The sequence below is a fragment of the Lathyrus oleraceus genome, chromosome 1, assembly GCF_024323335.1.
Source record: "Lathyrus oleraceus cultivar Zhongwan6 chromosome 1, CAAS_Psat_ZW6_1.0, whole genome shotgun sequence".
Lineage (NCBI taxonomy): Eukaryota > Viridiplantae > Streptophyta > Magnoliopsida > Fabales > Fabaceae > Lathyrus > Lathyrus oleraceus.
The window spans coordinates 268,514,508-268,586,596 of record NC_066579.1 but is presented as its reverse complement, the minus strand read 5'-3'; the positions used below and the strand labels follow the sequence as shown (position 1 = coordinate 268,586,596).

General features: G+C 36.1%; 3 protein-coding genes, 2 long non-coding RNA genes and 1 pseudogene across 5 annotated transcripts; 4 read left to right on the top strand and 2 right to left on the bottom strand.

The window, feature by feature from the left end:
* The first annotated feature begins 16,947 nt into the window (after nt 1-16,947).
* On the top strand, nt 16,948-18,224 carry LOC127102665 (uncharacterized). The gene is made up of 2 exons (XM_051040013.1): nt 16,948-17,440; nt 17,494-18,224. Exons 1-2 carry the CDS (start codon nt 16,948-16,950, stop codon nt 18,222-18,224), a joined length of 1,224 nt encoding a protein of 407 aa, XP_050895970.1.
* Nucleotides 18,225-39,747: 21,523 nt separating this feature from the next.
* LOC127130194 (uncharacterized) lies at nt 39,748-42,480 on the top strand. The gene is made up of 2 exons (XR_007806432.1): nt 39,748-40,009; nt 42,269-42,480. It is a non-coding gene; the product is annotated as an uncharacterized LOC127130194 (long non-coding RNA).
* Nucleotides 40,635-41,814, bottom strand: LOC127130184 (dehydration-responsive element-binding protein 1A-like; annotated as a pseudogene).
* A 5,017-nt stretch (nt 42,481-47,497) lies between the features above and the next one.
* LOC127102657 (protein MAINTENANCE OF MERISTEMS-like) lies at nt 47,498-48,447 on the top strand. The gene is made up of 3 exons (XM_051040009.1): nt 47,498-47,617; nt 47,672-47,911; nt 48,025-48,447. The coding sequence occupies exons 1-3, from the start codon at nt 47,498-47,500 to the stop codon at nt 48,445-48,447; spliced, it is 783 nt and encodes a 260-aa protein (XP_050895966.1).
* A 9,396-nt stretch (nt 48,448-57,843) lies between these two features.
* On the top strand, nt 57,844-59,256 carry LOC127130175 (dehydration-responsive element-binding protein 1C-like). The gene has a single exon (XM_051059242.1). The coding sequence runs from the start codon at nt 58,062-58,064 to the stop codon at nt 58,752-58,754; it is 693 nt and encodes a 230-aa protein (XP_050915199.1). The 5' UTR covers nt 57,844-58,061; the 3' UTR covers nt 58,755-59,256.
* A 758-nt stretch (nt 59,257-60,014) lies between these two features.
* LOC127130181 (uncharacterized) lies at nt 60,015-62,251 on the bottom strand. The gene is made up of 2 exons (XR_007806431.1): nt 62,017-62,251; nt 60,015-60,663 (listed from the first exon to the last, which is right to left on the bottom strand). It is a non-coding gene; the product is annotated as an uncharacterized LOC127130181 (long non-coding RNA).
* Nucleotides 62,252-72,089: the final 9,838 nt, after the last annotated feature.

Below are 72,089 nucleotides of genomic sequence, written 5' to 3'. Positions count from 1 at the left end.
TCGAGCAGTGAGTATCTTTGTTCACAATCGATAAACTTTTTGCTAAGGTAGTATATTACATGCTCTTTTCGACCTGACTCGTCATGCTGACCGAGCACACAACCCATTGACCTTTCTAACACAGTCAAGTACATGATCAATGGTCTTTTCCTCTCGGCCTGTAGACTGGCCCCGATCTTGATCTCTTTCTTGTCGTCTTCGATACCAATGTTTATGGTCTCAACCACCTCTTGATAAGGTGTGATAGCTCGGTCCTCCTGTTTCAACAACCTGGCTAACTCCTCAGGAAATTCACAATCTTCCTCAACCCCTTCTTCGGCTTGATAGATAAGATTGTCGAAGTCATACTTGGCCATAGCAGTATCGTTAGCAGTGAGATCCGGGTGATCAGTTTTACGAGTTGTTTTTTAGAAAGAAAAACGAAAAAGAAACATGAAAAAGAAACATTGCCGTTTTTGTAAAAGTAAAAATAATTGAAAGAAAGAGAACACAAAATTGTTTGCAAAAGCTGTCCTTTATTGATGATGAAAATAATTGCGAAATGTAACTAAATGGATGGCCCTACAGATGAGTCATTACACCTTGGTCAAAGTGTAAGACTTTGTTATGCATGTGATAAAAGGAAAACAATAAAAATTACTCCTTCAGTAGAGTAAACCGGACGACTTTTTCAGACGACCAATTGTCGAGCTTTTCTCCTGGGACACACGGGCGAATCCGGCTATCTAAGTCACAGTCGCTGTCAGCCTTGTCTTCATCTGCAGCATTGACGGTGTGGGGAGAAACCAAACCCCCGCTGGAGAAAGTACCGGCTTCATTCTTCTGAGACCCCGGAGTATACCCCAATCCAAACTTGTCTTCTTTTATGATTGGCTCCACAAATTTGCCCCAGCCTTGGGCATTACCTGAAAAATGGAATGCGAAAAAAAACAACCGGCGAAGAAAGACAGGAGAGTCGCCACCGTGTGTTATTTATCCCAAAGAAGGGAAAGGAAACGCTCGAAGTAAACCTGGAAAAAGGAAAGGACAAGACGGGGTCTCGCAACCAAATCTTGGGTTCGGGAGTCGATTATGCGAAGGGAAGGTATTAGCACCCCTACGCATCCGTAGTACTCTACGAGATCCACTTTTGTAGTTCTTGTTTAAAGGGTGTGGGTTTATCTAATGTGTTATTTACTAAAAAAAGGGGTCAAAAGAAAATGACTTGCACGGATGTCGCATCCACTGCATACGTATCTCATCTGAATATGAGAATCAGAGTCTTCGTAGCTCGGCTACCTAGGGGTTAAGGGTAATTGTGCTCGCTAAGACATCGCGTCTTATGCCTACGTATCTCATCTGGAATGAGAATCAGAGCAAGCCGTAGTTCGGCTAGCTACGGGGTTATGGATTGGGTTTTGGACGAACGACGTTACTACGCAATCTACCGGACGCTCGACCTTTGGAGACTTACTCGCCTGTAGTAGAAGGAGTTAACGTGTTCTTAGGAGAAGAAAAATCAATGAATTTGTTTGCGTTTTAGGAATTCTCAGGCAAAAGGGAAATCCTAGACGAAGGAACCTGCATAAAGTAAACACACAAAACATTGCCTCCTATCGAGGTCTTCCAGCTAAGAAAGCGGTAAAAATACAGAAAAATGTAAAAGTACCACACGGATAAAGATCCGAAGTAACAGTAATTAACGGAACAAGGAAACCCTGAGATCCTTCCAAGCTAACACCATCAAAGAAAGTGAGTCAGTACAGGTAATCGGAATGAAACCTCCAGGCGGTATCCCACAAATAAAGTGGAACACCAGGCAAACCATCTCTGTAAGAGTCATATGAGCCCTCACAAAACAAAACTCAACAAACAGGTTAGAGAAACAAAATAGGGTAACCAAGAGTTGCCCCCAAATCAAAATGTAAGCACATGAATCATGCCATTAAAATTCACAAAAAGCTCACAAAAAGCAACCAAGGGTAGGAGGCCTAAACCTCTTGTCAAACACATGCATCAAAAGGGTATCAAATTCACCCATAATACCCCATACATTTAGAGCATTCAAATTAAAGGCATAAAGATGATGAATATAGGGCAAACCTGATTGGAGAGATCGGTTGAAATCAAATGGCACAACTGGATTTGCAAACCAATGTTAGGGTTTGCTTGAGCTGAAAGTGTGTGAGTCAGAATGAACCTTTCAGATTTGCCTGGAGGTTGCTGCAGATTAATTCTCACTCTCTCTGTCTAGGTTTCTCTTCAGGTTTTGTCCAGGGTTTTGTTCCAAGGAAACCTCGAAGTGTTTTGCTTCTCTTCCTTTTTCTGTTTGTCCTCCCTCTTTTATAACCTGATTTTCATGGCTTTGTGGGCTCAAATGAGAGAGGTCCAAGTCCAAGATTTTTCTATTATATTTTATTTATTTATTTATTTATTTATTTATTTATTTATTTAATTAATTAATTTTTTTTTTCGAAACGAGTGGGCTTCGCCTAGCGAGCATGACACAGTTCATGAACAAACTTTTTCTCCTTCAAGATTAACGTTTTGACTGACGAATAGACCCCATTTGAACATGTTGGAAGTATCTCAAGCCATTCCCTTGTGTTGACTGATCACCCAGATAGGACCCACAAAGTGTCTTGGATGATGTTCAAGCTTCTTGGAGCTAATCCCGATTGACATGATGAAATACAATGTATCTAATGTTAAATGACCTAAAAATGAATGCGTGAATAAGGAGGGCAAATTTTGGGGTGTTACAACACTGGGTCATCATTGAATGTGTTGCCAAAGACCACTCTTGCAAAGTTATCATATCAAGGGCCTCCCATTAGGCAGAGTGGAGTAGTAGTGAAAGTTTTCGATGGGTCACGTAAAACTGTGATTGGAGAGGTTGATCTCCCAGTCAAAATTGGACCAAGTGATTTCCTGATTACCTTCCAGGTTATGGACATTCACCCATCGTATAGCTGTCTCTTGGGCAGACCATGGATTAACGAGGCAGGTGTCGTGACATCCACCCTACACCAGAAACTGAAGTTTGTGAAAAACAAGAAGCTGGTGGTGATAGGGGGAGAAAAGGCTCTCCTGGTTAGCCATTTGTCTTCCTTCTCTTATATAGATGCTGAGGATGAAGTTGGAACTCCGTTCCAAGCTTTATCTATTGCTGAACCTATTAAGGGAACTTCTTCATTTGAGTCCTATAAAGATGCGAAGTTAGCCATTGAGCATGGTGCAACTGCTGGATTGGGGCAAATGATTAAGCTGGAAGACAACAAATCCCGGGCTGGCATAGGGTATTCTTCTGGCACTTTCAACAAGCAAGGGTTGTTTAAGAGTGGTGGATTCATCCACACCGGTCAAGATGAAGAGGCTGCTGCCATTTTGGAAGAGGATGCAGAAGAGGATTCTGGCAACTTCATCATCCCTAGAGGGATCTGCAATAATTGGGTCGTTGTTGATATTCCAACAGTTATCCATAAGTCAAAGTAATGTTCATTGTGTTTGAAAACCCTTCTCCCATGCCAAAAGGAGGAGTGATGACATTGTTGGCGCATAAATACAATGATATTTTCATTCAATAAATTCATGTTAAATGTTTGTTTTTCCAATTATTTTCCCTTTTCGCTTTTTGCATGAAATTGGTGATCACATAAAACCCTAAAAATAGAATAAAATCAATCTTTTCATCTGCATAATGATTTGCCTTGCTTGAATTCTAAAATCTCTTTGTATCCAAAATCATTATGCAGATTGATCAAACCCATTGAACATAATGATCCAACACCATCTCCCAACTTTGAATTCCCTGTATTTGAGGCGGAAGAAGATGATGTTGAAGAGATTCCTGACGAGATTACCCGTCTACTTAAGCATGAAGAGAAGATCATTCAGCCGCATCTTGAGAATTTGGAAACAGTCAACTTAGGGTCTGAAGATTGTGTGCGAGAAGTGAAGATTGGGGCACTCTTGGAGGAGTCTGCTAAGAAGGGGTTGATTGAGTTGCTACGAGAATATGTTGACGTATTTGCCTGGTCGTACGAAGACATGCCTGGTCTAGATACAGATATCATGCAACATTTCCTGCCTTTGAAGCCTGAGTGCGTGCCTGTGAAGCAGAAGCTCAACAGAACTCATCTTGATATGGCAGTAAAAATCAAAGAGGAAGTTCAGAAGCAAATTGATGCAGGGTTTCTGGTGACTTCTACATATCCTTAATGGGTGGCCAATATTGTGCTCGTGCCTAAGAAATATGGAAAAGTCCGAATGTGTGTGGACTATAGAGACTTGAATAAAGCTAGTCCAAAAGATGATTTTCCTCTACCACATATTGATATGTTGGTAGATAATACAGCTAAATTCAATGTCTTCTTGTTTATGGATGGATTTTCCGGATATAATCAGATTAAGATGGCACCCGAGGATATGGAGAAGACAACATTCATCACACCTTGGGGAACATTCTGTTATCGAGTGATGCCCTTCGGTTTGAAGAACGTCGGAGCCACGTATCAACGAGCTATGACTACCTTGTTTCATGATATGATGCACAAGGAGATTGAGGTATATGTTGATGATATGATTGCAAATTCAAGAACGGAAGTTGAACATGTAGAGCACTTGTTGAAGCTTTTTCAGCGTTTGAGGAAGTACAAACTTCGTCTGAATCCTAACAAGTGTACATTTGGAGTCCGTTCCGGCAAGTTATTGGGCTTCATTTTCAGCGAAAGAGGTATTGAGGTTAATCCTGCAAAGGTCAAAGCAATACAAGAGATGCTTGCGCCCAAAACTGAGAAGCAAGTCCGAGGGTTTCTTGGCCGCTTGAATTATATTTCCAGATTCATATCCCACATGACTGCCACATGTGCGCCGATATTCAAGCTCCTCCAGAAAGATCAGTCCAATGATTGGGCCGAGGATTGCCAAAAAGCCTTCGACAGTATTAAAGAGTATTTGTCTGAGCCTCCAATTCTGTCTCCACCTGTGGAAGGGAGACCATTGATTATGTATTTAACAGTTCTTGAAGACTCAATGGGTTGTGTCTTGGGTTAGCAAGATGAAACAGGGAAGAAAGAGTATGTTATCTACTACCTGAGTAAGAAGTTCACTGATTGTGAGTCTCGATACTCGATGCTAGAGAAAACATATTGTGCTTTGGCTTTGGTTGCTAAGCGCTTACGCCAGTATATGTTGAATCATACGACTTGGTTGATATCTAAAATGGATCCAATCAAGTATATCTTTGAGAAGCCTGCTTTAACTGGGAGGATTGCCCGTTGGCAGATGTTGTTGTCTGAGTATGATATTGAGTATCGAGCTCAGAAGGCGATTAAAGGTAGTATCTTGGCTGACCACTTGGCACATCAACCAATTGAGGATTATCAGTCTGTTCAGTATGACTTCCCAGATGAGGAGATTCTGTATTTGAAGATGAAAGATTACGACGAGCCTACGCTCGATGAAGGGCCAGAGCCTGGTTCCCGATGAGGCATGGTGTTTGATGGCGTTGTAAATCAATATGGAAATGGTATTGGGGCAGTGATTATTACTCCTCAGGGCACACATTTTCCTTTTACAACAAGGCTAACTTTCAAATGCACGAATAATATGGCTGAGTAAGATGCTTGACCTTAGGATCAAGCATCTTGATGTTTATGGTGATTCGGTCCTCGTTATTAATCAGATTAAGGGTGAATAGGAGACGAATCAGCCCGGCCTCATCCCATATAGAGACTATGCGAGGAGGTTTTCAACATTCTTTACTGAGGTTGACTTCCATCATATTCCTCAAGATGAGAATCGGATGGCAGATGCGCTTGCTACACTTGCTTCAATGATAGTGGTTAGACTTTGGAATGAAGTTCCCAATATCACTGTGATGCGCTTGGACAGACCAGCTCATGTATTTGTAGTAGAGGAAGTGCAAGATGATAAGCCGTGGTATTATGATATCAAGTGTTTTCTTCAGAGTCAGATTTACCCGCCTGGGGCATCTGTGAAAGATAGAAAGACTTTGAGGAGATTGTCAGGCAGTTTCTACCTCAATGGCGACGTGCTTTATAAGAGGAATTTTGACATGGTTCTGCTCAGATGCGTGGATACACACGAAGCAGTCCTGTTAATGACTGAGGTCCATGAGGGTTCATTTGGTACTTATTCCAATGGACATGCCATGGCTAGAAAGATGTTGAAAGCAGGATACTATTGGCTGACAATTGAGTCTGAATGCTGCAAATATGTGAAGAAATGCCATAAGTGTCAGATTTATGTGGATAAGATTCATATTCCCCCGACACTTCTGAATGTGATTTCATCACCATGGCCTTTCTCCATGTGGGGAATTGACATGATTGGCATGATAGAGCCGAAAGCGTCCAATGGTCACAGATTTATTCTCGTAGTAATTGATTACTTCACCAAGTGGGTTGAAGTGGCATCATATGCAAATGTGACCAGGCAGGTGGTTGTAAAGTTTATCAAGAATCAACTCATATGCCGTTATGGTGTGCCGGATAAGATCATTACTGACAATGGATCTAACTTGAACAACAAGATGATGAAAGAGTTGTGTAGCGAGTTCAACATAGCACATCATAATTCTTCTCCTTACAGACCCAAGATGAATGGGGTTGTTGAAACTGCTAATAAGAATATCAAGAAGATTGTTCAGAAGATGGTTGTTACGTATAAAGATTGGCATGAGATGCTGCCATTTGCTTTGCATGGATATTGTACATCTGTCCGCACTTCAACAGGGGCAACCCCTTTCTCTCTTGTTTACAGCATGGAGGTTGTGCTCCCAGTAGAGGTGGAGATCCCATCAATGAGAGTCTTAATGGAAGCCAAGTTGGCCAATGTTGAATGGGTTCAGAGTCGTTATGACCAACTGAATTTGATAGAAGAAAAGAGATTAACTGCTATGTGCCATGGTCAGTTATATCAGCAAAGGATGACGAAAGCCTTTGATAAGAAGGTCAAGCCTCGTGTGTTCCGAGAAGGTGACCTTGTGCTCAAGAAAGTCTTGTCTTTCGCGCCCGATTCCAGGGGCAAGTGGACTCCAAACTATGAAGGTCCATATGTTGTTAAGAGAGCCTTTTCAGGCGGTGCTTTGCTACTTACAACTATGGATGGGGAGGATTTCACTCGTCCTGTGAATTCAGATGCAGTTAAGAAATACTTCGCCTAAAAATAAAAACAGAATAGCTCGCTAAGTTGAAAACCCGAAAGGGCGATCCAGGCAAAAGTTAGAGACATGAAAAATAAATATGTATCCCGCTAGATTGAGTACCTCACCCTGGGGCAATCTAGGCAAAAATTAGGGATTTAGCAAGTAACTGCATCCTGACAAGACTCTGTTCTACAAACTGTCGTCTGTCAGAGATTCTCACTCAGTCATCGTCAATTGAAGCTTCAAATACATCGGATTCAGAGTTTGTGGAGAAATGGTCATTATATTCAATGTAGCCCTTTTCCAATATATATCACCAATTTCAAATTTGTAAAGATCCATGGAGTCTCTCCATTTGCAGACTACCATTCCATCAAATAAATTTGAGCCTTTATCCAATTATTTGCACTCTTATTTGTTTTTATTCAACAAATGTTTTGCATGTTTTAATTGAGAGATATCATTGTTTTAAATAAATAAATTTTTCATAATTTTTTTTTAAACAAAGTGAACATTCACAATGATAAAAAGATACTTGGGATGTCTTCAGTGCTCTCCCGAAGATGGTATGATTCCCAACAGGGTGAGACATTTGTTCATATTCCTGGCATGCTTGTATCCTCTTCCTCTGGAGCCTTTTTTGGTTTTTCTCCCGTGCAGAGTGTCTGGTAAAGATATTCATCTCTCTTTCCTTCAGCAGAGTAGTGATCCTTCCTCCTCGGCAGATGAGATCTATTTGGTAGAGCAGTATTTGGTGGTGACCTTGGAAGCTTCTGATTGGTGATTGTTCCCTACAGAGATCCATCCTCCCCCTTGATAATTTCCCCAGGAGAGTTACTTCTACGGTGGATTTTATCTGTGCGATGATCTTGTCCCCAGCTTGAATGACTGATGTTCATTCCCCTTGCAGAGATCTTTGTTTCTTGGTATCTCTGATCCCCATCAGATTGGATGTTCTCCACCGGGCCTGGCTTTCTCTCTTGAGATGTAGTACCGGATGTTTGTTCATTGATTCTTGGACCTGTTTGTGTTAGATATGTCTGTTTTGTTAGCATTCATCATACATAAACCACGCATATATGCATATGATTTTAACATTCAGATATTCATGTTGCATTCTTTACCATATATCTTTGATTGTTATCTCCTGCTAGTTGGTAATATATTTCCCCAAGCAGATGTTTGTATCTGATCTCCCCATGTAGAGTCAGCCCCATAAGCAGAAAGTGTTTATCCTTCCTTCCATATTCCCCACTGAGTTATGTCCTCGTGGATGATGGTTGTTTCTGTTTCCTCCCAACACATATATTGGGATGGGGTTCCCCCTGAGTTATATCCTCATAGGGATGAGTCTTGTTTCGTCGTGCCTATCTAGTTTGTTCCTAGATTGGTTTCTTGTGTTTTTCCTTGCACTTCCCCGTAGTTTAGATGAATGATTGCTTAGTAACCAGTAATTGTCCATCTTTTCCCCGGCGGAGTCTATCGCCTTCTACCCTCATACCAGTAGTTATAAGTCCTATTTCTGTGGTTCTCTACCCTCATACCGGTAGTTGAAATCCCCATTTTTATCCCCTTGCAGAGTTAACATTTTTTGTTGTTCATCCTAACCGATGACGGTTACTCTTCCGTGGTTTTCTACCCAGTACCGGTAGATGTAATCCCCTCCCTGACGGTTATCTTTATCCAATATTCGGTATTGATAGTCCTTCACCCCTTTTGAGCATATCTCCTAGTAACTGGTGATATGTCTCCCGGATCATTGCCTTTGTCAATATATCCCCAGCGGGTTATTTTTTTCATTTGCCTTTTGTTGGCAATGATCGTTTCTCCCTTTGTGATCGGTCATCATTTTATACCTAGTTTTTGGTATCCTGATGCCCCTTTTCTTTCGGTCGATTTATCCATTATTAACCCAGTAACCGGTTGTGGATAATCTTCCATGCGAGTATTTTATCTATGTTCTGACGGTAATAGATAATATATCTCATGCGCTCTTTGGTCGAAGTCTTTTGTTCTTCCCAGTCGAGTAAGATTCGTATCCCTTTTGGTGGAGTCGAATGTCCATCCTGTAAATTGAGTTTGTCGTTCAGCCCTCTTCTGGATGATGAGTGTCTTGGAAATATTCCCCAATTCACGCCTTGGTTGGTCACCTATTATATGCCCAGTAACCGGTATCCCTGGTGTTCCTTCCTCTCTGCTCCCTATTATGACTTTTGTCCCCTGTGGAGTCAGATTTTCCTGAGTTGAAATATACCTTTTTAGGTTTTCCTCAGATGATTTTTTGATGTTTGATATCTGTCACCCTTATACCGGTCTTAGATATTCTTTCTCCCCGAGCATGTTGTTCTTTCACCCTCATACTGGTGTTTTGATCATATGTCTCCTTGAGCTTATTACCCAGTAACTGGTAATACCTCGCCCTGGTGTTTCCTCGGTGGAGTCCCTTAGTGGATTTTCCCCATCTGAGTCGGGATTTTCATCCGAAGTATCCTTTATGGATAGTTCCGATGTATTGGCATATTCCCCAATACATGCATTTTTTAGTCAGCACGAGTCCTTCCATTGATTTATTTTCATGGAATTCCTCTAGTATCTCTCAGTAAGTTCTAAGTCGTGACCTGCTCACGCAATTTATCTCCTTTCTTATCCCCATGAGATTCCAAAAGTCTTTGTCCCATGGAGTGAATTACTCATATGGATTTGTCAAAGCTCTCATCCATCAAATATTCCTCCCAAGTATCTCAATTCATCATTTTGATCAAGCAAATCAAAGGGCTTGAGGCTTGTTTCCCAAGGAAACCCTAATTCATATGTTCATCAACTATGCCTTGCTCTTGAAGCAACCTCAGCCCATGGTCAAATAAAATCAAGGGAAGTTCTTTCATTCATCATTTCATGCACATTTGAACTTATTCGAGTGTCCTCAATCATCCATTCATCAAGATATGAGGTGTAGACTTGAGAAGTTGATCAGTCAATTCATCTAACAATATTGAAATGCACTGAGACCTATCTTTTTATGTGTTGGTCAAATGGAGATGACCCCAAGATAAAACATGTTCTTAAGGACAATATTAACAACTTTCATGTTTATCACAAATTGATTTGAAGCTTGGAAGGTCATCATCCATTCTAATACATTATAGGTCATTTTGACTGAAACCCTAATTTTGGGTCAACTTCCCAAGAACATAACTCATTCATTTTTCATGATTTGGAGGTGCGACATAATGCATTGGAACGATTATCGTGTCTACTTCAAATGTTATGTTGAGAAAATTTTCAAAATATCAAAAGAAATACATGTGATAATGCAAAACATTATAGGTCACTTTGGACCAAATGCATTGAAATGTGAAAAAGTCCAACTTCAAGTGCCCATAACTTCTTCATCAAAAATCCAAATGATGCAAAATTTAATTCCGGATTTATTGCCTTGAAACTATCTACAACTTTCATGTTGAAGGTTTTGTCATTTGGAGCTTGCATCATTGAGACAGAGAGGCTTGAACATTGGCCAATTTTGGAAAATTCACATGTGCATGTTTTGCACCCTACACTTCAAGCTCAATTTTCATTAATTTCCAAGGCCCAATTGGAGTTTTGATCAATATATAATTTGTTCCTTATGCAACAAGCTTTCCAACCATTACCCATAAGCCTATGTTTTAATTTTGGAAGTATCATTTTCGAAGAGGGGAACTTTTTAGTGCATTTTTGGAAACTTGATTCAATTGCCATGCATGAGCTCATACAGTCTAATTTACACGTCCATTTCATTCATTTGTGATCTCAGCTTGCCAAGCCAAGTGGAATTGGGCCCTCCATGCGCCTGTACAGGCCCATGCATGGAGGCCCTTTCCATTCATGCAAAATTGAAATCATGCATTCAGCATTGCCTTGCCTATAAATACATTACATTGGAGCTTCATTTCTTCAACCTTAAGGCGCCCTACATGCTGTGTAACTGAAATCCCACACCCACACCAAGGGAACAATCTCAATTTTCTCTCAAATTTCAGATCTGAATTTTGATTTCCTCGATTAAAATTTCAGATCTAAAGTTCCTAGACCTCTTCACCTTGATCCATAGAGCTTTCTGTTTGCAAAAGAACTCCAAGATCGTGACTTAATTCTTCACAATTCAAAGGTTTTACTCAACTGCATTTTGCTTCGAAACAACTCATATATTGTTCCATTTGCCTTGATTTTATGTGATCTAAAGTCCTCTACATATAGGCATCATTGTTGAGCTTTGAATTTTTGAAATCAAGCAAGTTTAGTTGAACACCATTAAAATTCAACCTCTGATTTCTCTCTCAATAGGAATCTAGAGTGAATTTGGTTGGTACAGGAGGGATGTACATCACTCCACCTTTAGTTTGGTACCTGGATCGCGCGTTTTGGTTGATGTTTTAATCTCTGTAATTTTTGGCCTTCGCCGGAGCTAGTCGGAGAAGACGGTGGCGCTGGCCACCGTCTGGTCTCCAGATTAGATCAGGATCGTTCATTGCTTTGTCCAGATCTAATCTCGGCTCTCCATTTTTATGACTTTATTTAATTCGTTTTGTTTCTCATTGACTTCAATTAGGTTATTTTTATGCATTTTTAATTGATTTAAAATAGTTTCTGACTTTTAAAAATGCTGAAATTTTTTGTCAAAACTTTATTTGGTCTTGTTGAACTTGGGATAATTCACTGGGACTTTTCAAAGTTGATTTGAAGTGAATTTGAAGTTTGACTTTTCTTTATTATTTTAATTCAAGTTTTATTTTAAATATTAAAAATGCCAAAAATATTTTGTTTATTTCTTGACTTCTAATTGTCATTTTGCTTCTGTTTTCTATTATTTGACCTTGATCTTCTCTATGTTTGGTCATAGCTTGTTGATTATCTCATTCCATTTCCATTAATGCACTTTAATTCTTCATTTCTTTCTTCTTCTTCTTCTTCTTCTTCTTCTTCTTCTTTTCCCTTTGATCAATGAGTTAAAGATTGGTGGTTAGCATTGATACCTGGAGGTTTAATCTTCCTTGATTCAAATCTAATTCATCTTGATCATGGATCAAGTGAATGGCTTTGCATTAAGGATAGATTTCTTTCTAAATCATGCAAAGGACCTAATTCAATACAAGATCATTTCTATCTTCTTTTTGGCATGGCAAGTTGTTGGAGTTTGATTCACTAATCAAGACCTCTAACTTGTGTTGTTGCCTACATTATTATTGACCGGCCTCAGATAGTTGTGACTTCTGCATAAGTCCAATTACGATTGCTTAACATAGAGCTAAATTTGCCTTATGGCACACTAACTACTAACACTAACCATTAACCATTAACATTTACTTTTTGCTCTTTACATCTATGCAATTTACCATTCTTGTACATATTATTCATTTGCTTTTCCCCCTTTGCTCACTTGAGCACATGTTTATGTTAATGCAATTTGCCTTTTGCTCACTTGAGCACATAATTGTGTATATATTATTGTGCTTGTGTTTTGTTTTGATTGTTGTGAACCAAATGTAAAGAAATGGACAAATGGACTTAGTTTCTAGGACATTCCCTATGCAAATTGGAGTAAAAGGACCCTAATGTTGAAGATGGATTAGAAGGACCAAACCTATAAACTCACTCTTGTCCATTCTTGATTTACTTCATGGAACTTTTGATGTGTGTGCTTTTGTGCTAGGGGATCCTATGAGAGCTCAAATTGAAGAACCATTGCCATTGTTCATCCAAAGTGAAAGATACAAGATACATTGGGGACCTCCTAAGAAGCTTGTTTGATTATGTCGATTGCTTGAGCTTACTATTATTTTTGCTTGCATATTCCAAAGGATGGAAGCTACTTGGATCATCAATATGATCTCAACAGAGGAACTCCATTTGTGGTCTTGTTTCTTATCCCTTATCTCTTGTATGATTAGGACTTTAGCCATTCTTCTTCTTCCCTCCACTCTAACCCAAGCCAAAACTTTTGTGCAAACGTTTAACACTTCTTTTCAAACATTAGAAACCTAAGCCTTATGCTTTTGATTTTCAAACTTTCTTTTCATAATACTTATTTTGAATTGAACTCTTAAATCAACTTGGGCCATACTTTGTAAATACTTTTCATTGGTAAATATAACTCATTCAAATACTTTTGTGGTTTCAATGGCCACTTTCTTAATCAAAAAATTTCATAACCTTTAACTATTAGGTTTGAGTTATCCTTGAGGTAGATATGATACTCACCTACATCCTTAGTGATGGACAATGAGTCTTCCATGCTTATTATAGGTTTAACCCCTCACTAGCATGTTGAAGCTATCCTCACATGGTGGATTTGTGGTTTTAGGTTGAGTTTTCTCCCTTGGATAACAAAAGACCTTAAGGCTTTTGGACCAATCAATTCACCAACTCATTTTTTGAGATTTTTACCCCGAACTACGAGGTTTTGATCCTTATCTTTTTTAAGATGGTACGTAGGCAATGGGTTCATCCATCCAAACACAAAATGTAAATAACTTGTATATTCTCTTCTCATCTCTTCAATCATGTTTGCACAAACAAAGTTTCACAAAATACCAACCTTACAACAAATGTGAAAAGGGCTCCCTAGGAGTACCTAGGATGTTTTGGGTGCTTAAAACCTTCCCATTGTATAACCAACCCCCTTACCCAGATCGCTGACATTTTTACTAGTTTTTGATTCGATAAAAATTTTAGGTTTTTGTTCGCTTTCTAACCATTCCTTTGGATAAATAGAAGTGTGGTGGCGACTCGACTTGTATGGTTTACCTTGGATTTAGTCAATATCTCTAATGGTAACGAATACCCCGCTACACCCACATGACTACCATGTGTGCGCCTATGTTCAAGCTTCTTCCGAAAGATCAGTCTTGTGATTGGACCGAAGACTGCCAGAAAGCTTTTGACAGTATCAAGGAATATTTGCTTGAATCTCCGATTTTGTCTCCACCTGTTGAAGGAAGACTGTTGATCATGTATTTGACTATGCTAGAAGATAGTATGGGTTGTGTTCTAGGTCAGCAAGATGAGACTGGAAAGAAAGAATTTGCAATTTACTACCTCAGTAAGAAGTTCACCGACTGTGAGACTCGGTATTCTATGCTTGAGAAAACTTGTTGCGCATTGGCTTGGGCTGCTAAATGTCTGCGCCAGTATATGTTGAATCATACCACTTGGTTGATATCCAAAATGGATCCAATCAAGTATATATTTGAGAAGCCTGCTTTAACTGGGAGAATTGCCCGTTGGCAGATGTTGTTGTCAGAGTATGATATTGAATACCGATCTCAGAAAGCGATCAAAGGTAGTATCTTGGTTGACCATTTGGCTCACCAACCAATTTAAGATTATCAGTCAGTGCAGTATGACTTTCCTGACGAAGAGATTTTGTACTTGAAAATGAAAGATTGTGATGAACCATTGCTTGAAGAAGGGCCAGAACCTGGTTCTCGTTGGGGCATGGTATTTGATGGAGCTGTTAATCAATATGGAAATGGCATTGGGGAAGTGATCATTACTCCTCAAGGCACGCATCTACCATTTACAAGTAGATTGACTTTCAAGTGTACAAACAATATGGCAGAATATTAAGCTTGCATTATGGGGCTTGAAGAGGCCATGAATCTCAGAATCAAGTATTTAGACATCTATAGAGATTCAACTTTGGTGGTGAATCAAATCAAAGGTGAATGTGAGACAAATCAACCCAGTTTGATACCATATAGATATTATGCGAGGAGAATTTCAACTTTCTTTACAAAGGTTGAGTTTCATCATATTCCTCGAGATGAGAACTGGATGGCAGATGCTCTTGCAACGTTAGCATCAATGATTATAGTGAAATATTGGAATGAAGTTCCTAATTTGAATGTGACGCGTCTTGATAGGCCAGCTCATGTGTTTACTACTGAAGAGATCAAAGACGAGAAGCCGTGGTATTATGACATCAAGTGTTTCCTCCAAAGTCAGATTTACCTGCCTGGGGCATCTTTGAAAGATAAGAAGACTTTGAAAAGATTAGCCGGCAATTTCTACTTGAATGGTGATGTACTGTTTAAGAGAAACTACGACATGGTTTTGCTCAGATGCATGGATAGACACGAAGCAGGCTTATCGATGACCGAAGTGCACGAAGGTTCCTTTGGTACTCACTCCAATGGACATGCAATGACGAAGAAAATGTTGCGAGCAGGTTACTATTGGCTGACAATGGAATCTGACTGTTGCAAGAGATTTGGCATGGAGAATGCGAGCCACAAGAGGACACCTGCTCCTACTCATCTGAAGTTGTCTAAAGATGAAAAAGGTGTCAGTGTGGATCAAAGTCTCTACAGAAGCATGATAGGGAGCCTGTTATATCTTACAGCAAACAGACCTGACATTGCTTTTACTGTAGGTGTATGTGCTAGATATCAAGATGAACCAAAGGTGAGCCATATAAACCAAGTGAAAAGGATCCTGAAATATGTCAATGGCACTTGTGACTATGGGATGCTATACACTCATGGATCTGAATCTGTGTTGTCTGGCTATTGTGATGCTGATTGGGCTGGAAGTGCTGATGATAGGAAAAGCACATCAGGAGGATGTTTCTTCTTGGGGAACAATTTAATATCATGGTTTAGTAAGAAGCAAAATTGTGTTTCTCTATCTACTGCTGAAGCTGAATACATAGCAGCTGGAAGTAGTTGTTCTCAACTGGTGTGGATGAAACAAATGCTGACTGAATACAATGTCACACAAGATGTCATGACATTGTACTGTGACAACCTGAGTGCTATAAACATCTCAAAGAACCCTATTCAGCACAGCAGGACCAAACATATTGATATCCGTCACCATTTTATTAGAGAACTTGTGGAGGATAAGACTGTAGTCTTAGAGCATGTTGCTACTGAGATGCAATTAGCTGATATTTTTACAAATGCCTTGGATGCAAATCAATTTGAATTCTTGAGAGGGAAATTAGGGATTTGCATTTATTAAAATTTGTAGCAATTAATATGGAGTGGAAAAAGTAATTAAATTATTGTCTATTTTCCTAAAATAAAGCGCCCCCATTATGGTAAATCATCACCTTGTTTTGGAAATACCATCTATTCCATCTTCACACGCTACCCCCATAACCTCATTACCTACTCCAACTCTTCCATCTTCCTTTTCCTTCTCCACAAACCTCTATAGGGCAACCTTACTTTTTCCAGAAAAACTCCAAAATGTCACAACATCAAGATACATCTGCTTCTAAAAATACTAAGTCTACCCCAAAAGTTAGTGTTCCTCCCATGGGCGTCCCTGATGATGAGATTCTGGATGTTGCTCCTCTCTATGTTATTCCTGGCGCGGACATTGATTTGAACCAACCCATCTCCATTGATGCCTCCACTTTTGCATGTTCCAATCAAGGTAATCCCTATAGTATTTCGTCTGGTTCAACTCCTGTCACTAAGGAAGGAACACAATATACCGATCGTGTGATAAGAGACCTAGTTACTAGAAGTCTTAATGAAGGCCACTCTGTGAAGGGAGTTTCTACTCCCCTTGATCAAATGTATCCCTCTCCTGAGGTTGAACAACCTAGTGGAAAGGGTGGTGATTCCTCCAGTTCTAAAAAGGACTTGGCTGCTGAAGGATTGCGCTCTCTAGGGCAAACTGTGTCTAAAAAAGGGAAATAGGTGGCCTCTAACACTACAAATGTTGTGATTGATCTAGAGGATGGTAGCTCTGATGATCAAGAGGAAAGCTTGATTCATCACATAAAGCCAAGTGTGGCTAAACGCATGAAGACTCGCAAAGGAAAATTTGTGGCTGAACTTATGTCAGCTAGAAAACCTAAGAATATTGCTGATATTGGTCCCTCCAAACCATGGAGCAAGGTTGAAATAAAGAAGAGGAATGTCAGAGATGATTCTGAGCCTGAAGAGGATGTTGAGGAAGATGTCCCTGACATCTCGCCTGCAAAGAAAACTATTGTTAGGAAGTCTCCTGTTAAAGTACATGTTGTTCATTTGGATAACATCTCCTTCCATCTTGAGGATGGAGCTGCTAAGTGGAAACTTGTGATTCAGAGAAGGGTAGTTGTGGAAAGGGAATTGGGAAAAGATGATACTGATGTCAAGGAGGTCATGGACCTGATAAAAGTTGTTGGGCTTTTGAAGACTGTTGATGGGTTCTCTCAATGCTACGAAGGTTTAGTCAAGGAATTTATTGTTAACATTCCTGAGGATATTTTTGATAAGAACAGCAAGGAGTTCTGCAAGTTATACGTGAGGGGTGAGTGTACAACATTCTCTCCTATTTTCTAGGCAGAAATAATGAGGGTGCAGGAGAATTAGAAGTTACAGACAATCAGGTCTGTAGGGAGATTACAGCTAGGCAGGTGAAAGTTTGGCCTATTAAAAAGCATCTTCCTGTTGAGAAGTTCACTGTCAAGTATGCTATCCTGCATAAAATAGGAGCTGCTAACTGGGTCCCTACCAACCATATCTCCACCATTGCTAATACTCTTAGGAGGTTTATTTTTGCTGTTAGGACAAAAGTGAAATTTGACTATGGTAATTTTATGTTTGATCAAATCATCAAGCATGCAACTACTAATGCAATTAAGCTGCCAATTGCTTTTCCCTCTATGATCTGTAGAATTATCTTGAATCAACATCCGGGTATTCTGTGCTCAAATGATTTACCTAGTAGAAGAAAACCAACTTTGTCTGTGCACTACAAACTCTTTGAAGGCAGTCATGTCGAGGATATTGTCATGACATCTTCCATAAAGAGGCCAGTCTCAAAACTTGGAGAAATTGCTGAGCTTAAGGAGACATGCAAAGAGCTAGGTGAAGGGATTAGGGTAGCCACAGCTAGAAAACAATCTTTGGAAGCCTTGGTTGCAAGCTTGGAGCAGGATGAGGGTGAAAATGTTGAACATGCTAATGTCATCCATGAAGAAGAAGCTGAAGCTCACACCTCTAGTGAGAGGTCTGCTAACAATGATGATGCAAGTGGCAATTCTGCTTCTGGTGCTGATGAAGAGGCTGCAAACTCAAGCTCTACTGAGTAGCTCTGTTGGCTTTGGTCCCTCGTGTTTTGATGATTTTCTTGGTTTTTTGTTGTTGTTTTGGTGGATTTCTTTGTTTTTTTGTTTGTTTCTCAGCCTTCTTACAGCTGTGTATGTACTTGGTGATGTAACTCTTTAACTTCTGGTATTTCGGTTAATGACTAGATAGACATTTATTTTGTCTCTTTGGTCTCTTTTGGCTAAAAAGGGAGAGAAGTAGTTGTAGATGTAGCTGAGTATCTTTGCTTAGCTATGTAGTTTTGTTGTTGCTCTGTTTGTCTGATACAGGGGGAGAATTCTGGTGTTTGGCACAAGGGGAGAATTCTTTCTGTTCTATTTGTGTGAAGTAGTGTGGTTATTGCTTGTTGTGGACTGGCTTAAGATGGAGTTGTTGTGTTCTGGGAAGTTGCATGGTCTTGAGGGAGAGTACAAGCGCTTGTGTGTTTACTAGTTGTTATTTTTGCTAGTAATGTGTGTATGTTTACTTCTGCTGCTGAACTGATGCTCTGATTGATTTCTTGTGAACGTGTAATCTGTTGTTTGTTTTAGCCAAAATTTTCCAAAGGGGAGTTTGCTGGTTCTATGAATTGGCATCAATTTTGGTAAAACTTAGTGTTATCGCAAGATGTCACACTTGTAGTCTTGACATGTGATTTCAGCTTTCTACATGTTGTTTAATATGGTTGTGCAGGATTTATTCAAGATGTCAGACCCGATGTTACGACATGTGCATACAGAATATTCAGTCTGAATGTTATGTATTTTGTTGTTGCGCTTTTCATGCAAGTCTTTGTGTGCTTATGTGTAGATTGCATGCATTATTCAAGGAGTAATTCTATTTAAAGCTAGAATATTCTGTTTCCCAAAAAGGAATGATTCGCTGTTATTTCTTAGGGAATATGCAATTAATAGAATTAGGGTTTCATACTGCCCAGGCCCATTTAGAAAGCTTCTATTTAAAGACTTTTTAAACCCTATTTTACACAGAGAAAATACGAACGTGAAGGGAGTGAGGATTAGGGTTTTAGTCTTGTGTGAGTTTGTGAATTGTGAGTCATTCATCCATCTTGTTGATGTGCGAATTGGACTGAGTTTCTGAGTTGTAATTTATCCACTCTAAGCTTTGAAGTACGAGTGTATTTGTTTACTTGATTGAAGCTTTTAAGCAAGATCAAGTGTGTGTTCTTGAAGTGTGTCTTCTTTCTTTTTGGAATTTGTTCTAGTATCACTGCTGTGATTGAGGGGGAGTGAGTAGGGTCTCATGTCTAAGAGTTCTTAGATAGAAATCACACGGGTAGATATTAGGTGAAAAGACTGTAACTTGAAGTTGTTTGCTGAGAGTCTTTGAACTAATTATGTTTAGTGGATTTCCTTCCTGGCTTGGTAGCCCCCATACGTAGGTGTGTTTGCACCGAACTGGGTTAACAATTGCTTGTGTCATTTTTCAATTATTTCCTGATTTTTAGTCTGTTTATATTTCACTCGTTGTTCAGATATTAGTGTCGTGACATTACCTTCGACATCTCATATTTGATACCAGAATTTCAAACATCCTATGTGAAAATATTGTCAAAAAGAACTGATTTTAATTATAATTATGCGTTAGGAAATTAGGATGTTACAACTAGTCTCTTCGATCTCATATGCATTGTTTAAAAAAGCCTGAGTGGTTCGAAAAGGACCTTCCTAGTTAGGTGACCACTTTCCTAAGATTATATCCTTTTTGTCCATAGGTAAGATGACTTTCGAAACCAATTCATCAACCAAAAAGGCCTTATGTTTCACCTTCTTATTGTAGGCCTTGGACACCCTTTCATTTTTATATATGAGCATGTCCAATGCAATCATTATTTCTTCGTCCATGTCGACCAACTCATCTAACAACATATCCCATAAATTTTCAGAGGGTATTTCATTTTTCCTTTGAACTCTTACTGACTGCAAGTAAATTTCAGCATAAAAAACTGCATTGTGGCCAAATGTTAGTCGAAAGGGAGTTGCATTTGTTACTTCTTTAGGAGAAGTACGACAAGCCCACAATTTTTGGTCTAGTGTCTTGTGCCAATTCTTAGATTTTTGTCCCACGTGCTTCTTGATCAAACTGATTATTATTTTTTGGCCACTTCGACTTGTCCATTCACCTTAACATAGTAAGGCATGGATGTTAGGAGTTTGACCCCCACTTCTGAAGTGAGTTCGACCATCTTTCTCCCAATGAAGATAGATCCTTGATATGTGGTCAAGGTCTCAGATAGTCTAAACCTACAAATGACCTGACTATGCACAAAACTTATCACCACGTCCTGGTCGACTTTTTCCAATGAGATTACTTCGACCCATTTGGTAAAGTAATCAATACCCACGAATATATATTTGTGACCTTTAGAAGATGATGGTCGAATCTCATCAACTAGGTTTAACTCCCATCCTCTGAAAGGCCATGGTTTTACCACTGAATGTAACTTGCTGGCAGAGACATGTTGAATTCCAGCATGTTTTTAACATTATTGACATCCTTATGCAAACTCTATGCAATTCTTCAACATGGTCAGCCAGTATACGCCTTGTCGAAACCAAAACCACTTCATTTGTGGCTTGTTTGGTGTGCACCACAAGATCCACCGTGGACGTTGAAAACTGCTATGCATGCTTCATTTTCACTAAGGCATTTCAAAAGGATTCCTTCTAAGTTATTTTTAAAAAGTTGGTTACCCATGATGGTGTAACTTAATGCCCTATATTTGACCTTTAGATCAATTGTCCTTGTATGATCTTCTAGATATTTTACAATAGGTCTTCTCCAATCATCATCTGACATATTATCATTGGCAAGAACATCATATTCTTTGGCTTTCATGTATTTCATTGCCCACAGTCTTTCGACTTTCACAAGTTTGGATGTTAGCATTTATGAAGGAGGGATGCCAGTTGGGACTATTCTCCCTTTGACTTCAATCAGCTCCTCCAATTTCTCCTTAGGAACTTTGCACCCTGGGGCAATTTGAGCCAAGTCATTTGCCTCTTGATTTCTCAATATGGGCATGCACCTGATTTCGATTTAATCGAAGTTCTCTAAAAAATATAGTGCTATAGTGAAATATGATACCAAAATTTCTTTGGTACATTTGTACTCTTTGGTCAACTATTTCAACATCAATTATGAGTCACTTATGATTATCACTCTCTTTGCCCTCAAGTCGAGTAGAATTTCATGGCCAGCTATCAATACAACATATTCAACCTCATTGTTAGAACAATGATCCTTAATTTTAAACTTTAACTTGGTTGGGATTCCTTTGGGTGAGACTATCAAGACTCCAATCCCATTTCCCTCTTTATGATTAGAACCATCGAAGTACAAGTTACAAAGTTTCAGACCTACGTAATTCTACATCGTTTTGACAACTGCGTGATCGACTATAGAGTCAACCATGATTTTCCCTTTTATGGCCTTCATAGGTGCATATGTTAGGGAATATTTGGTTAAGTCTAAATCCCACTTCCCAATTCGACTATGCAGAATTGGTTTAGAAAAAATGTGCTTGATAATGTCAAAATGTGAGTAAATGTAAACACAAACTAGCTTTATACAATTTTTCAATTTAGTACAAGAAAAATATAAGCACAAACATAATTTTTCTATTTCACTATATCTAGTTTCTACATCATTCAGGACCCTACTCAGATAGTAAATGTCCCTTTCGACGCCATTCTCGTCCTCTTGAGCCAACATGTTACCCATTTTTAAATTTGATGCAAATATATATAGTTTCATTGCCTTTCCATTCTGCGTGATAGTATTGTTTTAATTTATTTTAGTCCCTTTCTTATAGACCATAAATCCAAGAAAATTCCCTGCACTAACAAAAAAGGCACATTTTAGAGGGTTCATATTTAGACCATGTTTCCTCATCCTTTCGAAGGATCGTCGAAGGTGGTCTATGTGAGTATATCTGGATGAGGATTTGATGACAATGTCATCTATATAAACCTGCATGAAGGTCTCTATAAAGTCGTTGAAAAATAAGGTTCATTTCCCTTTGATACGTCGCACTAGAATTTGTCAACCCAAAGGGCATTACGATCCATTCAAAAGTTCCCAAACCGCCTGGGCACCACTCCAATGTAGATCGACTATGACCTGTTACAAGTCGGAGACACCAGCTATGTGGAGCCTGTGGCGATCAATATGGTGAAAATTAATGAGGATTTAGACATGGCAGAATTCGAGGATAGTGAAAATCAGATTGAAGTTGTCTACCCAAAGGCTGGTGAAGGGCTTGTGGAATTCCTCCACATGTGCAAAGCTGAAGATTCAGAGGTGATGTTGTGTCCTCAATGCAGTGCTGCATTTGATAAGAAAGCTGCAAAGAGGGTCGAGAGTGTCCAGCAGGAAAAGAAGAAGGATAATTGGAGGAAGAATAGGCCCCAATTTTATTTTGATAAGAGAAGGGTTCCCCAAAAGAAGGAACATGTCCCTGCTCAGTAGGATGCTAGACCTAAGACTTATGTACCTACGTCTAAAGTTCCCCAACGAAGGTGGACAAAACCTGCTGGCAAGGAGCAAGTTGAAAATCCTAAGTGGAGAAACTTTGAGATGGGTCGAGGTTCCTTGTTGGCTTACCCATAGAACTTCCAAATGCTGGAAAGGAACTCATATGGGCCTAGTAATCACAAAGGAAAAAACCCTATGTCACTGATACAATGGAGAAGGTTCCATAGAAAGAAGAAAGCTGAAAGGGAGGAGGCAGAATCAAGCAATAATAAACAACATCAAAGTCAAACAAATGGATAGGGGAAGAAACCAATGGGGAGGAAATTGTTTTCTCCCAAGACAAGTCAATAGTAAGAAAAGGTAAAATAGGGGGTACCATTGAAGGAGGACAAATTAATAATAGGAAATTTCGACTTTGGTTTGGAAGATGATTTTGACGTGTTGTATAACGTGGTCTCCGTACTTCCTAGGGAGTACGATTGCGTGACTGAGGTTGTTGAACCTGAAGATTGTGAGGAAGAGGAGATGGTGAGACACAAGCCAACATGTTACTTCGTGATGAACAACGATTGTATAGAGGAACATACTGCACTTTTTGAGAGGCCCCATGAGGGGATGAGAAGTCATTTGAAGCCTCTTTTAATAAGGGCAAAGATGGAAAAGGCAATGGTGAACAAGATTTTGGTGGATGGTGGGGGAAGTTATAAATTTGATGCCCACTTCTTGTTGGAAAAAATTGGGAAGTTCGATATAGACTTAAGGCCCCATATCATGGTGCTTTCAAACTACGAGGGAAAGACATGCCAAACTATTGGGTTTATCCAAGTTGATGTAATAATGGGATCTATAACTCGACCAATAATTTTCATGGTCATAACATCGATGGTTGGCTATAATTTGCTCCTGGGTCGATAATGGATACATGGAGTGGGAGCAGTGCATTCGTCGTTGCATCAAAGGATAATGATTTGGCGAGATGATGGGATAGTCGAGAATGTTGAAGTTGACCAAGGATACTACATGGAAGAGATGAACCATGTAGACAAAATAAATTTTGATAAGAGTTTAACCAATATCGCGCCTTACACACCAACAGGGTTAGCTCACATGCCTCTAGACGAGGAGTTATATTCTTTGAAACTCCACCCAACTCATGGACTCACATGGGATAAAGAGATCATGGGTGAGAGATTTTATGATTCAGACACAATCCGGCCAACTAGATGGGGCGACGAATTCGATGATGATATCTGAATTCGACACATTGAAGCGGATTTCGGTTTACGTAGCCGAGAATAAGTTAAAAGCGGCTTTGGAAGCTGAAATACCACATATGGTTGTCGAAGCCAATGAGATAGAAGTGTTTGGCGTGATTTAAAGGATCAATGTTGGACCTCAACCATTCGAAGAGCCGCGATCATCAGGCTTAGAAGATGATGGTCAAAAAGATCAGAGGCTCGATTGCATCTTTGATGACGAGCCTTTGGGTTTCGAGAAGGATCCAGTTGTGTCTACTACAAAGATGCATCCTCAAGATCCACTTGAATAAGTTAATTTGGGTGATGGAACTATCAAAAAGCCGACTTACATCAGTGCAAACATCGATCTAAATCTAAGGGTAGAGGTAATTAAGTTCATGAATTTAAGGATTACTTTTCCTTGGATTATAATGAAATTCCAAGTTTGAGCATGGATTTGGTGGAATTAAAACTGCCAATAAAGACAGGGAAGAGGCCAGTCAAGTAAATGCCTAGACGGTTTGCCCCATAGACTATGTTCAAGATAAAAGAGGAGACAGAAAGACTCCTAAGAAGCAAGTTCATAAGAACGACAAGGCATGTCGAATGGCTTGCCAATATCATTCCAGTAATTAATAAAAATGGAATGCTAAGGTTTTGCATTAACTTCAGATATCTGAATGTTGCGACCCCAAAAGATGAATACCCAATGCCCGTCGTCGGGATGTTGGTACACTCAACAGTGGGTTTTGAATATATTAGTATGTTAGATGGTTATTCTGGTTATAACCAAATTTTCATTGCATATGAAGATATGCTGAAGACAACATTTTGATGTCCATGAGCTTTAGACACATACGAGTGGGTAGTGATGTCATTTGGCTTAAAGAATGCTGAGGTAACCTACCAGAGGGTGATGAATTATATCTTTCATGACTATATCAAAACATTTATGCAAATATATATTGATGATATAGTCATTAAGTTTGTGTCATGAAATGGTCATCTTGACCATCTTCGACACTTATTCGAAAGGATGAGAAAATATAGGCTGGAAATGAACCCTCTTAAGTGTACTTTTTGTGTGCAGGCACGAGACTTTATTGGTTTCGTAGTCCATAAAAAGGGAATCGATATTAACCAGAATAAAACAAAGGCTATTAGGGAGACTAAGCCTCCTTCGACCCAAAAAGGGTTTCAATCTCTTTGGGGGAATATTAAAATTTTGAGGAGGTTCATTTCAAACCATAGTGGCAAGGTTCAAGTATTCTCGCCACTACTTTGTCTGAAGAGGGAAGAGTTTGTGTGGCAGCCAGAGCATCAAAGGTTGTTCAACGAAATAAAGGAGTACTTAGTAAATCCTCCAATTTTGCCCCCTCAAGTTAGAAATAGATGTATGAGGTTGTACATTTCTGCCTCAGACTTGACTATAGGAAGTATGTTAGCACAGGATGATGATAATGGCGTCGAAATGGCCATATATTACCTCAATTGAGTCTTTAATGACACAGGAACTAGGTATAGTCTTATTGAAATGATGTGCCTTTGTTTGTACTTTTCTTGTATGAAATTAAAGTATTACATAAAGCCAGTAGATGTTTATGTATATTCTCATTTCGATATTATCAAGCATATGTTATTTAAACTAATCATGCATAGTCGAATTGGGAAATGGTCTCTTTCCCTTACATATGTGCCTTTAAAGGCCATGAATGGCCAGGTGGTCGCTGACTTTATCGTGGATCATGCGATAGTTGAGACGCCTTTGAAATATTTGGAAACAGAACCTTGGAAGTTATACTTCGATGATTCCAGTCATACAAATGGGTATGGTGTTAGGATTTTGATTGTTTCTCCAAACAAGATTCCGACCAAGTTCAAATATATAATTGAGGTCCCTTGCTCAAATAACAAAGATGAGTACGAGGCTTTGATAGTCGGGCTTGAGATCATGTCAGATTTGAGGTCAAAACAGGTCGAAATAAGAGGAGACACTAAATTGGTAGTGAAGCAGATAACGAAGGAATACAAATGTATTAAGGATAAATTAATCATGTATTTTGTTATAGTGAATTGACTCATCAAGTGTTTCAATTTTGTGGATATCCAACTGTTGGTGTAAGCCCTAGAGGCCAATACTTTTGGTACTTGTATCAAATTATTTATTAATAATAAAAGGCTTTTTCTTTATTATGTTTGTTTAATAAAGTCCCTAGAATAGCTAGTCCGTTTAATGTATCAAGTATGACTTAATCATGAGATCACATTAAACATAAGGACATTATTCTTAAAGTATCCGTAGTCAAGCTTTATTGTGAAGTGGGATAACATTAAAGCATGAAGACTATTATGTTTATAGACTGATGATCACATCTCATGGATCATGGATAAAGAGTTATCAAGTCTTAAACATAGGTATGAATATTAAGAGTAATATTTATACTGGATTGACCCGCTATGAGAATACTATATAGAATGTTATGCAAAGTGTCATAAATTATTCTCATGGTGATAATGGTGTATACCACCCTTCGACCTGAAACCACTATGGACCCTAGATGTAGAGTCGAGTGCCTTATTGATGATCAAACGTTGTCCTTAATTGGATGACCATAAAGACAGTTGATGGGTACTCCATGAAGAATGCTAAGGGACATGAGTGACCTAGATGGAATTTGCCCATCCTGCGTAACAGGATAAATGTCTATGGGCCCAATATTGAACTGGACAAGGATGACATGGTCTATGCCTTGTGTTCAATATAGACATAAAGGAAAAGGGTAATTATACACATGATTATTATCACAGAAGGATTTGTCAAATCACATGACATTTTCGTGTCTTGGGTAGCAGTGATGTGTTGCTAGATACTGCTCACTGTTTATTATGTTAAATACGTGATTTAATATAATTGCCAATGCCGCGAAAACCTATAGGGTCACACACAAAGGACGGATTGATGAGAGATAGAGTAATTAAGGAATATTGTAATGTACGGTGCCCTTAAGTGAATTATAGAACATCGTAAGGTACGGTGTACTTAAGTAGAATACGAAATATGGTAAGGTACCACGCGCTTAAGTGATTTTGGCATATTATAAGATATGGGCCATATACACTTGAGTGGCTTTTTAGCTTGCAGCCCACACAAGTGGTTCTATAAATAGAACCCTTGTGTAGAAGCATTGTCACACTTGCAATTTCGTTTCTCTCCCTCTCTCTCACTCAAAGCCTTCATTCGTAGCAGCTAGCACTGAGATTGAAGGAATTCGTTCGTGTGGACTGAGTAGAGGCGTTGTCATCGTTCAACGTTTGTGATCGCCACAAGAGGTAACGATTCTATCACTGATCATGCCCATTCGTAAGGATCATTAAAGGAGAAATTTTAAATTCCGCTGCGTTTTGGATCGCCATTCTCCTTCAGTGGTATCAGAGCCACTTACGAAACCATGCATCTGATAGTTGTTTATTTTCTATATTTTCTGTATTAATACGATTAAAAGATAGAATGAATCAAAGAATAAACGAGTAATTAAATTGAGATCGATCAAGTTATATATATGATACAAGTAATCCTGATGCAAAATACGTTATATATGATATATTGTTTCTGTTTCATTCATTCAAACACTTAATGGTTGTTTTCCTTTGAGCGATCAATGGTCGTTTGCTTCTTGATCCGACATTAGTATGGTGAAGCAATGACATGTTGATCAATCATACTGAATCAATAATCGAGATGTGTTTGACGGTCTGAAATTGTTGCATTAGGGTTAATGACGGCACAAGGGTTGTGTTGCCAAAGAGTTATGCATTAGGGTTAATGACGGCACAAGGGTTGTGTTGTCAAAAAGGTTATGCGATTAGGGTTGTGACTGCGCAAGAGTTGTGCTTTAAAGTATCAAGTGTTGACTGCACAAGAGTTGACCGGGCAGCGGACCGCCGGCTAACTATGCGTAGTGTGATCGGTCGCCAAAATTTAATTTGGTTTTAATTAATTAAAAGAATTAAAATTAATAATAATAATAATGTGTTTATTATTATTGTCTTGTGGTGATCGGTTATGGCCTTAGTTTTCCTTTATTTTGTTTTGGGTTTTAAAATACGACCTGCGTGTCGTGCCTCTCTTTTAACCTCTTAATGTAACTTGTTTTCTCATCTCACTCCCTCGTATGTAAAACGAGTTTCTTTTATGTAATGTAATGTTATGAAGAAAGAGAAGAATTCAATATCAAAGGAGGACAACCTTGAAGATCTTGCTTGGAGAAGCTTAGATCGTTATTAGGTTAGCTTAGGTTCTCTCATTGGCTTGGGAGAACAATTGCGCTAGGGGCCATAACTGTTTCATTATGTATGTATGTTGATGCATGTGAATGTATGTTGATGCATGTGAGAGACGATTTATATGATAAATAATCCGGTGAGATCAGAATAATTGAAAATTCCCTCAAATTAAATATTAAGTTTATGCTTTCCAAGTTTTAGCACTCATCAAGACTAGTATCGGATAATGTAGGTTTCGCCTACGCGAGGTGCATGTTCTATATTAGTAAGGTGTGATGGGATAATTGTAATATCCAATTGTTAAAGCAATGGGTTAAACTTAACTAAACAAATTATAATAAGATTATATATGTTTAGAAGCAAGAGTTGGAATTGATCCATGTGATGGATTGGAATAAGGAGTTATTCACCCAACTAAAATATTCGAGAGTTGTATTAGATACAATTGGAAGGAGTTCCTACCTAAATAACCTAGTTTTGTGTAATCCGCCTACGCGGACTTAAAACAAAGTGAAATATGGATCTCGACCCACTAGAAAATCTTCCAACGGGATTTTCCGAATCAAATGGTGAGGGTCATTTGTTTTGAGTAAAATAGTGGGAGCATATTTAATTAAAGGCCTAATTAAATATGTTATTGATACTTATATTTTCATTATTTTCATGTAGATTACCATGACAACAAACACCTCTAACAACATTTCGCGATCAATCCTTGACAAGGAAAAATTGTCTGGGATAAATTTTCTGGATTGACACCGAAATCTGAGGATTATCCTCAAACATGATAAAAAGTTGTATGTCTTAGAGAAACCTGTTCCTGAAGAGGAACCTCCTAGTTCTGCACCTAAGGCAGAAAGAGATGCTTATAAGAAGCATGTCGATGATGCCAATGAAACTGCTTGTCTCATGCTAGCTACCATGAACTCAGAGTTGCAAAAGCAACATGAGAACATGGCAGCGTTCGATATGATCGAACACCTGAAGATGCTCTATCAAGAGCAAGCAAGGCATGAAAGGTTTGAAGTTTCAAAATCCATTTTTCAAGGCAAGTTAGCTGAGGGAGCCCATGTAGGTCCCCATGTGCTCAAGATGATTGGGTATGTGGAAAACCTTGAGAGGTTGGGTTTTCCCCTCGGAAAGGAACTTGCGACTGATTTGATCTTGCAATCGTTGCCAGATAGATTCAGTCAATTTGTCCTAAATTTCAATATGAATGATATGGACAAATCTCTTCCTGAACTGCTAGCCATGTTAAGAACTGTTGAGCAGAATCTGAAGTCAAAAGGGAAGTCCATTCTGATGATCGAAAATGGAAAGAGATAGAACAAAAGGCCCACCAAGCAGGGTGATAAAGGGAAAGGCAAGGAAGTTGCCAAACCCAAACGCACTATTTCTGCTTTGAAGCCTAGTGGAGGCATAGCAAAAGAAGGCACCTGCTTCCATTGCGGTAAGACCGGACACTGGAAGAGAAACTGCCCAAAGTACCTGGAAGATAAGAAGAATGGAGTAGAGACTTCAACTTCAGGTATTTTTGTTATTGAAATTAATTTATCTACTTCTGCATCATGGGTATTAGATACTGGATGCAGTTCTCGCATTTGTACCAATGCGCAGGGACTAAAAAGGAGTAGAGATTTGGCAACAGGTGAAGTCGACCTACGAGTTGGCAATGGAGCAAAGGTTGCTGCTTTAGCCGTAGGAACTTATGTATTGACTTTACCTAGTGGTTTAATAATTCAGTTAGAGAACTGTTATTATGTACCTACAATTAGCAGGAATATTATTTTCGTTTCTTGTTTGGACAAATTTGGTTTTTCATTTATAATAAAGAACAATTGTTGCTCAATATATTTGAATGATATATTCTATGCTACTGCACAAATTAACAATGGACTATACGTCCTTGATCTTTAAATGCCTATTTATAACATTAATACTAAAAGGATGAAACCTAATGAGTTAAATCCAACTTACCTTTGGCATTGTCGATTAGGCCACATAAATGAGAAACGCATTTCCGAACTCCATAAAGATGGACTCTTTGACTCTTTTGAGTATGAATCATATGAGACATGCATATCTTGTTTAATTGGAAAGATGACAAAGTCTCCATTCACAGGAAAAGGTGAAAGAGCTAATGATCTTTTGGCCCTCATACATACTGATGTATGTGGACCACTGAACATACCAGCCATAGGAGGTTTTCAGTACTTCATCACATTTACTGATAATTTCAGTAGATATGGTCATGTGTATTTAATGAAACACAAATCAGAGTCCTTTGAAAAGTTCAAGGAATTCAAGAATGAAGTACAAAACCAACTAGGTAAGAATATTAAAACTCTTCGATCAGATCGAGGTGGTGATTATTTAAGCCTAGAGTTTGATGACCATCTGAAAGAGTGTGGGATCCTATCCCAACTTACTCCTCCTGGAACACCCCAATGGAATGGTGTATCTGAGAGAAGAAATCGAACCCTGTTAGACATGGTCCGATCCATGATGAGCCACGCCGATCTTCCAAACTCCTTTTGGGGACATGCACTATTGACAGCAGCTTACACACTTAACCGTGTTCCATCCAAAAAGGTTGAGAAGACACCATATGAGATATGGAGTGGTAAGAAACCACATATGTCTTACATGAAGATTTGGGGTTGCGAAGTTTATGTGAAACGACAAATTTCAACTAAGCTTGAGCCCAAATCTGACAAATGCTTATTTGTGGGGTATCCTAAAGAAACAAGAGGGTATTACTTCTACAATCCTTTTGAGGGCAAAGTGTTTGTCGCTCGAACTGGAGTTTTCCTAGAAAAGGATTTTATTTCCAAAGGAATCAGTGGGAGGAAAGTAGAGCTTGAAGAAATTCAAGAATCACAAAGCATCGATACACCTATGGAGGAATTAGAGCAGGAAACACAAGTAGTTGTGGAAGAGCAACCTGCTCAAGTAGAACAAGACCAACGTAGGTCAAGCAGGATACGTCACATACCTGAGAGATATGGATATCTCATAACTGATCAAGGTGATGTATTACTCATGGATCAAGATGAGCCTGTGACCTACCAAGAGGCCATAACTGGTCCCGAGTCTGAGAAGTGGCTAGAAGCCATGAAATCTGAAATGGATTCCATGTACACAAACCAAGTTTGGACCTTGGTAGAGCCTCATGTAGGAGTTAACCCTATAGGGTGCAAGTGGGTCTTCAAAAAGAAGACTGACATGGATGGTAAGGTACATACCTATAAGGCAAGACTGGTTGCAAAAGGATATAAACAAATTCATGGGGTTGACTATGATGAAACCTTTTCACCAGTTGCAATGCTTAAATCTGTTCGGATTTTACTTGCTATCGCTGCATATCATGATTATGAAATATGGCAGATGGATGTCAAAACTGCTTTCCTTAATGGGAATCTTCTTGAGGATGTGTACATGACACAGCCTGAAGGATTTAACATACCAGAAGAAGCCCAAAAGATATGTAAGTTACAAAGATCAATCTATGGATTGAAGCAAGCTTCCAGAAGCTGGAATCTTCGTTTTGATGAAACGGTAAAACAATATGGATTCATCAAGAACGAAGATGAGCCTTGTGTCTACAAGAAGGTTAGTGGGAGCATGATCGTTTTCCTGGTATTATATGTAGATGACATATTACTCATTGGAAACCATGTCCCTACCTTGCAACAAGTAAAGTCTTGGTTGGGGAAATGCTTTTCTATGAAGAACCTAGGTGAAGCAGCATATATATTAGGAATCAAAATCTATAGAGATAGATCACAAAAACGGTTTGGCCTAAGTCAGAGTACGTACATAGACAAAGTGCTGAGACGCTTTAATATGTATGATTCCAATAAAGGATTCATACCTATGCAACATGGCATGTGTCTATCAAAAACACAATCCCCTTCAACTAAGGAAGAAAGGGATCGCATGAATAAGATTCCATATGCATCTGCAATAGGATCTATCATGTATGCCATGTTATGTACTCGACCAGATGTCTCGTATGCTTTAAGTGCAACGAGTAGGTACCAATCTGATCCTGGTGATGCCCATTGGGTAGCTGTTAAGAATATCCTTAAGTATTTGAGAAGGACTAAGGACTCATTCTTGATATATGGAGGTCAGGAGAGTTGGCTGTAATTGGATAAACCGATGCTAGCTTCCAAACAGATAAGGATGACTTTAGATCGCAATCTGGTTATGTGTTTTGCTTAAACGGTGGCGCTGTGAGCTGGAAAAGTTCAAAGCAAGATATAGTTGTTGATTCTACAATCGAGATCGAGTATATTGCTGCCTCAAGTGCAGCAAAGGAAGCTGTTTGGATCAAAAAGTTCATTAGTGAACTTGGCATAGTTCCTAGCATTGTGGATCTCATTGGTCTCTATTGTGATAACAATGGTGCTATCGCACAAGCTAAGGAGCCTAGATCTCACCAACGATCCAAACACATACTTAGGCGTTATCACCTCATTTGAGAGATAATAGATAGAGGAGATGTGAAAATATGCAGAATACCTACACTTGAAAATATTGTTGACCCACTGATAAAGCCTCTTGCATAGCAGAAGCATGATGGCCATACTAGATCTATGGGCATTAGGGGTATGCCTGATTGGCTCTAGTGCTAGTGGGAGATTGTTGGTGTAAGCCCTAGAGGCCAATACTTTTGGTACTTGTATCGAATTATTTATTAATAATAAAAGGCTTTTTCTTTATTATGTTTGTTTAATAAAGTCCCTAGAATAGCTAGTCCGTTTAATGTATCAAGTATGACTTAATCATGAGATCACATTAAACATAAGGACACTATTCTTAAAGTATCTGTAGTCAAGCTTTATTGTGAAGTGGGATAACATTAAAGCATGAAGACTATTATGTTTATAGACTGATGATCACATCTCATGGATCATGGATAAAGAGTTATCAAGTCTTAAACATAGGTATGAATATTAAGGGTAATATTTATACTGGATTGACCCACTATGAGAATACTATATAGAATGTTATGCAAAGTGTCATAAGTTATTCTCATGGTGATAATGGTGTATACCACCCTTCGACCTGAAACCACTATTGACCCTAGATGTAGATTCGAGTGCCTTATTGCTGATCAAACGTTGTTCGTAATTGGATGACCATAAAGACAGTTGATGGGTACTCCATGAAGCATGCTAAGGGACATGAGTGACCTAGATGGAATTTGCCCATCCTGCGTAACAGGATAAATGTCTATAGGCCCAATATTGAACTGGACGAGGATGACACGGTCTATGCCTTGTGTTCAATATAGACCTAAGGGCAAAAGGGTAATTATACACATAATTATTATCACAGAAGGATTTGTCAGATCACATGACATTTTCGTGTCTTGGGTAGCAGTGATGTGTTGCTAGATACCGCTTACTGTTTATTATGTTAAATACGTGATTTAATATAATTGCCAATGCCGCGAAAACCTATAGGGTCACACACAAAGGACGGATTGATGAGAGATAGAGTAATTAAGGAATACTGTAATGTATGGTGCCCTTAAGTGAACTATAGAGCATCGTAAGGTACGGTGTACTTAAGTAGAATACGAAATATGGTAAGGTATCACGCGCTTAAGTGATTTTGGCATATTATAAGATATGGGCCATATACACTTGAGTGGGCTTTTTAGCTTGCAGCCCACACAAGTGGTTCTATAAATAGAACCCTTGTGTAGAAGCATTGTCACACTTGCAATTTCGTTTCTCTCTCTCTCTCATTTAAAGCCTTCATTCGTAGCAGCTAGCACTGAGATTGAAGGAATCCGTTCATGTGGACTAAGTAGAGGCGTTGTCATCGTTCAACGTTCGTGATCGCCACAAGAGGTAACGATTCTATCACTGATCATGCCCATTCGTAAGGATCATTAAAGGAGAAATTTTAAATTCCGCTGCATTTTGGATCGCCATTCTCCTTCACCAACATGTCCCTAGACTTGAAAATCAAGAAGTGAATGAATTGGCGCAAGTTGCCTCAGGGTATAAAATGTATAAAGAGAAACTAAAGGACTTTATTGAAGTTCGAGGGAGAGTGAAGTCAACAAGATTATCCCCATCGGATCTATAAATGACTAAGTTACGGTCAGTAGATCTAGAGAACTTTAAGATCTTGACTATTGAAAATTTGGTTGACATTGACCGGAGAAAGCCAATAGTCAGTTACTTAGCAAATCCAGTTGGTTCGACTGATCGAAAAGTTAAATGTAGATCTTTGAGCTACGTGGTCATAGCAAACTAATTGTTTAAGAAAATGCCTTAGGGGGTTTTACTTAAATTCCTTGGTGAAAGTGAGGCACAATTGTCTGTGTCGAATGTCCATAGTGGGGCATGTGGTGCTCATCGGGTAGCGCACAAGATGCGATGGTTGATGTGTTGCAAATGTGTTTATTGGTCTACAATGCTTAAAGATTCGACTTTGATAAGGGTTGTCAAGAGTGCAAGGTCCATTCAGGCGTTTAACATGTTCCTGTAAGTGATCTACACGTGGTTGTAAAGCCACGACCATTCGGAGGATGGGCTTTGGATTTGATTGGTGAAATTCGACCAGCGTTCTCTAAAGGTCAGAAATATATTTTAGTAGGCATTGATTATTTTACAAAGTAGATTGAAGGAGTTCCTTTAGTCAATGTTGATCAAGATGCTATAATAGAATTTATCCAGAGAAATATTGTCTATAGGTTTGGAATTCTTGAGACCATTACGACATATCAAGGGTCGGTGTTCACTGGTCGGAAGATGCAGGAATTTTCCTCTGAAATGGGGATTAAGTTATTGACTTCAACACCTTATCATGCTCAAGCAAATGGTCTGGTCGAAGTAGCTAATAAGGTTGTCATTAGTTTGATCAAGAAGCATGTTGGGAAGAAACCAAAGAATTGGCATAAAATGTTAGATCAAGTCATATGGCCATGTAGAACCTCTCCCAAAGAGGCAACAAATACGACTCCATTTTGATTGACTTATGGACATGAAGTTGTCTTACCGGTCGAAATCTATTTGCAATCGGTTTGAATTCAAAGGCAGGGAGAAATTCCATTTGATCATTATTGGAGCATTAATGTGAGTGGGGAAGTTAAAGCAGACATGCACATTCATGACCTCCTAGAAAATAGGAGTGATAATGAGATTATGAAACATATCTCATTGAAAATGACAATGCACCATAAAAAGGTGTAACAGTGACAATGATGTCGGCGAATAATTGGAAGCAGTGTCAAAAAATATGATAAAAACACTACGTTTCTTTTTTCTGATTCAAATCGAAACCAGAAATTTTGGGGTGGCAATTTGTTACCTTGGATTTTTTGACCTAACTATAAATGGCAAGTAAGAATAAGTGTGTCATGATGAAAGCTAAAAATCAGATGTATTAAATCAAAGTTATGAGTTAATGTGATTTGAACATGTCAAAAGTTATGTATGTGGCAAGTTTGGTCGAGGCAGTTGAAGGTTGAGGAGCGTTGGTAGAGTCTGTGGACTTAGTGAAAATTTCAAATGTTCTAGTTGGTTATTTAGCCTGATTAAAATAGGTGGTTACTCAAAGACACGTGGAGGCTCATCGAAGATAACAACTGTATGGAAGTAATATGTGTTGTGATTTGTTTAGTTGACCGTTTGAAGGTAGTTATTTTATATTAGTATATAAGGGGACATCTGTTTACATTATATGGGTATGCAATTTTACTCGCATTTATACATACTCAAAGTATCTGCGTAATTGAGAAACGAGTGAAGAAAATGTATGTATGCGTTCCACATTTATAAATTTCAAACACTTTTACATTCAAGTCTTTCTCTGCATTCAATTACATTTTGATTCCTGTCATTTTATCTCTAGTTTTCATTTCAATTTCAGTTTATATTTATTTCAAAACCTCTTACATTCCAAGTCTTGTCAAAATTTTACATTGTTATTTGTACATTGTGTTTCGATTTCAATCATAATATGATGTTTAGAGGTTTAAATTCACACAAATATGTTTCGGGAGATTTTCGAGTTTGATCCCTTAAGTATTAAAATAAACATTTTTTGTTTACCAAATTTATCAGTAAACACCTCCACATACCCTATATTATAATCATGTTTGGTCTCTTTCATCTGCCTCTATGTAGGCGACCTTCTCTTTCTCAGCCTTCAGGCATTCTATCTGTCAAACTCTGTCAGCCAACTGACCTATATCTCTCAAATATTGGGTATTTAGTTTCTTTCTAATAGAATAATCCAGATTCCCAATGACCATTTAGACCAGTTCATGTTCAGGCACTTGGGTAAAGCACCTTGCTTTTAACAACCTGAACCTATTTAGGTAATTATCAATTGACTCAGGCGCCTTGCGCCTTACGCTAGCCAATTCTTTAAGACTAATTTTCGACTCCATATAAATTTGTTCATGGAACACTCCCCCTAACTAATTCCAGTTATACATGGAATGAGGAGGGAGTGTCGTGAACCACATAAAAGCATTTTTTGTTAGAGAATTTGGAAAAAATCTCATTTTCAAAATCTCATTATTTGCTATATCGCCTGCTTAAGTTTAGTATCGAGCGACATGCTTGACAATCGACTCATTTGTATATCCTGCAAACTTAGTGAATTTAGGGACTTTTCATCCCTTGGGAAGTTTTGTCTACAAAACATATTCAATCAAAAGAGACACGAAATTTGGTCTATGTGAACCCTACATTAAGGTCATTCTGAGCAAGGATGTTTTTAACTACATGGGTTAGATTATTCTGCCCCGTTAGGTTATCTTGTCAAACATTCTTCACCAATTCTTCAGCATTTTGGTTCCTATCCACCTAAATTATCCATTGGTTAGCCTGACCTATTCGTTCTTCTCCTCCCATAAGTACAGGGGTCTGACAAGTTGAGGTACCTCTTGTAGTTCTTTCCTTTAACTAAAAGGAACAACTCCATTGTCAGGCATACCTATCGGCCTAACTAGCGCAATCTGAGGGATGTGTTGTGCCTGGGCCTGAGGGGCACTGAAAAAATTGGCTATTCGACCCATCTGATTGGCTAATAATTGGTAACTCTAGTTAGTATTCTGAATTAGGAGGTTGAACAATGTACCAATTTGCTGAGTAAGCATATTAACCATCTCGTGGTTACTTTCATTCATTTGTTATCTTATGGACAACATGGAGTTTTCCGTAAGAGCTGGCGCGTTTTGGAGAGCAAATGCAGTCCCCCATGTTGTGTTGCTCGACCAAGGTGGCTAATGACAGGCCCTGACACTACATATGGATTTAAAGGGGACGCTATCGTTGCATTATCATCTGCATACGTTAAAGTGTTGCTTTGTAATCCTTCCATCATTCCAATTGGCATACCAAAGAGGAAATCCCTCGACACCAATGGCATCGTAAAACATGACATATAAGAAAGCCTAGGGTCCACTAAAGGAGCATGTGTCGGCCTGGGAGTGGTAGGAATACTTGTTTCCATAGGAAAAGAAACCACCACCCCCAACATCGATGTTGCACTCGCTAGTGCGTTGAGGACAGGTTCATTAGTCCCTATGGGATTACTATATTCTGTCATTTCAATTGTCGATGAGACAGGTTGTTCAGTATCTAGAGCATTATTTTGGTGGAAGTGACTTATTCTTAGGATGAACCATTTCAACTAAATTTTTACCACTTCTCAAGCGCACTTAAATCCAGATGTAGAAAACATTCTTCAAATGCAAGAAAAATCACAACAAAGCACACAAAATGCAAACAATTTCTTAAATAAATAACTAAAAAAGTTAGCAAAAACATGTCCCATTTGACGTGCCAATTTGTTTATCAGTGTTTTTGATTAAAAAAATCACTTAGTTTTAAATTTATTTCTTGAAGGACCAAACTAGTAAATCCTAGGGTAAGTTTGTGCTAATTTTCTGAAGAAAAAAAAGAGAGTATGCATTTAATGTTGTCGGATTGCTTGCAATGAATGTTGGATGTCTTAATAAAATTATCAATTTTTGAAAGCAAATGGTATACGTGATTTCAAATAGGTCTAAATTGATTATTTGAATGGTAAATAAAAATAAGTAAAGAATAACTTAAATGGAAAATAAATTTATTTGCATAAATGTAAAAGTAGTACACAAGTACATTCCTTCATAAAAACTCATTTATCTTTTGTATGCGGGTACTTTGAGTATATACAAGTTTACTATGTTTTTTTTCCACCCCTTGATCCTACCATTAGGACTCCTATTTATAATGCTATGACCTAACGGTCTCCCAACACTCAAACTCCTTTTCGTCCGACACGTCATCCTTGCATGCGTGACTGACTTTCAATTGATCTCCACGTGTCTTTAGTATTTTGGATAAGACCAAAAGACAATTACTTCAGTTTGAAATTTGAATTTGCATTTAGTCGAACTCCTTCGACCTGTTGAACTTGATGAACGACCAAACTTCTTAAAACTTTACTAAGCCTCAGACCAGACTCATCCACATTGAAATGTTGTTGTTCCTTCTTCCCAGGTCATTGGTCGAAAGACATCTTGACCTTACCTTATGTTTGCAGAAATTTCAGTTGACTTCTCCATTGAATTTTTTCTTTTAAAATTTCTTGGCTAACACTTGTGTGATGTGGTATATCACGTAAAGGTGAAATAACATATCCTATTACCCTTCCAGAAAGATAATCTCTTCCTACCAAGCATGAGTAACTGTCTTCCTATTTCCACATTTCAACTAAGTGGGCAGGCAAACGAGGTAACTAACTTAGCTATAGGTTTAAAGTCTATAAATACTCTAACCATATGGCCAAGAGGGATAATCACTTTTTACCGATTAAACACAAAAAATTCTCTTGCTCTCTCCTACACAAGAAGGGTTCTCTTCATTGTAATTATCACAAATACGACTAATAAATAATATGGAAACAAATTAAATATCAACTAATAATAAATTAATAAAATAAATTATATAATAAAAAAAAGATTAAAATATATGTATTTGGTTGGTTTAATTTAAATTGGTTTTAAAAAATCAATTTAAATTTCGATCCAATGTGAATGATTTTTATAAGAGGGAATCCAAACACATATAATTGTATTTGTTTTTTTTATTACAATTTTTAGTTTTTTAATTAATTTTTAATTTTAATTTGGATTGATTTGAATTTATCACTAGAATAGATAAACGATAAATTAAGAAGAATTCTTTTTAAAAAGAAAAATGAAAATAGTGTTTAGTCATTTTCAATTTTTTGAAAAATGATCTAAATTTAAATTTTGGGAAGATTATTCCATCTATATTTTTATCTCACGTTTATTAGTTGAAGTATCAATAAAAATTTAAACATTATTCAAAAAAGAAAAGATATCTGAAATATTAAAATATACAACTGAGTTATTCTAATTATTCAAAAAGAACACAGCATTGCAACTCTCACTTATTTTGTGGCTCCTACTTCTGTCGCGTCAGTTTCTCTTACAACAAACACGCGTTTTATGAGACAATTTCCTATTACTTCCACTCGTTTTCTTTCCCACCGCATGCTTAAAGTTCTGCGCCCTACCAATTTTAAATGAAATTGATTTTATTTTATTTTCCCCTCTTACTTTTATTCTCCACGTGTACTCTATACAACACTTCACATCAACACTTTCACTTTTCACATCTTCTTCCCGATTCTCAGTTCTATCATTTTTATTTCGAACCAGGTTTTTCGACGGAGCCACCGTGCCGGAGATCTCACAGCCGTCGTCTTCTTCTCCTCTAAGAGTAAGTTGCTTTATTTTGTCCAGTTCGTTCTTTCAGAACAGAAAATCCCTAAGTTTTTTTGTTGAAAACCCTAAACTTTAATTCTCTTCTCTGTTTGTATTTCAAAATTAGTAGACACTAGTTATTCATTTTCACTTTAATTTTGTACGCAATTCTGATTTTGGTTAGTTTTCTATTTAATTTCTGATTAGGTTTTGATTTTTGTGTGATATTTTTGGATTGCTGTATGTTCTTGTTTGACAACTTCTTCAGATTTAGATCTGCAAGGATTGAAATTAGATCTTCAGATACGAAATTTATAAAATATTGATTATTCTTTTATAGATTTTGTATTGATTATTCTGATTGAAATGATCATGACTATGATTTGATACTTGTGTAGTCTTTTGTTAATTTATATTTGTATCCTTTTATAGAACATACTAAAAAAAGGATTAGAGATGCACTTTATACCTTATTAGTTACATTCTCATAAAAGCTATCAAAAAAAATATATTTTTCAATTTCACATAAGTAGATTAAAATATCTATTGCACAATTAATAAAAAATAGTATAGGACAGACAATTTTCTATTCTGCAACCCAAAAATAAAGTGAACTTTATATTATAAAGAATACAGATAAATCAAATTGAAAAACTCCATAGTGACACCTCAACATCTTCAAAGTCTGCATCAATATGTTCATCCTCATGTCCCAAGCTATGTGTTGGGGACATTAGTGCCATATTCTTTAACATTTCTGGAATGCTCAACTCTTTCTCTTCTTCTTCCTCTTCCATACGAAACATAAATTGCTCTTCTGTTGTTGCAGCTACTGCCGTGTCAATGTCATTAGATATTAAAGTCTTGTCTGGTTCGAAAGCATCATCTGATTCTAAAGTTTTGTCTGGTCTAAAAGCCTCATCTGGTTCTAAAGTCTTGTTGGCTGGTCTGAAAGCTTCGGCGGCCAGTGCAGCTGCCTTTTGTATATCTTTTGTCTCGGTAGTGGCTGGAACAGGGAGTCGCCATGCGGAGTCTCTAAAGTTGAGACAAGCGTAACGACCTCTTAATGCCAATGCTGCAACATCATGAGCTCGGGCTGCCATCTCAGCTGTCGGAAAAGTTCCTAGCCAAATTTTAGTCTTCTTGTTTGGCTCCCTCATTTCACAGACCCATTTATCTAAGTTCCTCCTCCTTACACCCCTATACACAGGGTGGCGAGTCTCCTTGAACTTCTTCCTCCCTGCACGTTTCTTCGGTGTACTAGCAGCTAACCGCAGTTCCTCGTTGAAAACTGACATGTCATGAGAGACCTCTAAATTTGGCAATGTTGTGTTGGAGGAAGTGGAAGGTTTTGAGGAACTGGGTTGTGAAGTGGAAGAGCTGTTAGTTGGAAACATATTTTTGTGATGGAGACAATAGAAAAGGTTTCGAAAGTGAAATTGGTGGCTGAAGATAGAGTTGGTGTAAAGATTGTGAAGAGTAAGGTGTTGTATATATAGGGAACCATAGTTAAAGGAAAGTGGTAACAGTGTGAGAGTGTGTGTGAGTGTGTGATGTTTTGTGTGAGTGAGTGAGTTTAGATATTTTATACGTCAAATGAGACAGCTGGTTTGCCTTGTGATGGGTTATATTTGGAAAAGAGAAAGGGAAAGTGATGAGAAGAGTGACCCTACACCAGGCTCATAAAGAGTAATGATTTTTTATCAAAATATCTTCCATGATACTAAATGATGTTTTTTATTCCTCGACAGAGTCGACTAAATGAGGTAATTAAAACAATCATAGGAATATGCTTCTTTTAGTAAAAAAAGAAAGAAAAAGAAATACGCAAAAGCGATGACATGTTTCTTCCTGCTTAATTCGAATTTCTGAATTTGAATTAGGTCCTAAACATACAGTAATAGTAAATCTTTTGAAAATAATTTTATCCTCTATTACAGTATTATGCTATTCGAGGAATTAGTCTATGCTCTAATTTATAAAAAAAAAAGTCTTCATTTCTTTTATAATTTATATACTAGAATGTTAGAGTAGTTATTATTTTGAAATGCGTGTAAGTTATAAAAAATAAGAAATATAAACATATACATTATCGCATAAGTATGATGTTTTTATTTTGATAATCTAAAAAAACAATTTCCGGTAATATACATCACGTGATTTTGAAATTGTGCAAGTAGAAGGAGTAGCTATCTCATAATCAATTATTATTATATCCAGTTGAGTTGACAGGCATTTTTTCTTTTCCATTTTTAACCTTGAACTCACTTTTCAGAAAGGGACGCAGGCTTGAATTATGTACACGGAAAATTGAGTTCGTCTCTTACAGCCACATCTTTATTTGGAACTATAACGTCCACATGTTTATAGTTCATTTGTTCCTCTTTATGTTTATTTGGAATATTTTTCCATATATGGAGTGTAAAAAGCATTTCTAAAGTGACGTATCAAACTAGTAAATATGGAAATAAAGCGTTCGTATACGTATGCATTATTTTGTCAAATAAAATTCAAAGTAGATTATGTGTGTGACCAATTTTATTTTTCGATCAAAATATATAAAATCAGGTAATAATAATTAAGGTTAAAAGTAGTGTACTGCCCGTGTAAAGAAATATTACACTCACATTCAATCAAAATATTTTATATTTTTAAATCATAACAGTATTTTAAAAATAAAAGTGTGATGGGGCGGGATACACGAGTCTTATTGATTTACAGTGTAAAATTTCTTTACACTGTGAGCGTATATTCCTTTTTCTCATAATAATTAGTTCCAATGTCTTCACATAACCGTCGTATCTATATAAAATTATTAGTTTCAAAACAAATGTGATTTTTAATTTCTAATGCAATTTTAATATTTATTTTTTAATTGTATCAATAATTAATATTCTTAATTTATTATTCTCTCATTCTATATTTATGATAATTCGAATATATCAATAATAAATAAATATAATACAGTAAAAATATTATTCTTTTTTATTTATTATATGTTTTTTATTCTGTATAAAATGATTAACTATAATAATTATTTTAAAACGAAATGATTGATTAAGATAATAATATTTATTATTTTTCGTCAAAATATCTATTATTGAATAAGATAATAATAGTATTTATTATTTTTCGTCAAATATCTATTATTATTGAATATGATAATAATATTTATTATTTTTTTGTAAAAATAAATATTATTGTCCACAATAAATTGAATTTATGGTTTTAGTTCGATTTAAAACATGAGAAGTTTTTTTTACGGCTCCCTCCGTCTTAATTTGTAAGATATTTTTGGATATTTTATACAAATTAACAAAACACAATTGATTTATATATATAAAAAAAAGTTATATATGATTTTACAATATTAATCTTTGTTAACTCCAAACAAAAGAGAAATTAAGAATGTGTTTTTGATGAGTCTGTTTATTTGAATGAATGTAATATTTTGAGAAAATTTAAAATAATAGAGTTGTAAATTAAATCGTAATATGATTATATATAATATATGTATGTTTAAAAATTAACATATATTACATTTGCAACCCAGTAGAAGAAAGATTTTGCTATAAGGTTGAGATCGCGTATTCGAATTTTGACTCCAATATTTATAATTTTAAGTACCATTTTTAATACACTACTAAAAAATAATGTCAATTAGAATCGAACTCATGCAATTAGAAAAAGCAACAAAAAATTATTGCCCGTATGCGCTTTTATATTTATATTTTACAACTTCTTACTCGTTAAAATTTAAATAATATTTATTTTCATAATTACATAATTAAAAATTTATTATATGACAAAAATTCAAGGTTCAGTATTTTTATTAGAGGTTCATTTTTATTATTAGCTTTAAGCCTCTAAAAGATTAATGTAGTAAAAAAATGGAGATAAGAGAATGTACATTATTTTCTATGTGAATTGATTTTTTATACCTAGGGTAGGGGGAAGTGTATTTGAGATGAATTGGGCCTTTGGATGACATAGAATAACTTCCCCCGAAAGATTTGTCGGTCACAGTTGAGTCAGGGAAGCCTTGAGCAATTTTAGTCAGCCTCCAAGACATATTTTAGTCGGCTTCCAAGACGTTGTTCGTGGTAAGCTAGACTTAAAACGATTGGAGTCAATTGAAAAAGTAGTTGGAAACAAGCTCATTAAATGTGTTTCCATCATTGAAATATTTTGTCTGCGGCCTCAAAGATTTGGAACACTACGGTGTCTATTGTTGACAACAAAGAGCTTGAAATCCAATATGTTTCAGAACGATTGAGAAAATGTAGCTTGATTCATCCAAGGCTCTACTATTAGATAAACACCAGGCTTGTGAATTTTTAAAAGATTTTTAAAGGCTAATTTATTAGGGGAAAATGGCAAGGCCCCTAATGTTTCAGAAAAAACACTTCATGCAAAAGGCTTATTTTGACCAGCTTTGGATATGGTAACATAAACATCCTTTGATCTTTTAGTTTGTCTTCTTTTCTTTTTTTAGCTTTTGAAACAACTAGTTGGAAATTTGTATCATCTTATTCAGAGATTTTATCCTTAAAAAAATTTACTTTTCATTGTAGTCATCCATATTAGCCCATGAGTTTTTTTATTATTGCCTTGAATTTCTGCTATGGTGTCTTCAGTTAAATTGAGTTGAGTTGCATCTACAAACTCAGACTCACCCGAACTTATGTTCTCAACATTAGGCATCTCATTTATAGTTTGTATCCATCCTAGAGGTTCCTTGCCTACAATTCTCTTGGCTATCAATTACATTCAGATGGCTCTCTATTTGAATAGTTTTCCATGAGTTGACCATTTCAGGAAATATAATTATCAAGGCAGTTAGTTGTATTAACCTGGTCTACTTTTTCTTTGATCACACCACTTGTTTACCCAATATTGTTTTGGTTTTGCTTAGCCTTATCAAGCTTCTTGCTATCATCTATTTGCTCATTCCGTTTATAATTATTGTATATCTTTGCTTTCCTTATATTTTATGTGTCCTCCTTTTCAAGTTTTTCCTACAGTTGAGGTTAGAGTGTCCTATAACTTTGCTGTGGTACAGTTCAGAAATTTTCTCATATTACATCTCCATAAAATATATATATATATATATATATATATATATATATATATATATATATATATATATATATATATATATATATATATATATATATATATATATATATATATATATATATATATATATATATATATATATATATATATATATATCACTATTTCTACTAGAATCTTGTCTCACATCTATTTTAATAAGTCAATATCTATCAAAATCCTAACATAATGTCCAAATATATATATATATATATATATATATATATATATATATATATATATATATATATATATATATATATATATATATATATCACTATTTCTACTAGAATCTTGTCTCACATCTATTTTAATAAGTCAATATCTATCAAAATCCTAACATAATGTCCAAAAGCCCTATCAAAAGAAGTTTTATTGGATTTTGAATCAACACATATATGGGGGCCAGACTACTAGCAATAACAAATATGATTTTGGGTCTCCAATATTCTTAGGATAACCCATGATTCCTGACCCAAATTAGGCTGAAGTATGATTAACATTAGTAGGAACAAAATTCCTAGTCTAAGGGAAGAGTTTTAAACTCCAGGTTTTAGGCTCCATGAAGGCATGGATCTTACCCTTCTAACATATTCTAAAGTAGAGGAAGTGAATTCGTAAAAGCCCCTTCTTAGGGAGGTGATACCCTACTTTGCAATTGAGCTCCAAAGAGTGGATAGTTTTGTTCGAATTTGAAGTATTGTCAGAAAGGAGGGGATCCTTTTGACCATAAATCCTCCCATGTAGGTTATGCTTGTAAGATTCCAGACCAATTAAGTATTTATCTTCTGATATTGTTATGGATAATTTGTCGCCCTTGACACATGGAATAAGTCGTTGCCTTGAAGAGATGTTACACTTACATACATTACCAAGTGCTTCCGCGGATAATTTACTGGGTTTATCTCGAACTGGCTTGATCGAATTCAGACTAGGTTTCTTAAGTAAGAGAGGTGAGGTTTCAGAAAAGAGGATGTGTGTTTTTCCAGACTCTATGAATGGTGAAGGGAAGCTAGGCAACCGTGATTTTTTATTCTTAGTTTTTGTCTTAATCATTGAATTTCAAAGTTGTCAAGAGAGATAAAAGACATTAGTATGATATCAAATATGATGTCCAAATACCATAACTCTTTAAATTGGACGGTTGTACTATGTTTTTCTTGAACATGTCATAATCATGCTTAATATGTCATTTTTTTATATTCTTTCTAGGAAATTTCTTAATGCACCCCATATACTTCTTACGCACCATGCAAAAATACATAAATGCCTCCAGATTCCAGAGATACATCTGCGGACGCACCCAAAGGTCAGTTAACGTTAAAAAATTCTAGAGATGCATCTCCAAATTATTTTGGAGGTTAAATTGCACCATACTCTTCTCCTTCCTCACTTCTTATTTTCCTCAAAACACTTCTTCAACACTCTCTCAAATTTTCTACAGTATTCTGGAGATGCATCTCTAGAAATTTTCTACAGTATTTTTTTTGTTTGATTTTCTTGCTTGTGTGTTTGCATACACTAATGGTCTACCTTACTTTAACTTACAACCATAATGGCTGATATATAGGATAGATTGAGGCACTTGAGGGTTGCTCAGCACGGATCCGTGCAGCGGAAGAAGAGTCAGCAGGTTTCGGAGGCTCCTGGTCCCTCTTGTAAGGCAAATCCATATACTTCGGGGGGCCGTGCTTCTCCTCATACCACTTCATCATCTTCTTCCCATAGGATACGAGATTCACCATCTGACGCATTACTCCCTCCATCCTCCTGCAGGCGTCAGGTTTCACCAGTGCCACCTTATACTATAGATGATGCTGATCCAATTCCACCTCCTACTGTAGATGTTGCTGATCTAGTCCCACCTCCTACTACTGATGTTGTTGATCTAGTGCCACCTCCGGAGGGTGAGGCTATTGCGCGTGCTAAGCCATGGCCATTTGGAGGAGGCCCATTTAATTTGTCATTACTACCTCTGTATCCCGACCATACTGCCAAACATATCTGGGACAGAGAGGCAGCATTAGTTGGATTCATTATTATATTTTTACGTTAATTTTAATTGACAAATTTCTAACATTTATTATTTTCTAACAAATTTCAGGAGCGTGATCCGCATAAGTTTCTTACCAAGAGAGGAAGATTGTTGCATTGCCTCAGCCGAATGAGGAATGATTTCAATCAGTTTGGTCCTTATCTGGCCTGAAGGGCTTGTGCATGACCGGTTATACTACGATCGACCATGAGATGCACTCGGAGACCCATTGGAGAGATGGCACCCGGAGATCTTGTTGTTTCATCTCTTGCATGGTAAGATGTTTATCACGCTTGACGATGTCTCGCGTTTGCTACATCTTCCAATCAGGGGGAGATTCTTAGATCAGGGAGGATGACCAAAGATGAGGCACTTGAGATGATGGTAGAGTATCTGGGGGCTAACTCAGGGGAGGCGATGAAGGAGTTGGATAAGACTAGGGGTGTTCATGCTAGATTTGTATACCTGAAGAAGGTATATGAGGATGTGATCCTGATTGCACAGTAAGCTGATGGTGATGATGAGCAGGTGGTGCTCCACAAATCACATGCATTAAGAGCATACATGCTTTATTTGGTTGGCACTGTGATTTTTGTGGACAAGAGTGTCACCTATATAGACGTCATCTACTTATGTTACTTAGTGGATTTCGAGCGGATCCATGAGTACAACCGGGGGGCGGCTTATTTGGTCTACCTGTATTTGAAGCTGAGAGAGGGTTGTATGCGGAAGACGAAGCAGGTCACAGGAAGTGTCACACTAATGATGGTAATAATTATTGGTCTTTGAATGTTTCTTTGTCATTTTCATTTCATCTTTGCAAAGCCATTACTGATGATTCATGTGTTCCAAACTTTTCATTTTAGGCTTGGATCCTCTAGCACTTCCCGCGCATCTCTGGTTGGGCGAGTGTACCTGATTACATTGAGGATATGCCGTGTGCTACTACTTTTATCCCGCTCAGAGGGAACCAGGAGACTGAGCCTTACATAGTCTATCTTGACCATTTGGTTGCCGAGGATATGCATTTAAACAACTATGTTGATCACCGTGAGAAACGGCCATTTAAGGAGATAGTGATATACTCTGGATGGATAGCCTGTGGATCACGTCTCACTGCTCTTCATCTTCCTGAGCGCATCATGCGGCAATTCTACTACACTCAGACTATTCCCAGACACCCCGTTGTCTCTGCTCCTTCTGCCTTGACACGTAGACAGATAGAGGACATGTTTGATGATTATGAGAGTCATCTGGTACCGAAGGAGGAACGGGCTAGCATAGCTGAGAGCGATTGGAGCTAAGTCGAAGGGTACATCAGATGGTTCTTTAGGGTGTCATATATGTACATGGTGCATGCCGCTCTAGGAGATCCACTGAGACTAGCTCATCAGGAGATACTAGAGGAGGAGCATGCACAACTAGATCATGCTAAGGATGTCTTGCCCAGGTGTCGTCGTATAATGGAGATTGCACAGACAGAAATTGACACATGTCTCCTCCCTGATGGGTCTGGTGTGAGGCGGGTCCTAGATGCCATCATGACAAAGGCACGTGGGGCATTGTTGTACCGAAGACAACGCTGAGGGACGGGGGATTGATGGTCAAGGAGGTAGACGAGGTAAAGGAGGTAGAGGAGAGGTAGTCAGACATACAATAGTGTCTTAGTATATAGTAGTAATACTATGGTCTGTATTTTATTTTGACGTTCTTGCTACTTTATTGGTCTCAATTGTATGACATTTTTGACATTTATTGGTATTTTATTTATGTATGACATTTTTGGACCATCTGGAATTATGTGCGTAGATTTTTGGTTTTCGATGATATGAAATGGTTTAAATCTTCATTTAGATACAAATAAACAAAATATAACATGAAAGATCAAGTTCTGAGACGTTACGGAGATGTATCTCCGAAATATTCAAAGAGATGCATTTTCGATCGAATTCAAGTGTATAATGGTTTTTGAGTGGAATATATTGAATATTTTAAATTGTTACGGAGATGTATCTCCGAAATATTTCAACGTTCATTCAAAATTTGATGTGTTTGGAGATACATCTCTAAAAATTAAAAATATTTAAATAATTTTGCATGGTGGTTAAGAAATGCATTAAAAAATCTTATTCTTTTTATATAAAAAGTGGGATATGGGGCTGATATAACATTGTAAACAATAGAGACAAATGCATATATTTGGGTAGTTAGAAGTGTTTGTATTGTGGTTTTGAGACCAAAAGTTATATGATAAAAAAATAAAATTACATAGAGTTTGATTCAATTTAAATAATTCATACAAATTTCTTTTTATCACACATAATTTAATAATTTAGTTTAATGTAGACGGGCAGTAATATTTAAGTATGGCATGCTCCACCTGCCGGTGACTGGGTCGGGCAAACCCATGACAGGAAAGCGAAGAGAGGAAAACATGGGATTGTTTTGGTCACAAAGAAAAACATGTGGCTGTTTGAGAGAAACATAATTGTTCTTGAACACAATTCAACCACGAGATTTCAAAAAAGAAAAACTAATAGTTGACTAAACTGTACATATAATTAGATTGTTTTTTTAATTCATTGCAAAATTTTAACTCATAAACAGTTTTATAAAATTTATAAAAATTATAACTATTAATAAATTGTTTATAATATTACATCATAAAAAAATATTGTTCATAAAGATTGAACTCTCCACTAATCACTTATACCAATTTAATTTAACTAAAAATATCAAATGAGCTATCACACTCTCCCCTATTCATAATAATTATAAACAAAACAAAATTAATTTGTTCCCTCTTAATATAGTAGAATATTATGTCAATATTCCAATATATAAATATGAATTTGAAAAAGTTCCTTAATTGATAAATTATGTGTTAGTTGAAAAAAAAAATTAATCCCACATTGCTTAGATGAGAGTCTCAGAGACAAAAAAAAAGTCTTGGTTGTTTCAAACATAAAAAGAAATTTGGTGTAGTTCTGAAGTCATTTGGCAAATGATTAAAGAATTAGAATTATAATGTTGTGAACCGAATTAAGAATGAGAATCCTTCAAGGGCCAAATTACTCCAATTAATAGGCAACAACCTCCATCATAAAGAAATGACACTAATGTTTTTTCTTGGTTCAATTGTGGAAAACTAGGACATATGATTAAGAAATGCAAGATTGAGCTTAAACCTTGTGATGCCCATAATGCATAGGTTAACCTGACTCATGAGCAATTTATTATTTTGATCACTAAAACCAAAATGATTGGTCAATCTGATAGTTGGTGGTTAGACATTGGCTCCTCTCGTCGTGTATGTTATGAGCGTGCAATGTTCAAAACATACGCGAATGAGAAAGTGTCGTTGGGAGTTGCCCTCACCACTAGTTTTGTCGGTATTTGAGAAGTGGAGCAGAGTCCACCTCTGAAAAAGACTTTAATCTTGAAGAAGATGATTTCTAGTTTTCTTCTAAATAAGGTAGGGTTTAGTCAGTCTATTGGGGTAAATTTGTACACCATCACTAAGAATGATATTTTTGTGAATGAAATTAAAAATCAATTAAGACAATTAAGAGCTTTCGTAGTGATAGATGAACTGAGTATGATTCCAGTTTATTTAATGAATTTTTTAAACAACATGGAATTGTACATGAAACGACTGCACCATACTCTCTTGCAGTTAATGATAAAGCAAAACGAAAGAATATAACTTTTACTGAACTTATTGTTGCAATTATGTTAAATTATGGTGCTACTTTTCATTTGTGTGTGTGTGTGTGTGTCGGGGGGGGGGGGATTTGTTAACTGTTTGCTATGTCCTGAATAAAGCTCCCAAGTCTAAAGTCATATATCTCCTTATTGAATATTAAGGAAAAGACAACCAAATTTGTATCACTTTAGAACTTGGGGTTGTCTCACTTATGTCAATATTTCAAATCTGAAGCGAGTTAAACTCACTAGTAGAGCCTATGAATGTGTATTCAACGGGTATGCAGCAAACAATATGGCATATAGGTGTTATCACTTAAATGTTAAAGTGATCATAGAATCAAATTATGTTGAATTCTATGACGAAAAAATTCCTTTCAAATCGAGAAATTGTGGGGGCACTAAATCGAATCACATTCCTGTTATAAGAAGCACCGAAAGTAACGATGAAGTAGAAACATAACTTCGATGAAGTAAACGCGTAAGAGTTGCTAAAGAATATGGGGTCCGATTATGCGACATATACAGTAGAAGAAGATCCAAGAAATCTTCAAGAAGCCTTGTCATCTCTGGAGGATTTGTGTCAAGAAGCTATTAACGACGATATAGATTCTCTAGAATCTAATAAGACCTGACACTTAGTATACTTTCCTCCTAGTTGCAAACCAAACAGTTGTAAATGGTTTTTAAAAAAAAAACTAAAACCCGATGGAATTGTTGATAAGTACAAGGCTCGTCTTATAGCCAAATATTTTAGGCAAAGAGAAAATATAGATTTCTTCTACACGTTTTCACCAGTCACTCGAATTACATCCATTAGGTACTGATTTCAATAACAACTATTTATAACTTAGTGATACACCAAATGGATTTTGATTTTTTTTTTGAAACGGTGACTTAGAAGAAGAAATCTATATGGACCAACCAGAAGGGTTTATGATTCATGGGAAAGAAAACAAGGTCTGTAAGTTAGATAAGTCTATGTATGGTCTAAAACAAGCTCCTAAGAAATGACATGAAAAGTTTTATAACTTAATGAAATCGAATGGGTACAAAGTGAATGAAAGTGACAAATGTGTTTATTACAAATCTGAGAATCATATTTGCACTATCATATGTCTCTATGTAGACGATTTACTCATATTTGGATCAAACATTCAGGTCGTTAATGATGTGAAATCATTGTTGAGCAACAACTTTGATATGAAAGACCTTAGAGAAACGAGTGTGATTCTTGGAAATAAGATCACTAGATTAAAAAAAGGAATTTCTTTGCATCAATCTCATTATATAGAGAAAATATTAAAGAAATATAACTACTTTGACTATAAACCCGCTTGCACACCATATGATCCAAGTGTAAAAAAATTTTAAGAGCACTGATGATAGTGTCAGACAAACGTAATATGCGAGCATCATTGGTAGTCTTAGGTATGACACTAATTATACTAGACCCAACATTACATATGCCATAGGGTTGTTGTGCATGTTTACGAGTAGACCGAGTAATGAGCATTGACATGCTATTGTGCGAATCATGTGGTATCTTAAAAGGACCATGAATCTCGATTTAAATTATTAGAGGTTTCCTGTTGTACAAAAGGATACAATGATGTAAATTGGAATACCTTATCAAATAATTCTAGAGAAACTAGTGGCTATATATTTAATATAGCTGGAGGAGCTGTGTCTTGGAAATCAAAGAAACAGACTATGTTGGCTCAGTCCATAATGGAGTCTAAGATGGTGGCATTAGCGACTTCTAGTGAAGCAGCGAGTTCGTTAAGATGGTTGCTAGCTGAGATTCCTTTGCGGGAAAAACCTATGTTGGCTGTGTTGGTCCACTACGATAGTATAATGACTATTGTGAAAATTGAGAACCATTATTATAATGGTAAAAGATGTCAAATTAGAATAAATCACAACATTGTTAGAGATTGTATCTCTAAAGGAGTTATAAGAGTGAACCATGTACGAACTAATGAAAATTTAGCAGATCCTTTGACGAAAGGATTAGCTAGAGAAAAAATCCATAATGCATCCAAGAAGATGAGACTCATGCCTATAGAGAAATGAGTTGCTCATGATGGTAACCCGACCTAAATGATTGGAGATCCTAAGAAATAGGTTTAATGGGTAATAACAAGTTATGAGTAATATGAGATATTCGTGCGAGTATATATAAGTAAAGAATGAATCATGAAGAAATAAGAGGATAATATAATAGAATCTCTTAATGATATCTATACGATGTATTAGGGAGTACCTAGGCTACATGAGTACTCTTGATAGACTCACCTATGTGATTATGAAACTTAAGCTGATTCCCATGGAATTTCGAGGTAGAATTTCTAGAGCCATCACTAAACCGGGATACCTGTGCAGGGACATTATAACACGAGCTATTAGAATACACCTTAAGAATAGATTGTGTGCGGATTTGATATCAGAGATAGAGTTTAAGACAATTGTGTCACTCTTGTTGAATCGGAATCCTACTTGCTACACAAAGTTTCAAGTTGTAGACACCTTTGTTTATGCATAATCTTAGAAAAGTTTGAAGTTACTTTTGAAACACTTTTTAAATTCAAGCGGGAGATTAATGAAACATCATGTCTGTAACACCCCAATTCTACCCGTCGTAAATTCAATTAAAAATCAGAGTAAACAAATTTCACACAAAATTGAGGCATCACGTATATCATTTCATCAACACTTAAACAAATTACACAACACGGCAATTGCGCAAGGATCCACTTAGTCCTTGTTAAATAATAAACAACACTGTATATGGATTCACCTAGTCCATATAGCAGCAATACATAAAACATCGCAACGGAAATCATTTAGATAATTAAGTTGAGTCTTACATTTACACATTCAAAAGAACACAAGCAAACAAATGCCCATCACAACTATCATATACAATGATATACAAAAGGGCATTGTTACTATCAAAATCATGAAAACCGTTCATTAACCCCTGAGTGTTACAATCCTAATCAGAGCAATGACGCCAAAAGTGTGCTACCACTATCCTCCTCTCAACGCGGAGCACCTGCACGTTACCAATATAAAGGTAACGGCCAACAACAAAAGGGTGAGATACTCAAATCATATAATCAAGATAATGATAAGCAATATATAAGTAAATTCGGAAAGTTAGAAATATTGTTACCACATCGCACAATCCTTCACTTGAATGCTTATGTATTTAATCATAAACAAAGTCAATAATCATCCACAACATCAATGTTACATCATAGCATCTCATCACTTTAACATTTCATCAATCCATCATAAAACATTACGATTCATCGCATCTTCGCAAAATATCACCGCACCTCATAAACCGTCACATAACAACAATTATCACAAAATGCGGAAATAAACATAACCAACATATGTGACTCAACTATGCAAATGCTATGCGGTACCGACTCGTCGCTTTGCCATCAAGGCCAAGGCTTTATGCCCACTTCGCTTTTGCCAAAAGGCCACGTCGCTATTGCCAAAAGGTCACGTCGCTTATGCAAATGTATGTGACTCCATGATAAATGATACACATACACCAAAATCATCATCGCATCGACATAACTCATCACAATGGCCGAAGCCCACGTCGCTATTGCCATTTATGCCACGTTGCCATTCACATGCATAAAAGCATTCACACAACATCATCTTCACCAACATTCATACATATGTTTATATATAAAACAAATGAGAATATTCATCACAATTAATTGTTTCATCATACAATCTCTTAGGTAATTCAACCTCATGCTATGTTTATTTATATCGCACATCTACACACTATAGTTAAGTGGTATTCCTCATTAATCAAATAGACTTCCTACTATATCAATTATTAATCAATTTTCCAAAATAATCACTTATTAAAATAAGCCCTTATAATGGCCTATAAACATCAACAACATGTAGAAAATTTCATAAGCTTCGCAACGCTTCGAACGGGGACGAAAACGGAGTTACCCTTCAAAAGTTATGACTTTTTGAAGTTTACAAAAGAATTTTGTTTTCAACTCAGTTGGCGCCGCGAATTTAGCAGGAAACATAGAAAATGCGTTTTTGACCGTTAAGTACCTTCCGGACCTCCGATTTCGATTCCGTAAAAAGTCTCATTCTCAGAATTCAACGAACTACAATATTTTCAATATTACAAAGTCATTCTAACCACAATTTAACTTTTATTTCATCATTCTAAACATCATCCAATTAATTTCCAACACTTCCTAAATTCACAATTTGTGAAATTACTCATACTTTGATTCATCAACACAATAGCATATTTTTCACAACATACATCAACCCCAAACCATCAACAACAACACAACACACAATGTTATTTATCATTCTTCTAAACCTAACCCTAACATTTTGCAAAGAATTGATACATGTTCAATAATCACAAACAATCAACACTACATCAAGAACACAAACAACATTTTCAAAGCAAGAAATCCAATCACAACATCAAAACCCAACAATATCCTCTAACAACCATTACCCACATAAAACCCATCATTTTCATAATTATAGGAAATGATAACTCACACCCTTACCTTAGAGATGATGATTGAGTTACTCTATAGTGTTCTAGTAAGCTTGGGTTGATCAAGATGATGCTCTTCTTCTCCAATTTCCTCTTCCTCCTTCAAACCCTAACTTTTCTCTCTTTTCTTCTCTTTTCTCCTCCTTCTCTCTACTTCTTTCTATTTCTCTTCTTTCTATTTCTATTCTATTTCTATTCTTTGTTTTAATTAAATAAAAACTAACTAATGGGCTTAATTGTTACACCTCCCTTAATTACTATATACACCACTAGGCCCAATAGCTATTATACCACAATTCTCATAATTAAACTCTAATAATATATTAACACACAATAAAATATTTTACCGAAATAATTATAAATCAAACATTATAAAAATAATAATGATAACACTTTAATAAAAATCGGGGCGTTACAATGTCAATATTTCAATATAGGGATATGTATTAAAAAAAATCCTTAAGTCCAACATCATATGTTAGTTGGAAAAACTCCTTAGTCCCACATTGCTTATTTGAGATATCTTAGCTAGCTCACTTTATTATATAAGGAAATTCCTTATTGCATTTCAAAACACACAAAAAAACTCCTTTTGTTGAGCCTTTCCTTCATCACTCTCATAACTCCGCGTCTTTCGAATTGTCAAAACGTCAACTTCTCCCATTTTCTTTTTAATCGTTGAATTTTCCTAGTGTTTTCTTGAATTCTCTTTTGAGAAATTATAAAGTATATATTTTTGTATTTCTCTTTTGAGAATTATTTGAATTTCTCCTTAATTGAGAAATTGTTTTGAGTGGTCAAATGACCATTAATGAATTCTCTTTGAGAGTTATTTGAATTTCTCATAGTTTGAGAAATTATTACGACTGGACTGTATATCAGATACTACGAGTGATACTTATACCATACTTGACTGATTTTGAACTATTAGATGATGTATTTCTAAACCAATTATCTATCATGCAAATAGTAATCGTACAATTGTTTACGCTGAAATTTCGTAAACAACCGCTAGTCTCTTAATTAAAGGCTACATGCAAGATCGACTAGTGAATCCTAGGATATTGTGCTAACATTCTTAGTTGTGATTTACTTTTAGGAAATGACACTACTCTGACTTAGTCGAAATAGTTATAGTGACAATGTGAAAAGTGTAATTTCGATAGAAATAAAATAAATTGTTGCAGTAAAGCAAAACACAAAGAAAATACTAAATGATGTGTACAGAAAAGTAATTAGACTGAAAAGGGTAAATTGAACGGAAAGACTTTAGCATTATAGTAAGATTGGTGTTTCATGTTCCGTACATTCTCTTAATGAAGACTTTTTTCTCTTAACGTTGATACTTCGAGTGCAAGTGAGATTCTGTAGTAAAATGAACACACTGAATTCTACAAATTAAAATCCTATATATACTAGTTAAAAATAAGTGTCTTTAACGTTTAAATCCTCAGATTTCGCCACGTAGAAGCCTGCATGCCCTTTCGTCTCGTGCTTCTTCCACATATCTTTCAGAATATAACTTCAAAGTAGTTATTCATATTTGAACGTGACATATGTGCGCCAAATAACCGTCTCCTCGACGCAATTGACGTCGTCAAGAATCGTCATTGTTGAAATGTTTCCAAAATATTCCCAACAGATGCTAAGTCCCAATTTCTCCTCGTCTGAGACCCAATACCACACACAAGTCATAAAAAAGTCAACATATATTTGACTCTGACTTGTTTGCTTGCTAAGACATTTTCCTATATCAAACATCCCGGCTAACAACAATATAGAACTAAATTGTTTTATCCTTGAGGCATTGATGTAGTTAGACTATTTTGCATATTTTTGGACAGCACCGCGAAACATCGTAAAGAGAACAAACTGTTCTGTGACTCATCCCGATAACTTCCATGACTATTTTTAAAATCCAAAAACGATAATATTCAACAAACCATTCTTAGTTCATGTCAAAAAATATTTTTACACCCAAATGTAAAACCAACCATGAATCTGTTGTATTTTTCAAAAACTCCTTTTATTAAATCATAACCGTTCAATTGATAAAAAAATTATTTTATTTTTTAAATATACCATACAAATAAAAATTTTAAATAAGATAATATTTATTTTTACTATTTCAAACAGAAAAATAGTGTTTATTTACTAAAAGTAGATAAGAGCTAAAAATAGCATAGTCCTATATTTGCTTTAACAACCTTATTAAGTCTATTTGGAGGATAAAAAACATGATTTAGTGTCTTAGAAGATACTATATGGATAACTTTATTACTCTTTTTGAGTCATGTGTGGGGTCTCTATGTCTTTCTTCTCATCACTTTCCCTTTCTCTTTTTCAAATAATATAACCAATCACAAATCTTCCAACTAGCCATATTATATACCAGCTGTCTCATTATAAAATATCTAAATTCACTCCCTTACTCACTCACACAAAACACTCTCACGGTTACCTCTTTCACACACTCACACAAAACACTCTAACACTGTTACCTCTTCCTTTCAAGTTCAACCATGGTTCTCTATAAATACAACACCTTACTCTTCATGCTCTTCACACCACCAACTCTATCTTCAGCCCCTCCAATTTCACTATCAAAACCTTTTCTACTATCTCCGACACACAATTATGTTTCCATCTAACAACCCTTCCACTTCACAACCCACTTCTTCTAAACCTTCAACTTCTTCCAACACATCATTGCCAAATTTAGAGGTTTCTCATGAGATGGAAGTTTTCAACGAGGAGGTGCGGTTAGCTGCGAGTACACCGAAGAAGCGTGCAGGGAGGAAGAAGTTCAAGGAGACTCGCCATCCGGTGTTCAGGGGTGTGAGGAGGAGGAACTTGGATAAGTGGGTGTGTGAAATGAGAGAGCCTAACAAGAAGACTAAAATTTGGTTAGGGACTTTTCCGACGGCCGAGATGGCTGCCCGAGCCCATGATGTCGCGGCATTAGCATTGAGAGGTCGTAACGCCTGTCTCAACTTTGCAGACTCGGCATGGCGACTTCCTATTCCTGCCACTACCGCGACAAAAGATATACAAAAGGCAGCTGCACAAGCTGCCGCGGATTTCAGACCAGACAAGATTTTAATGGCTAATTATATCGAAACAGCTGAAGCCGCCTCCGCCACCACAGAGCAGCAGCTTATGTTTCGTTTGGAAGAGGAACAAGAGGAGGAAGTGTTAAACATTCCAGAGTCCTTGAGAAATATGGCTCTTCTGTCCCCTACACATAGCTTGGGGCATGAGTTTGAGTATCAAGATATTAATGAAGACCTTGAAGATGTTGAGATGTCACTATGGAGTTTTTCTCTTTGATTTATTTGGTTTGTTTTTTTTCTTTACTTACTTTTATATGAAGTTTGTTTGCTTTTATTTTTGGATTTTAGAATGGAAATTTGTTTGTACTGTAATGATATTTTGGATTGTAGAATGGAAAATAGCTTGTACCGAACCATTGTTTAATAAGGTATATATACATAGGTTGAAATATAAAAAGATGTATATTTTCTTTAGCTTTTCTGTGAAAGTAACTAATCAAGTATAAAGTGCATTACTTGTCTTCTTAAAATACTGCAATATGACAGTTCTTTATTCCACCACCTTAAGTAATGATATTGTTAATGATTTTTTTATCTGTAATAATAATTTGAAATGTCTAAGGGAGTTAAGTTTTTTCTTTTTTGACATTAACCTACTTAGAAGTTGAAATTTAGTTTCTGTACATAAAGAACACATTTTGGGACTAAAAATGAATACAAAATGTGAACTTACTGGTTAGATATTGTATATTGTAACTTTTATAACTAAATAAATGTTTGCATGATCTTAACAAGTATCTCTTTAATGTGTTAAAAGGCTCAAGTTCGAACCCACAATTATCTCTATTTTTCACATTTAGGGTGTGCTATTCCCACCACTTCTATTTGACAAAATAAAATGTTCATGAAACAACAATATATATGTTGTAAATTTGTGTCATAATAGGGTAATGATATTTTTGTTCGACTTTTATCCAACGAACAAAAATCATTCCACCACAATATTCGAATTCCAGCTTTGCAGTGTTGACTTCAAAACCAATTGTTGAACAAAATCAAGTTGAAACTGGAACCTTTTGGTTGCAACATCTTGGTTTATGGATCTGTCAATATCAACCCCAAACAATTACGATAAGCCGTTAGTCACCATTTTTATACTCTTTCTAATGTAAATCGAAAAATATATATTAACTAATATTTTACCTGAAATAATCTCCACAAGTGTTTTTGACCATTGAAAGAATATCTTCTCATGCACAACAAAGAAGATAAGTTGTATATTATAAGCAGAATGAGTCCATGATTTATGGTTGCTACATTCATTCCTTCTGTAGAAAGACCAAACTTAAGGCTTTTTTGGCAAATTGTCAAAATCTAAAAACAAAGATCTAATCTTTTTCCATTGCAAATAATCAATCAGGGTGTGAAAATATCCATAGCACTACATCTCAATCGGACCCATGATGCTCATACCACATTTAGAATTAACATCATTCAATTTGATGTGTAATACCCCACACCAAGGGACTCATCACACTCTTCAATTTTTTTTCTCAATATATAATCATAAGGGCATACACAATTTCTAATACCTGATATCCATCGGTCAAAAAATCTTCTTCTACTCATAATTACAATACGACAATGTATTAAATTTTGAAAGCATGTCTTTAAACAAGTTAAAAATTTCACTGAAACTTTTGTCCATCAACAATAAACTGTGTGAAAAATATTGTACATCAAATAAAAGAACTATTCCGTGTCACTGCTTTGCTCAAAGTATCATCCATATGTTGTTGAAAAGACTTTTAACCAATATCACTAATCATGTCATCTAGTTAATCGTCAATGTCTACTTCAACTTCATGTTTAGCGATATACAATCTCTGTCGATTTTGCATAACTCAAATTTGGTTTCAACATACTCCTAAATATTCTCACGTTTTTCGGCAATCAACAATAAACACTATGATGGGAACAAACTCACCATCTACTTAGTAATAGAAAAGGACTTACTCAAAGTCAATTTCTAAACCATGGCATGGAACTCTATTTTACTCTTCTAAAATAAACAACAGTGTCATTTTATCAATACCATTTATTATGAATGATATCACACTTTACTTGTTTAAGATCTAACTCACCAATTTCCAGACAATGCAATGACCAAGACCAGTGCCTTCATGCTGAAATAAATAAAGGATTTATGATGAGAATCTATTAAGGACAAGAAACACAACAATAAGGTGTGATTGAAGAGTTTTATTAAGATAGTATATGTTGTTCTAAACTCTAAATTCTGAACAGCAGGCACATTAAAAGGCTACTGTTATCAGATGATCCGTAGTTCATTTATTCTGATTTAACAGGAAGTAACATAAATTCATGTATTGAAGAAGGTTGAACCAGATCTTGCCGTATGACATTTTAAATTGAAAACTGCTCGATAATATTTACGTGTTTTATCTAACAAGGTTACATTTGTATTCCTTATAACTAGAATAAGATAGCACTTAGCAGCTTATTTTTAATATAAACCAACAGAAGACTACTCAAATAGTATCCAATCGTGAAGGTTAAGCAATCCGTTTGTCATTTCTATCAAAAGAACTTACTAATGTGTGTTATCCAACACCCAATTTGCTAACCAATTTAAAATATATAAAGGAATAATCTTTATTTCATAATTTTTCAAATCCAACACATGAATATAATTAATACCATTTTAGAATCTAATTTCATCTCTATCGAATCTAAGTCCAAAAACAGATGCACATAACGTAAAAGTCCTTACCTTCTTAGACAACTAAGATTTCAGGCTATACTTAGAGCCTATTATTAACAAAGACCCTTCACAGTTTATCCCAATTTTACACCTAATACATAACTTCTCCAACCTTAAATTTACCATTTTCGCTTAACAAATGGAACTGCAACACTGACTCCACTCTTATCCCAAATCCAAATGGGTGAAGAAGCTTCCTCAAGACTATGAAGCACTTGCACACAAATGGACACTTGAATAATAATTTGAAAAAATAAGTTAACTGAATATAATCACATCCCGAGCCCTCGGGTATTGAAGCTCGCGACAATCACAGGGAAGAGTGATCAGCGGTCCAAAAAATAACGCAACAATCAAACAATAGCAAAAGTACCCAAATCAGAAATTTAACATGAACATTCTTTAACAAAAATGAGCTTAGTTTCAGATTATGGAGGAATAATAGAAAAGGCTAAATAAAATTAAGACTAAATAAAAAATGAAGAACAAGTGGAAATCAATTCATTTCAAGGCAAAAGTGATATTTTCTCGGATTAGAGAAGAAGGTAGAGATTATAATTTTCAAGTGAAACGTTCTCAATTGAATTTACAATATGAACTGAGTAAGGTGAAAATTTTAAACAACACAATCTATTCCAAAACGGTGTATTTTCAGATTTAACAGGAGAATTAAAATATAGGGTTTTCAACAAAAAATAGGGATTCTCAGTTTTGAAGCATGAATTGAACAAAAATAAAGGAATACGAGACTAACCTTTGACGGAGAAGAAGACGACGGCGGAAGGAGAATTCCGGTACGGTGGTAACGTCGGAGAAAAATTCCGGTTAGATATAAAGAGCATAAAAAATGGAAGAAGTCCGAAGAAGTGGAAACTGAAAGTGTTAATTTTAAAAGTGTTGTGTACACGTGGAAAACAAAAGTAAAACAAAAAACAATTGAAAATTTTGGTGGGGGCAAAGTTATCCAAAATTTTGAATTTGATAGAGAATATCACGGTTTAATCAACTCAATTATAATCAATTCATTGAAATTATTTAATGTTAGATCATATTTTAATTAATCGATCTGATAGAATAGATCGGATATTACTTTAAAAAAAAATTATACCCAAATTGGAAAAGAAAACGAGTGGAAGGAATAGGATATTACTCCCTCCGTTCCTTTTTAAGTGTCATTTTTTGATATTTTACACATATCAAGAAAGTTAATCATTATTTTTACTTTTCAAACAATAATTCTTCTTTTACCACATACCCTTAATTATTTATTACATTCACTTTACTTTTTCTCTCTCTGCAATCATTATTTAGGGATAATTTTGACAAAGTTGTAATAAATACTACCTTGAACTTTGCAAGTGACAATTAAAAAGAAATAATTTTTTTTCAAGAAAGTGACACTTATAAAGAAACGGAGGGAGTATTTCACAATACGCGTGTTTGTTTTAAGAGAAACTGACACCACATACAGAAGTAGGAGCCACGACTTTTTTTTAAGTGTCAACTTTCAGTGCTTTTTCTCTTTTTGTTTGTTGTGTTGTGAGTAGGAGCGACAAATAATATAGTTTAATATTTTCCCTTTTGAATACATTATAAATCTATACATAGAATAATATTCCAAATAAAGAAAAAAAGAGCAAAAAAAAATGAACGAGACATTGACTTGTAAAAACATGTGGCTGTTATGTTATATAGTCACACAAAAATAGATGTGGCTGTAAGAAAGGCACTCAATTATCCTTGTACATGATTCAAGCATGCATCACTTTCCCCACGCGCGAATTCAAGCTTAAAAAAGAAAGAAAACTACCGAGTCAACTCAGTTATTTATATAAATAATGTAGTGAGTTAGCTAATGCTTATATTAATTCACACACAAAATTCCAAAATCACATGCATCTAGAGGTGGCGAAACAGTCAGGACATTCTCCCGTTCCTCTCATATATTCTAGGAGTGGTCAAGGTTTTATAATAATATTAATATTACAAAAATACTATACAATATAATAGATTTACAATAATATATAACAAATAGAATATGTTAAAGAATAAACCTGAAAATGAAAACGTTTGATCATGTCAAAAACAAATGAAATAATAAAAAATATATAATATTAAAACAAATTAAGTATCAATAAATAATAAATTAATGAAATAAATTCTAAAAATAAAAATAAATAAGTATTAAATAAATTCATGTGATTCAATTCAATTTAAATCGATTTTAAAAAATTAATTCAAAATTCGATTCGAGGTAAACAGTTTTTTTAAAATGGAATTCAAATACATCTAATAATATTTTTTTTATAGTTTATAGTTGTTGGATAGGAATATGGAGTAGAGAAATGGTCTAGAGGGATGAATAAACCGACTTTTCAAAATAAAAATCAGAATTTGTGTTGCGGAAAGCGATTTGCAAAAATAAATACTTTATACTTGAATTAGAATTTGATCACATATACAATTACACAATTAACAATTATCTCGTAATCATTAGAGATCATATCCAAAGAGTTACAAGCTACGATAAATTGACAATTCGTAAATTACACAAGATGTGTTCTTTACAAAGTTCAATTTCTACAGGATTCTAACACCACAGTTGAAAGATTCAATCAACACTAAAATACAAATAGATTATGATTCTATCAAAACCTGCACTTACGTAATAAATCGCTACCAATCGAAATTAATGACCATAAACTACGCTAAGTAACGATTACCTACACATGCAATAGTCTACAAAAATTAAAATGAGAGAGAGAGAGAGAGAGAGAGAGAGAGAGAGAGAGAGAGAGAGAGAGAGAGAGAGAGAGAGAGAGAGAGAGAGAGAGAGAGAGAGAGAGAGAGTACACGAGGATGTGTAATGGTTCAGTTCTATCGTCTTCGCAGGAGCCTACACCACTCTCAAATGGTTTCCCATTGAAAGTTATTCTTCCATTATGTTTTGACAAACATGAGTTTATACAATCACATTATCCACAATAGTACCGAGAAAATAAATGTCCTATATGGATCTTGACTTGTACACAACCTTTATGTTGAACTCTCTGCGAAATCTTTACTTGATTCTCACTTCTTGAATCTTCCAACTTCACCAAGTCTTCGTCTGTGACAATCGCCTTTGATCTCACCAATTTCTTGAATAATAAACTGTCCGAAGATTGAGAAGAACTCCTACCTTATTTGTAGGCTTCCACACAACTCTACCAAGGTCAGCCTGGAGAGAAGAACCTCCCTTTTTTCACTGGAATTTGTAACCACCAGTCACAACAATCCCAATATTTCAAGCCTCCTGAAATTTTTTACCAATTCTTCAAGAAATGTTAGTTTCAAGACACGTCTCCCTCAATAGTTACAAATCTTCATAATCAAGATGTGAATTCAAACTAGAGGTTGGAGATGATTTTTTTTCCGAATGCAAGAGTTTTTTAGTTTTTAAAAGTTGAAAGTTGTTGTTATTATGTTATTGGTTGTTATGAAATGAGATGAGTAAAATAATTTATATGTGTTGGAGATTAAACACAAAAATAGGTGAAAAATGGTTGTTGGATTTGAGTAAAAAAACATTTGTTGATTTGAGTAAAGTGAGCAAGTAAAATGCAACAAGACCAATATAAAGAAAAGTGACTCATTTCATGTGATTCGAGTCAGGTTATAACAGTGACTTGAGTTCTGAAGGGTCATGGTTTGAGTCATGTATAAATCTTGATTTGAATCAAAATGGACAGAGGCAAACAGAAAAAAGTATAAACTTTGTGATTCGAATCATGTGTAAAGCGTGATTCGAATCAAATTGGGTAGTGGCTAACATGACTTATGTGATTCAAATCAGGTGCATCTTATGATTTGAGTCATAGTGTTGCATGATTTGAATAAAGTGTAAACTGTGATTCAAGTCACAGACACCAGAATTTTCATGTTCTCCCCTGTTTGATTTTATTTGAGTCATAACTTTGAGTGATTCAAGTCACACATAAGAAATTTCAATATTTCAAGTTTTTCAAAATTGTTTGAGATTCTAATTCACACATAACTTAAACCAACAACAAATATTATTCTTGTTCCATTAACTCAACCAATTGACTTAAAACACAATGATCATACTCAAATGTTAACACTTGAATCATGCATGCTAAAAAGATTGGATTCAAAACTTAATCCAAATATGTTTAGTTGAAGAGAAGACTCAATAAACAATAATAACAAAACAAAAGCTTAAGAGAAAAGCAACAGAAGTGTATTGGGGTTCTCCCTCTTATTGTATTAGAGACATGCAACTTCAATCTCCCCCTTTTTGATACTTGACAAGCTTTCACTTGGTATTGAGTCGACTTTTAGCCAAAATAAACAAATGCTTATGCTCCCCATGAAACATTGCACACACACAACAACATAAAATGCATAAAACAAATCCAGACTCACATTACAACTTCCCCCTTTGGTAATATCAAAAAGAAATAGATGAGAATGAGTCTAAACACCAAATAACCAGCAACAAAATATAAGTTCTAGATGAACACATAAGTTATAGTCGGATCCTTGAGAAGACAAAGAAAGTTGTTCTTTGTGATTTTTGTAATCTGTTTGGTTATAGTGGATTAAGTCCTTGTGTATAAGGCGAAATCACCTTGGCGGGTAGACTGGAGTAGCTTTAATTTCAAGCGAACCAGGATAAAAATCCTTGTGTCTTTCTCTATTTATTCTTTTGATTGTATGGAGTTTTTAGTTGGTAAAAAGCTTTTGTTTTTAAAACCCAATTTAAACCCCCACATTTCTTATATTTTTCACACCTTCAATTGGCATCAGAGCTCCGATTCTGATTATGATAAAGTTTTATCAACACTTCACTGTGTTCAGTATCGATCCAGTTTGTGTGAGAAACAATGATCTTTGCTAACAATAACAAGATGGTCGCTGCTAACAACAACGAGAAAGATCACTACATCTCTATGTAGCGGTAAATTCATGACCATTAAGCTATGGATAAACTTAACGTCAATAAAACCAGAGTCGCCACCGCGCTTTTATTGTTTCCAAAGGAAAAGGGAAAAGTACGAACAAAACCCAAAGATAAGAAGTTTTCAAATCAAAACTAATAAAATGCCAGAGATTACAGGTAAGGGGGTTGGTTACATAGAGGGAAGGTATTAGCACCCAAAGTGTCCTAGGTACTCCTAGGGAGCCCTTTTTTATGGGTGTATGTGTTTTGGTATAAAAGATATTTGTAATAAATAGAGTGTGGGGATGAGAAAAGAATTCATTAATTATATTTTTGTGTTTGACAAGACCTTCAGACCATTGCTTACGTACCAACATAAAAATGAGGGATCAAAACCTCGTAGTTCGTGGTATCAATTTCAAAGTGAGTGAATTGCTTTTAACAAAAGTTTAAGTTTAAAAGAGGCACAAAAGGCCTAAAAGAGTTTGAATTAGTGTTAGTTCTTTATGTCTTTTGAAATTTTTAGGTCAATATGGTTAAGTTCATTTACAAGTTTGATTAAGAAAAAGAGTTTGAAAAATGCAATGGCATAAAGCCAAAGTTTCTAATTTGCAATAAAGTCTAAGTTTAGAAATCACAAGCAAAAAATATTTTTGAAAATAGGGAGAGATTTGAAATTTAAGAAGTGGGAGGAGATGAAGAGACTAATCCTAAGCAAAAATTAAAAGTTAAGAGTTGAAAAGATCTGACCAATGGGATGCAATCCAATAGACAAGAATGTCATATAGAAACCCACTTTTCCTTTGGACTTTAAATCAAGCAATATCAATAAGCAAGTAGCACAATGAAGAGCAAGACATCAAATAAAGATAGCCACATCCAAGCTAACAACTTCATAGTCTTCTTCATAATTTCCTCATGTATCAGATGATATACTCCTTGAATGGCTCAGAATAAGGCATTAGACACAAGTTCAAAGTAACATTTTCATCAAGACCATGTAGCAGATGAACTCAAATGGATATCAATACTTGCATCGGATGAGAATTCAAATCACAAGAACTTGGTTTCAGAAATGTTGGCATTTGGCCAAGTCCTTTTGCATAGGGAATGTTGCCTAATTCTAAGTCCAAAGCTCAGATCAAATCCAACAGTCCACACAAACATTTTTTAGGGTTTTTTTGTTGTTTATTAAGTATTTTAAGGTCCTAAGACCACAAGCACAAACAAAATATACAAACAAATATATACAAATTACAATATATGGCTCAAGTGAGCAAAAGGGAAAATGGAATTAAAATAAACAAATTAAATGATATGTATATGGCAAATGATAAATTGCTTGAATTTAAAGTGCATAAAGTAAATGACTTGAAATTAAAAGTTAGTCAAATGTTAGTTGATTAGATGTTAGTGGAGTTTTACTTTTTTAATTGTTTAAGTCATTCTTTGGAGAACACTCAACCCTCTATTCACAAGCATGGATCCTTGAACCAAGACATCTTCCAAAGGAAGGAAAAAGGTCAAGTTTCCATATAATACCATGAAAGGGGGGAGACTTACAATCTCACTTACTAGAATGCTATGCCTTTGGGTCAAAATTTAGCGCTATGTTAAGCAATTGTAATTGGACTTATGTAGAAGTCACAACTATCTGAGGCTGGGCAATAGAAATTTTGGTGTTAATGCATATTAGAGACATGATATAATGAACCATACTCATAAAACATATCACACACAAAAAGAAAATGATCAAAGGATGGACCTAATCTCATCCATACTTGTATTAGTTTATCTAACACAAAGTTATTGATGAACCAATTAGCCTTAGGATATTGAGATGTCATTGGTCAATGAAAGGGACGGGACATAATGGGATTGAAGATGAAGAGGGAGGGGAAATGAGACAAACACAAATTGGTCATGGGAGAAATTTTATCAAATTAAAATAATTCATTCATTTTGGGATCTGAAATGTACATTTCATCAATCCCCTAAATCCAATGATTTTAACCCAACAAAAGTCAAATCAAACTTGACCAAGGTCCAAACACATAGTCAAACTTCACAAGTCAATAAAAATGGCTCAACACAATTTATACACAATTAAACAATTAAAAGTCAAATAAAAACGCATTAAATTAAATTATGTTTGATCAAAAACCTAAAATCTCTTCAAAACACCAAATAAATGGCCAAGAGATTTATCATAGGTCAAACAAGGTCAAAGGACCTTGGAGAAAAAATTTCATTATTTTTGAAAAGTAAGAAGTATTTTTAAACAATTAAAAATATGCACAAAAACAATTAAATCATGAAAAATATCAATATTGATCCAAAAAATAATTTTAATCCAGTAAATGAGAGAGAAAAATATTTGAAATTTTTTGGTGAAAGTCCCATATTTTTTGGATCAATAATAAAATTAATATGAATTAATGAAAAATAAGAAAATAAAAGAAAAATTCAAAAATTCAAAAAAACGTGGACCATCTGATCTCCCTCATTAATTGAGGTGGCAGATCAGATGGATGACAATGTGCATCCCACCATACACCAAGTCAAGCGCGCTGCAACAATGGTAATCAGAACCAAAGACTGAGATTAAAATATTTTAAATGGATCCTATGGTTGAGATGCTTCCAACACATCGCCAGAGCCAGAACTCCGGTCTTCTTCTCCGGTGGACCTCACCGGATTGGTCCACCTTCAACCATTACCAAAATGAAAAAGCAAGACATGAATTTAAATAAAAAATGCTCATGAGCTCGAATCTGGCCTCAATTTTGTCCAATTCCAAGTATATAAAAAGATACAGGGATCTCAATCTTGTTGCCTACATTGGTAGGACTTCAGCAAACCAAAAATCAACAAGAATAATGGAGAATTGAGAGAGAATCGAAGAGAAGAAGTTTCTGAAAAATCAACTTAGAGTTGATCTAATTCCACTTGATCTTGATCTGGATTTGATTGCTTTCTCCTCCTCTTGCTTGCAGAAACCAAATGAGATGAAAGGGGAAGTGAATTTCTGGAGTTTGAACTTCCAAACAAAAGATGAAGTTAAAGATCTATTTCAAGAGAAACCTTTAGAAATCTATGGCAGTGAGGGTTTGAAATGGTCTAATAAAGCTTGGGCAAGGTGTTGATGATGAATCTGAAGCCTTAAGCTTGTTTAAATAGGCAATGCACTTGATATTTGCACCACTTGAAGATTGGACAAAATTAGAAACCTTCTTGCATGGGTGCATGGCCAATGATTTAGGCCTTGAGGATGATGTAATCCACTCCCAATTTGTGTACAAAGTATGCTGAAATCATCATGTGGAAGCATGCAAAAGGAAATGATCATGTGAAGTCCAATCTTGCCAAAACACTTTCCATAATGAAGCCATGCTCAAGTCCCTCAATTTTAATCCAAATGAGATTATCTTGGATGTTTTGGAAAGGTGAGATCAAGGGGAAAAACTTTTGTGTTGAACACGTTTTGATTTGAAGCTTGGATCATTATGAATTTTGAGGTGGAAGTTTGGGAAATCAAACATTTTTGAAAATTTTCTAAGTCCCAAGTCAGATGTCCACTTCTTCCACCTTGAATAACTTTTTCTATGGACTTCAAATGAGAACAGTCCCTTCATAAAAGTTGTATCTCTTTCAAACCACTTTAATTTAGTCACAAATTTGACCTAATTTGGATTTGGCATGAAGGAGTTATGCATTTTAGAAGTTGAGGAAAATCACTTGTTCAATGGTAATGGCCCAAAATGACCTATAATGTTTCCTCTTGGAACATGCACTTGAAAGTTGAATTTGCACTTACTCCAAACATAAAAGTTGAAGTAGACATTTTGAAATTGATCATTGAAATTGAGTGGCTTTCATCACATAAAAAATGCGCAAGTTATGGCCTTGGGAAATTGACCTCCAAGCTAGGGTTTAGACAAAATGATCTATAATCTTTCAGCATAAAAAATGACTTTCCAAGCAAAATTAGCTATAGAACTCAACATGAAAGTTGTTTGTAAAGTCATTTAGAGTAACATTTATCTTGGAATAATTTTCATATGACAAAAATTGTAGGAGATAGGGTCTAGGGAACCCCAGTTTTGGCCAGTTGATTTTCTCTGTGTGAGCAAATTCTTTACTTTGAATAAGTTTTGAATGATAGCAAATTGTGTGATCATTGTCCAATTGTTGGTTGTGCACTATTTCACATGTTTCAATTGTGTTTTTAGCCTATAATATTATTTCGTGTCTATACATAAAGATCCACATTGATACAATTCTATAAAGAACTCATAAAAACTGTTTTGTGTTAGCATGTATCAATACATGTTCTTTTGCATCGATACATACACCTGTTTTAAATCACAAAATGTTTTTGGTTCAGTATGTATCGATCCATACGAGCCTTGCATCGATACATAAACTTATTTTAAATCACAAAACGTTTTCGCTTCAGTATGTATCGATCCATACGATCCTTGTATCGATACATGTTAGTTAAAATGCTCCATGGATCGATACATACGAGCTTTGTATCGAGACATGCTTGTATTAATTCTAAAAAATTAATCAAAGCTACAACATGTATCGATGCATAACCTTTTGTATCAATACATAATTCTGTTTTGTCTACTAACAGCTTCTGTCTTTCATATAAGAACCATTTTTTTGACAGTTTACATAAGAGAAGAATTCTGAGAGGGAAAAACAGTTGAAACACCAATCAAAGGAGTGTGTAGCAGCAATTGTTTTTGAGCAGTTAGAAACCTGAAAGAGACTTCATCTTCTTCATCTTCTCAATCACTTTTCTTCAAGAACATCAACACATAATCATTCTTGTTCTTTGGATTAAAGGATCAACGAGATAACGTTCAGTGGTACGATCAAGGATCTAACTGAGATGTTCAGTGGAACGATCGAGGATCTAGCTGAGTTGAAGATTGAAGGGGGTTTCGAGGAAAAACCAACTGGTTTGTCCTTCAAGAATTGGAGTATTCTTGCGGGTTTGTTAGTCACGTTTGCAGAACAGATTCAGCCGCAGCGTAGGGTTTGGAAATCGGGTGATTTCGCAAACAGGTCGTGGAACCGGTGAATTGTTTGCAATTTCTTGCAGGAAATTCTTGACCAAGCTCAGATCAAGTGAAGGTTTTATACAAGAAGAAGATCTTGGGATTTAGAATTCTGTCTGTGTATTGAAACCTTGTATCAACGAATTCGGCATTATTGATAATTACAGTTCTCAATTTCATTTGAAATTGAGAGGGAGACGTACCCACACACGAGGACGACGTGGGGAACTTCCTTACCAAATCTCTGCGTATCGTATTCTTTCCTTATCTCTCCTTTCGTTTTCAACAGTTCTGTAATTCCAGTTAGTGTGTTGTGGCTGTATTTTTCATGATACAATAGTGGCAAGAAAACCTCTTTAACTAAAGTCCACCATTGTTCATCATTGATCACATACACACCAACTGTTTGACAAAACTGTCAGCTGAGTTTTATTCATTGGTATTAGGATCTAGTGATAAGTGCATTCAATTTGATAAGATTCTGGTGTTAATAATCTTTGTCATTCTAATTCAAATCCAGTAATAAATCCGCGTGTCCGGTTTTCCAGTAGCGGTTCAGAATAGACGGAAGTCGATTCGGGACTGAAATTTTCCGCTAAGTTTCAATAACTCTGATAAAATTTTAAATCCGTTTATTTTCAAGAGGTGATCTATTCACCCCCTCTCGATCACTAGCCACACCATCTAACAAGTGGTATCAGAGCGCCGGTTCGCTGGTGCTCTGTGGCTGCCTGTAACGATATGGATTCTGAACCAAAGGGGGCGTATAATAGAGCGCCGATTTTCAACGGTGAAAATTACGGCTATTGGAAA

Coding starts and splice junctions, on each gene's coding strand:
- LOC127102665 (XM_051040013.1), top strand. CDS start 16,948: ATGAAGACTCGCAAAGGAAAATTTGTGGCTGAACTTATGTCAGCTAGA. Junction 17,441..17,493: donor CTGCAAGTTATACGTGAGGG/GTGAGTGTACAA, acceptor ATGAGGGTGCAG/GAGAATTAGAAGTTACAGAC.
- LOC127102657 (XM_051040009.1), top strand. CDS start 47,498: ATGACCAAAGATGAGGCACTTGAGATGATGGTAGAGTATCTGGGGGCT. Junction 47,618..47,671: donor GATTTGTATACCTGAAGAAG/GTATATGAGGAT, acceptor GATGATGAGCAG/GTGGTGCTCCACAAATCACA. Junction 47,912..48,024: donor GAAGTGTCACACTAATGATG/GTAATAATTATT, acceptor TGGATCCTCTAG/CACTTCCCGCGCATCTCTGG.
- LOC127130175 (XM_051059242.1), top strand. CDS start 58,062: ATGTTTCCATCTAACAACCCTTCCACTTCACAACCCACTTCTTCTAAA.